At 45.5% G+C, this 71,005-nt stretch overlaps 4 protein-coding genes, 1 long non-coding RNA gene and 1 pseudogene across 11 annotated transcripts in view; 5 read left to right on the top strand and 1 right to left on the bottom strand.

The window, feature by feature from the left end:
* DENND4B (DENN domain containing 4B) overlaps positions 1-7,291 on the bottom strand; it is a 53,407-nt gene extending 46,116 nt beyond the window's left edge. For 5 of the 7 annotated variants that reach the window (XM_061605778.1, XM_061605783.1, XM_061605784.1 and 2 more), the window contains exon 1: positions 7,187-7,291. The gene's annotated coding sequence lies outside the window, so the exon portion shown is untranslated. Of the gene's footprint in view, positions 1-286; positions 377-436; positions 577-7,186 lie in introns of those variants that run through there. The other 2 variants (XM_061605779.1, XM_061605781.1) reach the window with 2 other exon arrangements.
* A 6,130-nt stretch (positions 7,292-13,421) lies between these two features.
* On the top strand, positions 13,422-15,912 carry LOC133374795 (protein S100-A8-like). Its single transcript, XM_061606013.1, has 3 exons — positions 13,422-13,528; positions 14,626-14,788; positions 15,563-15,912. Exons 2-3 carry the CDS (start codon positions 14,636-14,638, stop codon positions 15,728-15,730), a joined length of 321 nt encoding a protein of 106 aa, XP_061461997.1. The 5' UTR covers positions 13,422-13,528; positions 14,626-14,635; the 3' UTR covers positions 15,731-15,912.
* Positions 15,913-23,834: 7,922 nt separating this feature from the next.
* On the top strand, positions 23,835-28,053 carry LOC133375064 (protein S100-A9-like). The gene is made up of 3 exons (XM_061606550.1): positions 23,835-23,939; positions 25,483-25,694; positions 27,118-28,053. Exons 2-3 carry the CDS (start codon positions 25,503-25,505, stop codon positions 27,280-27,282), a joined length of 357 nt encoding a protein of 118 aa, XP_061462534.1. The 5' UTR covers positions 23,835-23,939; positions 25,483-25,502; the 3' UTR covers positions 27,283-28,053.
* Positions 28,054-40,561: 12,508 nt separating this feature from the next.
* Positions 40,562-49,070, top strand: LOC133375002 (uncharacterized). The gene is made up of 3 exons (XR_009760046.1): positions 40,562-41,083; positions 44,958-47,028; positions 48,811-49,070. It is a non-coding gene; the product is annotated as an uncharacterized LOC133375002 (long non-coding RNA).
* On the top strand, positions 48,004-48,109 carry LOC133375294 (5S ribosomal RNA; annotated as a pseudogene).
* Positions 49,071-57,986: 8,916 nt separating the features above from the next.
* The window catches only part of LOC133375031 (protein MRP-126-like), a 16,233-nt gene continuing 3,214 nt past the window's right edge, over positions 57,987-71,005 (top strand). The window contains exon 1 of the mRNA XM_061606484.1: positions 57,987-58,121. Coding sequence (XP_061462468.1) covers positions 58,111-58,121 — 11 coding nt within the window. The 5' untranslated portion in view covers positions 57,987-58,110. The remainder of the gene's footprint in view (positions 58,122-71,005) is intronic.

The following is a 71,005-nucleotide window of genomic DNA, read 5'->3' as shown; positions in this document are numbered from 1 at the left end:
CTTTGCAAAATGCCGAATGAACGCCAATTCATATCATCATCACCACTGAGAAGGCGAAACTTGAGCAAATCTCCAAGGGGAGCCCTTTCTCTATACGAAAGGGCATGCAACCTGCTTGCAGATCCCCCCCGCAACAAATGCAACCATGTTTCAGCTGTGCCCCTTCCTCTGCAACCCTGCATGCAGCAGCATGCGCCCAGGAAAACGCATGCAGGCGCAACGCCCGCAGGAACGCATAAAGCCGCCTTATACTGAGCTCAAGACTGTCTACATGGACTGGCCCTACCTGGAGATGCTGGGAGTCAGAGAGAGAGAAAAGGGGGCGGCGGCCTGGAGGCTCCCCACCCTGCCCCTAACAACACCCCTGCACAGGTTGCGAGCCATTTCCGACGAGACGAGCCCTTGCTGTGGAGCAATATGGTCAACCGCGACTTACTGCTGGATCACCAAACCTCTCCAGAGCTCCAGGACAGCAGGGGTGACTGCAGGCCTACCAATCACACCCGGCAGGCAGGCAGGCAGGCAGAGAGAGAGGGCAAGAGTTCCTCCCAGGCCAGGAAAGGAGTGGAGACTTTAGACTTCCCCTCCACGGTGCCAGGATAAGAATAGAGGAAAGTGAAAATGAGGAAAAAGCGAAAGCTCCGGGCCCTGAGAGAGGGAAGTGTGACCTGGGGTGGGGTGCAGAATACCCCTCCGCCATCACCACATAAGAGAACCAACCAAAGACGGAAGGAAGGGAGAAGCGGAGAACATTCCAGTTCTGCTTCTTTGCTGGGTAAAAGCCAAAGCAGAACTGCCAGCTGGGTACGTGCGCCGTCCCTTTAAAGCAGCTGGCTTCTGCCAGAGAATCCAGGGAGCTGTCGTTTCTCCCCAGAGAGCCACCATTCCCAAGCACCCTTCGCATGCTACGGTTCCCGGGATAAAGGCGCGTGCTTGAAACACATGGGGTGTGCGCGCAGCCACCCCTACGCCCAGGTACAAAGCGGGCACTTGCCAATACAACACTGGCCCAAATTGTACCACACAAGACACTTGCCGCCTTCTCCCTGATGGACCTGCCTTTCATCATCAGAAGCATAACAGGTGGGGAAAAGGGACGTGGCATTTTCGGTGGCAGAGCAAAAACCACAGAACTCTTTCCTTGAGGAGATACGCCGGGCTCCCTCTTTTTCCTGGGTTTGAAGACCTCTTCATTCGGTGATGCTTTTACAACACAGGGCTCAGGGGGGGCATGCTTTACTCCTCTGTAAGTGCATCTAATATGTGGTCCCTGATTGGTTGGGACGTGAGTATATGAAAGAGATGGGGGAACCTGTGGCCTTCTATATTGTTGGGCTTCCAATTCCCATCGACCCCATCCAGCATGGCCAACGGTCAGGGATTATGGGAGTTGCAGTCCAACAATATCCAGAAGGCCACAGGTTCTTCCATCCCTGTCGTATACGCGTGTCCCAGCCAATCAGGGATCACATATTAAATGCACTTACAGAGGAATAAAGCAGGGGCGGGAAGCTCATGGTCTTCCACATGTTGGACTCCAACTCCCATCAGACCCAGCCAGCATGGCCATCTGGGGGGCACAGGGTCCCCCATCCCTGCTTTACATCTCAATGTGTGATCCCTAATAGGCTGGGCAGGGTACAGAATCCTACATCAGTGGTGTCTAGATGAGAAGTTAGCAGGCCCCAAAGCCAAAGATTAATTTCTCAACGAAGAGCTGCTGTTGACAAAAGGGCACACAAAGTCCATCTAGTCCAGCCTCCCGTTCTCCCAATGGCAAACCATATGCCTCAATGGGAAGCCCTCAAGCAGGACCTGAGCATGAGAGCGACTCTCTTGTGACTCCCAACAACCAGCGTTCAGAAGCTTACTACTTATGACAGCGGAGGGAGAACTTCACCACCATGGGAGGCAGCCACCGATTCCTCCCCCAGGAGTTTCTCTAATCCTCTTTCAAAGCCGTCCAAGTTGGGGGCCTTCACCGCCTCTTGCGGGAGCAGATTCCGTCATTTAACCGTGCACTGTGTGATGAAGCTATTCCTTTCCTGTGTCCTGAACCTCCCAACATTCAGCTTCTTCGATGGCCCCAAGTTCCAGTTTTATGTGAGAGGGAGACAGCACCTTTCTCTATCCATTTTCCTCGCCTTGATCTTTCTGGTTGCCCTCTTCCAAACCTTTTCATAAGAAGAGCCCTGGGTCAGGCCAGTGGCCATCCAGTTGTATTGGCCCATGGGCAAGTTCAGCAGCTATACTAGCAGAATAGCTGCCTGTAGGCAAGGGGGGCTTGTATCCCCCCCCAGTTCTCTAGTGTAGCATTCAGTATCTAAGTGTGAGGAAGATGGTTCAAGGAACGGTCAATGAATTAGCTCAGAGCCACCTGGAGTCTAATCTGGGGTTCCTAATAAGCATTCGGTGTGATGCTCTGCCAAGAGTGATTCTGGGATGCTGGAAAGGTGCCTTGTTAACCAAGATAGTGTAGATCTTGGAGCAGTTAATGCCCCGTTAGGCGATTGCTTTGCTTATCATTTATTGTTATCCTGTAGTATGATGTCGCCTTTTTTTAGCAATTATATGCTGAGATGCGATGATTTAATGTTTTATAATAATTAATCAGTTATGTAACCTCATTATTGAGCTGGTAAACATGTATGTTATAAAAAGGGGTCTGGGCTGCCTGGTTCAGTGTTCAGCCTGGTCCGTGTCCGTGCAGAGCCGGGCAGCCTGTCCCACTGTGTATTGGGTACACCTGTGGGTTGAAAGCTACTCAATAAACACTTTGTCTCCTTTTAAGTAAACCTGCGACCCAGTCTGCCTTCCTCATCTCTCTGGTACCTTGAAAACCTGAATGCCCAGGAAGGGGGCATACACCAGTCCAGCATCCTGTTTGCACAGGTGGCCAACCGGATGCCCCGACGGGAAGCAACAAGCGCACAACCTGAGTGCAAGAGCAACTCTTTCCAGCTCTACAGTCTCCATTCCTGGTCAGTCCCTGCCAGTTCCAACTCCGTTTGGAAATATGTGAAATTAAGACACACACACAATCTGCATCACGTTAGTTATTTACATTAACAAAGCGTGGTTAGTATCCATGCTGTGACCCGGAGACTCAGATCCCTAAACTTCAGGCCATATGGATTGGTGACACGTATGTCTCCCCACCTCTCCTCCGAGGTCCACCACTTGAGTCTCACAACAACCCTGCGCGGTAGAGTAACCGGCTTGACAGCAGCCAGATGTGAGGACTGTGGAGTTGAGTGGTGGAGCAGGGAGGTTTGAATCCACACTTTAACATCATCACCGAAACACCATGCCGCATCTCCAGCTACTGAGAGCCACAGTTAGCCAGAAGAAAAGGAAAAGTATTCTGCACATGCTCAGAGAGCCCCTCGCTCGTTACTTTGCAAGTTCTGGGACTGAACTCTGACGTTAAAAACACATGCACAAAAACTGTAAACGCAAGCTTTAGACCAAGTCCCCGGTGGGCCCTAGAGGCAGCAAATGAATAGAGAGCCCTCATATTTCCAAAGGGGTGGGGAAGGCCTCAACAAAGAGAGACCTCGATTCACCCACTTATAAGCAAGCCGATGGTTCAGCCTAGTTTTGCTTGCAGCCCCTAGCCTGGGGTGAGTATGAGAATTGCCCCTAGGTGATCAGGCTGCAAAGCCTTTGTACATCAGAAGAGACATTCCCTTGGGCCCTTCAAGCCTTGTGGACTGGTAACGCTAGTCAGTTTCCTTCTGAAATTGAGCAAATAAATAAAACCAACAGCAATTTTTATCTGTTTTTGTGATCGGCCCTGGGACCTTGGTGGGAAGTTTTAAAACATTTGTTTAGTAAAAAGAGACAAACACAAGCAAGGAAACTTCAGCACTGCTGCAGGACACCAATAAGTCTCTTTGGAAACCCACCCACCCCTCCAATATATCTATATCTATATATAGAGAGAGAGTTTTGAAAGCAATAAACAAAATCCTTTTCAGGGTAGCAGGGACTCTTCCAGCAGAAGCCCAGTGTGTGTGTGAGTGGGAAAATGCAATAGGGAGAAATCACAGCGGGGCAGCCTTTGGCCACGCAAAGAAGCCAGCTGTTGCTCTGGGTATTAGGAAGTGAAAACTGCCGATATGGAAAACCAGAATTGTTTTACAAAACCACAATATTAAAAATAAAGCACCCAGGGTGGGGGAAGCGGAGGCATCACAAGGAAAGCAGGACATTGACCCGCACTCTGGAAGAAAGCCTTTTAAGTAGAGAACTTTATCCCAGTCTGCGTCTGTGTCGGAGTTGCTTTTAAGATGCTTTTCAAAGGTTTGGTTTCCCCCTCAAAACATGTTTTTAAAACATGTTTTGTTTTAATGTTTTTTTTTTTTTTTAAGTTGTTTTGTTTTAATATATTGTACAGTCTGTTTTAAAGTTGTTTTAAGATGTGCTTTCGGTGTTTTTTGGTTTGCCGCCCTGGGCTCCTACTGGGAGGGCAGGATATACATTTAATAAATAAATAAATATGAGATAATCCCACACCTCTCCACCCAGAGGCACTGGACCAACCGGGTCCAACCCCCTTTTCCCTTTGGGGTGCCATTGAAGCAACTTCAGACTCTTAACTGGGGATGGGGTGGGAGTGGGGAGCTGTCCCTTTGGGTGTCTGAAAGGGGGAAGGTAGAGAAGGAGTGGGGCGTTGAGGTCAGCCCCCAAATTGGGAGGGCCTCAAGAAAGAATTAGGAGATGTAGGAGTGTGTGTGTGTTGGGGTGGGAGGAAAATGCACCTCCCCTAAGTCTTCAGAATAACACGGGGAGGAGGTACAAACTATGGCATTAACTCCCGCAAGATGCATTGATGGCCACCAACTTAGATCGCTTTAAAAGAGCGTGAAACAAATTCATGGAGGAATCAGTAGCGTAGTGGCAAATTTAGAGGTGCAGGGTCCCTTCATGCCTCCCCTCCCCTTTTTGCTGCCCGGTTAAGAATGAGATCCTTCTTAAACCTTCTCCCATCACAACAGAGATCCCCAGGAGACAATCAGCAAGACAAGGGAGTGTGTTAGCTGCTGAGAAGAGTCTTCTCAGTGGCTGACTCACCTCCTTTCACTCTGATTGGCTCCAATCAGCAGGAAAGGACAAGGAAGCATGCTTCAAGACTCTTCTCAGTGACTAAAGCACTCCCCTTTTATGCTGATTGTCTCATAGGATGCTAGAGACATTGGGACCATGTTCCGAAAAAAGTAATGGATCTAAGACCCCCCGAGACTCTGGACGACTACACCCCTGCCGAGGATCAGGCTATCTGTGGCTACTGGCCATGACGGCCAGTTGACCACAGTTGAAGGCGGTAGTTGCTGTGGCGCTCAGGTCCAGCTTGCCGGCTTCCCTAACAGGCCACTGTGAGATCAGGAGGCTGGACTAGATAGGCCACAGGCCTGATCCGGCAGGCTCTTCTACGTTCTTAAACAGCATGTTCAACATAACACATTGCTCAGGTTTTAAGCCATACCGCCATTCTCTCTCTGCAAATACGCAGATAACCACAAATCGACGCAGACAGCATATCCTTAAACGATGGAATTGGCTCTCCCACGAGGCAGTGATGACCACTAACTTGGAGGGCTTTAAAAGAAGGTTAGACAAACGCATTGAGGACCAGGCTATCCCTGGATACTAGCCACGACCGCTGTGTTCTACCTCCACTGTCGGAGGCAGCATACGCCTCTGAAGACCAGTTGCCAGAAGCCGCAGGAGGGGAGAGTTGCTCTTGCGCTCCAATCCTGTTTGCGAGCTTCCCCTAACGAGCATCTGGCTGGCCACTGGGAGACCAGGAGGGTGGGCTAGATAGCCCACCGGCCTGATTCAGAAGCTGGCCTCTTCTGACGTTCTCAATATGTGCAACAACTCAGATCTCCACGCTTTCTGTGTTTGTGGGTGTGGAAGGCAGAGAGGGATTTGGAGTTGGGTGCAGGACCAGGAAGTATTCCTTGGAGAATGAACCGGGGTGGGTCATAGAATCATCGAATAGTAGAGTTGGAAGGGGCCTATAAGGCCATCAAGTCCAACCCCCTGCTCAATGCAGGAATCCAAATCAAAGCATTCCCAACGGATGGCTGTCCAGCTGCCTCTTGAAGGCCTCCAGTGTCAGAGAGCCCACTACCTCTCTAGGTCATTGGTTCCATTGTCGTATGGCTCTAACAGTTAGGAAGTTTTTCCTGATGTCCAGTTGAAATCTGGCTTCCTGCAACTTGAGCCCTGGGTGGCAACAGCAATCTGAGATCAGCAACTGGTTTTTTTTTTAATTATTATTATTATTATTTATACCCCGTCTTTCGGCCAAAGGCCCTCAAGGCGGCTTACAAAAAATACAAATATAAAAATACAATATATTTTTGTCCAGGGGGGGGCGGGATCAGTTGTCACTACAGATCCGTCTCAAATAAACCCAGAGCAACATTTTGTGGTTGTTATGTGCCTTCAAGTAAATTTCGACTTATGGCGACCCTATGACTCAGTGTCCTCCAAGAGCATCTGTCATGAAGTACCCTGTTCAGATCTTGTAATTTCAGGTCTGTTCAGAACAACATTTAGAAGCTCATAAATAGGAAAGACCAGGGTGAAGATCCAGAGTGCAAAATTGGGGCAGGGGAGAGCAGGAAAAAAAGGCTAAAAAATGGGGGGAAGAATCAGAAGCAATTAGAATTAGAACTAGGGGATATTTTTGCCTGGGTGTTGGGGGGGGGGGCGTAACAAGCAGGAAGATGCAATGAGGAAGCACAGTCTCCAGTTCCAAGCAAAACTCGCCCCTTGGTGATGCAATCCTTGAGACTGCCTTGTTTTGGGGAGGGGGGGAGAAGAAGAGGGTGGCCCAAGTTGGGGAGGGAAGTGTGTAAAATAAAATAAAAAATTAGGGGGCTATAAAGAGAGATTAAGAGTTTGGAAGAGGCCATTGAGAGCTGGGGGGAGGGGAAGGCAAGCCCTCCTTTACAAAATAAGGTGGATTTTGCATTTGCAGCAATCACACCTCGAGGCGTGCATGGCTTGGCTTATTGGGGGGGGGGCGGGAAGGTTAAACCAAAAGTGTGGGGAGGAGGGAATGAGAAAGATGGGTTTGCAGAAGGAAGGTGGATAAAGAATCTCTGCTGAGAGGGCGAGGGCGAGAGAAAGGAAAACGAGCTGCGTGGCATGGCATGCAAAACTCCCTTACCTGTGCAAACTCCAGGGGGGGCGGTTGTGGCAGCGCTGCCGCCTCCGCTAACCTCCAGCCCACGCCATAGTCTGGCTCGGCCTGGCTCAGCCGCTCGGCTACCCCCTCCCCTCCCTTCCCCGACCTTCAACCTTGCAACAGCGCCCCCTGCTGGGGCGGAGGACTTTGCCCGGCTACTCGCCTTCAGCATCCCCCCCCCCATCGATCGATGGGAGAGTGTGTGTGTGTGTCTCCCGGCCCTACCTGGGGGAGATCTTCTGCAGGCAAAGCTCTGTTCATTATTTATTATTTCTTTATTAAAGCATTTAGAAGCCGCCGTTTTCACAGAATTGCATCAAGGCAGCTTACACCATGCAGAGACGCAGTAAAAGGTAAAAAGCAAAAAGAACATCATTATAAGCAATAGGAAATGCATCAGTAAAAGGAGACAACAGTCAAGAAATCAGAAGAAGCCCAGGACTGGGGAGGGCAGCCATGAGAGAACTAGAAAAGGTCCTCAAATGCAAAGATGTATCACTGAACACTAAAGTCAGGATCATTCAGACCATGGTATTCCCGATCTCTATGTATGGATGTGAAAGTTGGACAGTGAAAAAAAGCAGATAAGGGAAAAATCAACTCATTTGAAATGTGGTGCTGGAGGAGAGCTTTGAGGATACCATAGACTGCGAAAAAGGCAAATAATTGGCTGTTAGAACAAATTAAACCAGAACTGTCACTAGAAACTAAAAGGATGAAACTGAAGTTATCATACTTTGGGCACATCATTAGAAGACATGATTCACTAGAAAAGACAATAATGCTGGGAAAAATAGAAGGGACTTGAAAAAGAGGAAGGCCAAACAAGAGATGGATTGATTCCATAAAGGAAGCCACAGACCTGAACTTACAAGATCTGAACAGGGTGGTTCATGTCAGATGCTATTGGAGGTCACTGATTCACAGGGTCGCCATAAGTCGTGATCGACCTGAAGGCACATAACAACAACAACAAATACTACATTGATTGGGGGTGGGTGGCAGGGAAATCATGTTAAAAGGCCTGTCTAAAAAGTTTTCCTTTTTTTCTACCCCTGACCTACAGCCCTCCTCCTAAAAACAAAATAAGATCCCAGTCCTTATGGTTCTCAATAAAGGGCTGATTTAAATAGGGAAACTGCTTCGTACCGAGCCAAACCATAGTTCCATTTAGCAGCGTCTGCACAGAGTTTCAGACAGAGGATCTTTCCCAGCCATTCCCGGAGACGCCAGGGACTGAAGTGGTGGCCTTCTGGCACGGAAAGCAGGCACTCTCCCACTGTGCTAGAGTTGGCACTACTGGGAGAGGCTGAGATTTTGGAAGGGTCTCCTTTTAAGTGTCCCCAGGGGGAAACGGCAGAGCTGAAGGGAAGCACCCTCTGGCCTGTGCCATCAGCCAAGAGACAAAGGGCTAGTTCTTGTAACGAAGCACTAGTGCCTGAATTTGGTTTTGGTTTTCCTCCTCCCTCCACGCTGGTTTTCCTTTCAGGTTGTGTCTTTTCGATTGCCAGCTTGAGGGCGGGGCCTGTCTTATTATCAATGAAGCCTTACAGCGACGACTGCTCCTGGGCCGGAAATGTGACCGCAGTAGTTCAGGCACTGGTGACCTAAAGGCTGAATTACTGCAATGCACTCTGTGTGGGGTTTTCCTTGCGCTTGACGTGAAAACTGGCGGTTTTAATATCTTTCCAACCAGAAAATAACCAGAGAATATAGCTTGTGTTGGATTGCCACCTAGTGGTGTTTTGCAGTTCCTACTGCTCTACCTATCTGCTGAGCGTGCAATCCCAATTTGCTTGTGCAAGGCTGCAGATATCATCTAACCTCATCCTGAACTGGCCCAGTTCGGTAGGGGATCCAGGATTTGTCCGGATCAGAGGCACAACCCTAGTGATTATACGTCTTTCCTGTTAATCGTTCGTTCGTCCCACGTTTTCCAATTCATTTCCACACCCTAACCGCAAAAAGTCTGATTCTTTTCTAAAGGGGATTTGTTGTGGTAGGCCAACAGAGTGCCTTAATCCACTTTAATTGCACAAACCTAAATTTCCTAGTTTGGGCTTCAATTCCTCCTTGGAAAAAAAGAAAGATAGCCTGGCGGCACCCATAGTACAGGTGATCAAAATGTGGGATTAGCTACCCTGAGATCATCAGAAGAGTCCTGCTGAGTCAGGCCTATCAAGTCCAGATTCCGCTTCTCACAGTAGCCAATCAGATTCCTCTGGGAAGCCCACGGGCGGGGCGTGAACAAACAAGCCCTCCCTCACTGTCACCCAGAAGGGCATCAGGAGAGCCCTGCTGGTTCAGGCCAATGGCCCATCTAGTCCAGCATCCTGTTCTCACAATGGCCAGCCAGATGCCCTGATGGGAAGGCTGGAGAAACCTCTAGCACACACCAAAAATCTCTCTCTCCCCTGCCCCTCCCCCCCAAACAAAGATGATGGTATAGCTACACAGACAAGCCATAGTTAAGACAATCAATCAATGCATGAAATCATGACCCATTTGATTAATGCCGGGAGTATATGTGACCTTGCTTCATATTGGAATGAATTTAAAACAGGTATTTCCTGTTTTAAATTTAAAATTTAAAACAGGGTATTTCCAGGAGTTTCACCATTCTGCAAAGCAATGGTGAGGAACTCTTAGCCCACGAGGCTAGTTTGGCTCACCAGTTCTCGGAAGTTGGCCCACCCAGCCACTTTGGGCAAGTCATGCCCACCTTTGGCTACTTTTCGCCGACTTTTGGTTGCGATGGAAGAATCAGGAGTGACACTCCTTATTTTTACTTTGCAGGTAAAAGTTGGTGCTTTTAAAAAATAAATAAATATTAGTGTCTTTTCTTTCGCCTGATTCAGGACTGGGGAAACCTTTTCAACCCAGGGGCCGCATTCCCTTGTGGCCAACTTCTCAAGGGCTACATCCCAGCAGTGGGTGTGGCCTGAGGCAAAAAGTGGGTGGGGCGACCAATGTGAATGCCTTTTGTGTCTGAGTCAATATTTTGAATGACATTAGTACTCTGTATGACTTCCTCCCTTTCTTACATTTATGTATTTTGATGCATAGAGAAATATATTTGAGAGAGTTTTTTTTAATTGTACAGTAGTCTAGTTTCTATACACACTCGCACACCCCTCTCTCTGTCCTCTGTCCAGTCAAGCAAGAGGCACAATCAGAGTTCAAGGGACATCATTCCAGCCAGGCAAAACAAAAAAAGGCGCGAAGCAGAGCCGGTGAGGGGGTGAGGCGTGGATAGAGTCCCGAGGGCCAGAGAGAGAGGCCTGGAGAGCCTGAGGTTCCTCCCCTCTGGCCTAGAGTGTGAGCAAGCTGGATTTTAATCACTGCTTAGACCAAGGAACGCAGTGCCAGTGCCAGAGGGTGGACAGGTTGGGCACTGGCCGAGGGCCCCTGCAGCACAGAGGGGGCCCTGAAGGGCCCTTCCATAGGGTGGGAGGGTGGAACTCCCATTCTGTGATCTGCGGCAGCATTGGGTCCTGCAACTCTACCCTGCTGTGGATCACAGAGAGCGCCCAGGCAGTCCCCTTCCCAGTACAGTCAGTGCAGGCTTCTATAAACTGGCATGTACATTGGTACCTACCTCTTCTGTCGATGTGAATGCCATGCACACTGTGCTCACATGCTTGCCATCATCCAAGACAGTGGCAGGGGCTTCCCTAAGGGGCTGATGCCCCTGCCACCATCTTGGTTGATGGCAGGCATGCGGGCTACATACGCACTTCATTCACATGACACAAGAGGTAGATGGGCTTATTAGCCCCATGCCACCTGTAGGGGGGGGTACTGGGCTACGGCACTGCAGACCCGGGGCGGGCTGGTGCCCGACGGCCCAGTTATGCCTGGTGCCGGCCCAGCCCTGAAGGAATGGCCTTGTTTTTTTACCTGTGCTTCACCCAAAGCTGGTGCAAGGAATACACAGGAGTTCCTTCCCAGAAATGCCAAAGGCATCATCCATATTCAAGGGCAACCAAACAGGCCCTTTGGTATGACTCAGCATTGATGAACAACAAGGTTTGGGAGCCAAGGAGTTCCTCTTTCCTGCATTCCACATCTCCTGAGTTTCAAGTCAGCCAGGAGAGTTTGGGAAAGTGGTCCCAGCAGCCACACCTGGAGACGGCGCCATCTGCCACTACCTTACGAGCACGGGAAGCAGACTTATCCTGAGTCAGAGCATTGGTCCGTCGTGCCGTCAAGCAGGAAACCATTCAGCATGTCTTCTTGCGCTCACTCTTGGGCCTCCAACAGAGCATGCCCGTTTTCACAATGAGTTGTGCGGTTGGTGTCCCTTTCCCCACCCTGCCCATATTGCACAGAGGCCAGAGCGCCTTGCTCCTTGCCTCGGTTGAAAAACGACAGCGTGCCAGATTTAAGGTTACTTGGAGGAGAGAGCTGTGCAAAGCTTGGTGGACAAATGCAAAGCCCTTCTGATCAGATATGGCCAGATTGTTGACGTCCTCAAGGGTATTTCCCTATAGCTGCAAAACTGTGCATTAAAAATAAAGAGTGGTGACCCTTCTGTTAGCTAAATGTCATCTCCAGACGACGCAATTCTCACCATGTTATTATTCTGCACAATCTGATTGTGGTCTTCCAAACAACTTTTCTGGGGAAGGGCCGTAGCTTCCTATGTTGTGTGGAACGGACCTCCTGATAAGATGGTATCTGCAGGGGGCCCTCACCTATAGAGTGCAGTGATTGACTGGGTATATAAGGGGTAAGACGGTCTTTCAGGTATCCTGGTCCCAAGCTGTATAGGGCTGCGTACACCAAAACTAGAACCTTGAACTTGGCCCGATAGCAAATGGGCAGCCAGTGCAATGCTTTCAGCAGTGCGGTGACATGTTGGCGCTACCCTGCCCCAGTGAGCAGTCTCGCCGCCGCATTTTGCACCAGCTGCAACTTCCAGACCTCAAGGGCAGTCCCATATAGAGCGCATTACAGTAATCCAGCCTGGAGGTTACCAGTGCGTGGACAACAGTGGTCAGTTCCTCCCTCCCATAATATCATTAAATTCCAGAGTCTAAAATTACCGAACTGCACCCCTGGTTCCATCAGTACTGTCCACCCCAGAGAAGGGGACTCTCTGGTCCTCCAGATGTTGTTGAATTCCTTCTCCCTTCGTCCTTGATCATTGGCCGTGCCGGCTGATGGAGGTTGGAGTCTAGCAACATCTAGGGAGGCATCAGGTTAACTGCCCCATGCTCTAGGCCAGCCTTTCCCAACCAGTGTGCCTCCAGATGTTGTTGGACCACAACTCCCATCAGCCTCAGCCAGCATTGCCAATGGTCAGGAAAGATGGGAGTTGTGGTCCAACAACATCTGGAGGCACACTGGTTGGGAAAGGCTGCTCTAGGCAGTAACAAAGCGCTAGCCCCCAACAATAGGATGGGCTTGACAATCCCCCCCCCCAAAAAACAGGGGTTGTGCCCAACGCCTTTGTCACAATGTTATGCACCACTGAAGGCTCTACACAAGTTTCTCATCCACCCCCCACACAAAAAAATTCTGATGGCTCCTGCGTTTGGCAAACAAAGGCACAGCCCCAAAATAAAACAGAAAGGGCACCCTTGGGTCCTCTTCAGTAGTGTAGTGACAAATTCAGAAATGCAGGGTCTCTTAATGTTAAATCACAACCACGCCTCTCCCACCCCTCTTTTTGCCACTGGGTTAAGAATAAGATCCTTTTTAAACCTTCTCCCCCCACAGCAGATATCCCTAGGAGCCAATCAGCATGAAAGGGGAGTGTGTTAGCTGCCGAGAAGAGTCTTCTCGGTGGCTGACTCATCTCCTTTCACCCTGATTGGCTCCAATCAGCAGGAAAGGACAAAGAAGCATGCTGGAAGACTCTTCTCAGTGACTAACGTACTCCGTTCCACGCCGATTGTCTCATAGGATGCTAGAGACATAGGGACCCTGCTGACCCCGGACTACACCCCTGGTCCTCTTTATCTATCTGACTTTATCCCAAAGAATTTGTGTTACTATATAGACCTTAAATACACACACACACAATTAGATTTCATTGTAACAACTTTGGAAGCTGGAACAAGTGTCCCAATTAATCACTCGATGGCTATGTGTCTGGAGCTTCCTTGTTTATAACAGCCAGCTTTGCATCCTGATCTGGGTGTGCCAGGTGCAGTTTGGCATGTCATAGCGGGAGGATCTTGGCAGAGGAGGGGGAAAAACCTCATCTGGGACTATGTGCAAGACTCATCCGCCAAGGAAACTATAAAAAGCAATCCTGCCTTAACATCTGCATCCACATCACCTCTCTTCCCAGATCTTGCTCCCTTTGGAACCGAGGTAAGTCCTCACCTCTTTGCAGCCAGTGAGAAGGTGGCTTGAAAGGGGCCTTGCATGGTAGCAACTCGCCCGGTCACCGTCAGTGAGCAGGGATTCCATGCAGGCGAGTGGGCTCCATCCCTTCTCCAGCAGCCTGCTTTGGCTTGGTGCTTAGCTGGGGAGGAAGGGGAGTCTCCCCATGACCGGCGCATAAATGCACAAGGCTAGCAGAGGGAGGCTAGAGTGTTGGGTCTTTCTGCCTTCTGCTAACCTGTGTTGTAAAAGTCTTTTTTTTTTTTTTACTACCCTAGCCACTTACGGTGTGTATGTGTGTGTGTGTGTTTGTATGTACACAGCCGGCACTGATTATTAGCCTTACTCAGCAGGCTAGTAAAATGTTTTTGTCAGCTAGTCTGTGGGCTTATTCACAAGGGTGCTTCAAAGGGGGTAGGATCTCCTCCTTTGGGATTCTGCATATCGTTCGAGAGGCCGGGTGGAGGAAGAGGGTGAATGGGCTTCAAGAAGCACTGGGCTGAAATCTGTCCTCCCGTTTCTTCCCCCGAGAAAGAGAGGCTTCCATTTTTCTGCCTTACTCTAAGGGTGCGTTGCAATTTCGCCTGACTGGAGCTTGCCTTTCCGTTGAGAGGTGGCTGAGGATGGCGCGTGCGTTTCTTTCCAGGAAGCCGTGGCCCAGTGGTAGAGCATCTGATTGGTGCACAGAAGGCCTCAGGTTCAATCCCAGGTGGGGCTGGGGAAAAGATCCCTCTCTGAAACCCTGGAGAGCTGTTGCTGGCCAGTGCAGACAATACTAAACTAGATGGACCAGCGGTCTCATTATAAAGCAGCAAAACCTTGAGGACTAGTATCTTGCTTTACTATGGGGGAAGGGGCGTAGCTCAGTGCTACAGCACCTGCTTGGCATGCAGAAAGTCTGAAGTTCAATCCCCACCACCTCTAGGTTGGGCTGGGAGAGACCCCCCTGCCTGTAGCCCTGGAGAGCTGCTGCAAGTCCTATTCTTTTGCTCCTCATCTGAGGAGGCCTCAGGTTCGAGGTCTGGGCAGAGCTGAACCTTAATACTCTTTCTCTTCTCTCCCCCCTTCTCTGCCTCCTCTCCAAGGCTTGGTAAGATGAAAACTCAACTGGAGAAGGCTTTGGAGTGTGTGGTCAACATCTACCACCAGTACTGCATTCTGGACCCGAGTGATGACTACCTACAGTTCAAAGAGTTCAGGAAGATGATGAAGGAACAAGCTCAACCTTTCCTGAAGGACACCACACCTGTAAGCACTGAAGAAGAGCTGGAAAAGTCATGGGCAGTGATTGGATAAAACTCTAGGTCAGGGGTAGGGACCCTGTGGCCCTCCAGATAATGTTGCGATACAACTCCATCATCAGCTGACTGGATGGGGCTGATGGGAGATAGAGTCCAAGAACCCCTGGAGGGCCATGCTTTCTTCATCCCTACTTTACGCCTCCGAAAGTACATTTCATATGTGATCCCTGATAGGTTGGGACATGTGTCTAAGACAGAGGTGGGGAACCTGTGGCTCTCCAGATGTTGCTGGACTGTAACTCCCATCATCTCCTGATCATTAGCCATATGTATGGGTCTGATGGGAGCTGGAGTCCAAGAACATCTGGAGGGCCAGTTGGTTAGTCACCTCCTGCTCTAAGTAGCAGCAAAAGCTCTACCACCACCACCCAACATTTTATAGACAAAAATAAGGATGGGCTGAAAGACAAGATACAAAAGTTAAAAAACAAATGATGGGGAAGGACAAATTCAGTCACTAAATGCTTCATAAAACTACAATATGCTACTCACCCAGGGTTTTGAAGTCTGCAGATGTGAATTCTAGGTTTTAATCAATTCTAGGTTTTAAGCTTTTTCAGTTCCTCAGTTTCTTGAGATCCAGCTTCCAGGTACTACAAGATTTAGATTCTAGGTGCTACAAGATTGTCCAATGAAAAACCCTTATGACCACATCTCCTGCTTGACTCACGTTACTAACGCGAATACCCTTTCCTACCTCTTTTTTTTTTTTAATTTGCAGCCCAATCTCGACCAGGATGCTTACATCCAGCAGCTATTTAACAAAGCAGACAAGGACAACAGCGGATACCTCAAATTCACAGAGTTCTTGCAAGTGTTGGGAGCTACCCTCAAAGATGCTCACGACAGATCCCACAAGCTGCATGAAGAGGGACATGGCGATAACTGAGGTCCACCTGGCGATGGCCATGGTCCCAGTTCATCAACTGACTCAGTCAATCCTTGATTGCAGTGCCGATTGATTCTAGGCATGGCTGTACGACTGCGAAGATGTCAGGAGAAGGCATCAAACTCTCTGCCTTTTCATTGTGGGGTGCAAGAACAATAAAGTACCTCTTTGAGAACTCTCAAGTATTCGCCTCGTGTGTTTTTGTGATAATATCACAGGACAGCAAGCATCCAAAAACCAATTAAGACAAAGCATGGCAGCGGTGGTGGAACATTTATTTATCTATTAAATGCATTATTGGCTTGTCCACGCACATATTCATACTCAGTTAATATCCAGACCTACAGCAAGAGAAGCCCTCCAAACGCCCTGGGCTCCTGCTGGGAGGAAGGGCGGGATATAAATCAAATAATGAATGAATGAATGAAAGCCTTCCAAAGTTCAGAGCCAAATGCCTGGGAGAAGATAAATGGTTTTGCCTGGTGCCTAAAGATGGTTAATGATGGTGCCAGGCAAATCTCCCTGGGGAAAGCGTTCCAAAAACGGGGGGCCACCACTGAGAAGGCCCTTTCTTGTGTTGCCATTCTCTGCACCTCCTTTGGGGGGGCACACAAAGCAGATCCTCTGTCGCCGAGGCCCGTGTCTGGGTTGGTACATACAGGGAGAGGCGGTCCTTGAGGTATTGGGGTCCTGAGCTGTATAAGTTTTTATAGGTCAAAATCAGCACTCTGGAAACTAATTGGTAGCCAGTGCAGTTGTGCCAGAATTGCTGTTACAGTATGTGCTCAGATCGTCTTGTCCCGGTGAGCAGCCTGGCTGCTGAATTCTGCAGCAGCTGCAGTTTCCGAACAGTCTTCAAAGACAGCCTCACGCATAACGCATTGCAGTAATCTAACTTAGGGGTTACCAGAGCCTAGACAACAGAAGTCAGGCTATCCCTGTCTGAAGCTGAGAGAGAGCACTCCTCGCCACTGAGGCCACTTGAGCCTCAAGCGATGGCAGTGGATCCTGAAGCACTCCCAAACCACGCACCTGCTCCTTCGGAGGGAGTACAACCCCATCAAGAGCAGGTCACAACCCCTCCATCTGGTTTAGGGAACCACCCGCTAAAGGGGCCTCGGTCTTGTCGGGATTCAGCATCAGTTTGTCGACTCTCATCCAGTCTATTGGCCAGGCAAGGCGTCGCTCTACCGCATCTACTGCCACACCTGGAGATGTAAAGGGGAGACAGAGTTGTGCATTGGCACCATATTGCTGATGACGTCCTCCACATCTCCGTGTGACCCCACTCAGCAGTTGCCTGTAGATGTTCAATAGCATGGGAGATAAGATCGAACCCTGCGGAACCCCACACTGGAGGCTCCACGGAGTCACATGATACCCCCCAAAAAGCTTCACCCACTGAGAGCAACCATCCAAGTAGGGAAGGGAAGGGCTCAGCGGTAGAGTGTCTGCTCTATTCATTCATTCATTCATTCTATTTCTATGCTGCCTTTTGACCAAAATGCCCTCAAGGCGGTTCACAAAAAACAACAACACAAATACAAAATACACATCAGAAAAGAATGCAGTGCACAAAAATTTAACAAAATATGAACATTGTAAAACAACAACAACAAGGTTCTTTACAGGCCTGGAGATAACATTGGTATTTTAGCAGACCTTAAAATTAAAAAAGAAGAAGAAGAATTGTACTTAGCATATCTGAACAAAGTAGCAACAGGTCTGTATTAAAATTTGATTCTATTTACATATTGTTTACTTCTAAATTAACATCACAGCACACAACAAACAAGCTTTAGCAACTTTTTTAGTGCTGTCATATCTAGTAAACTGCAGCCTATGCCTAATATTCAAGCCAACATTATCAATTCTCAAGATGCATTTAGCGTGTTGTCTTCTATTGCTTTGCATCATGAGGACTGGAATCTTGCTTAATTGTTAGGGATGAACCAGATCTCAGGGTCAGAGCGTTTGCTTTGCATGCAGAAGGGCCCAGTTTCAACCCCCAGCGCCTCCAGGATGAACTGGAAATTCCTGAAATGTTGGAGATGACAGGCAGCGTGGAGCACAGTGAGGTCGACGTACCAATGTTCTAACTCTGTATAGAAGGCAACTCCCTATGTTCCTTAGAGGGTTATGGGGAAGGGCCGTAGCTTAGTGGTAGAGCCCCTGTTGTGCCCGCACAAGGTCCCAGTTTCCATCAAGGTAGGGCTGGGGAGAGACCCCTGCCTGCAACCCTGGAGATTCGTTACCAGTGTCAGTGTAGACAATACTAAGCTGGATGGAGCAATGGTCTGATTCAGTTTCATGCAGCTTCCTGTTTAAATCAGCTCATTATTCATAACCATGAGGACTAGATTCTCATTTTATTTTTAGGAGAAAGGCCATAGCTCAGTGGGTAGAGCAGGGGATTTGTTGCTCTGTGTGGGGAAGACAGGGCTGGGGGTCTCCTAACAACTCTCAGCCATCTTCGCAAATGACAGTTCCCAGGATGCTTTGGGAAGAAGAGACCGCAACTGTTTAGAGTGGTATGATAACTGCTTTAAATGTATAGCGCGGATGGGGCCCTTATCACAAGTCAAGGACACGTTGCAGACAGGGAAAAGCACTCGAGGAGGGTGTGGAGCGGGACCAATGCAGGGTGTGGCCTGGAAGGAGGCATGTCTTAGTGATAGTTCTGAGGGACAGAGAGGCCTGGAGGGCCATCTTTTTTGGGAGCAGGGTCCCAGCCAGGTCCCTATGTGCAAGACAATGGGCATTGAAGGGGAGCATGTTAGCCACGGAGAAGACTCTACTCAGTAGCGAACACACGGCCTCCACTTTCGTGCTGATTGGCTCCTAGGGATGTCTGTTGTAGTGGAGCGTGGGCTCAGAAGCTCCCGAGTGTGGGCCCAGGAAAGCAAGGGAGACGAGGGAAAGGGGGCATGGCTGTGAGGGGGCCTGGCGTGACTGTCATGAAGAGATCCTGCACTTCTGAATCTGCTACTGCATGACTGCGGTTATACTCAGAATAAATCCATTGAAATGAATGGGCCTACCTTATTCATGGACGCCAATCTCAGCGGGTCTACTAAGAGTCAAAGCTAGTTGAAGGCAACCCATGGTGGCAAGGGACTGGCACATCAGTCAGTGTTGCCCTTTCTTCTTTTTGCAATCTTCATTCCCCACATTTCTGTGTCAGTTTGCAAATTTATATATATAAATATATACATAAACCCTCATGAGAATTCGCCAGGCTTTTAGTGTGCATTTCTGCTAATATACGCACTTTTGGAAGCCATTTGGCCTAATATACACACGACTGCGAGCAATTATCCCTGATAATATCGTGCCTTTGTGTACATTTGTTTCAACAAAGAGATGCATTTTCATGCCCATTGGTTGGCTGAAGAACTGCATTGCAAAATTCTCAGAAGGGCAAATTTTGAAGGGTAGCTGGGTTCCTGTTCAGGTATTGTCTTGGGAAATGTGATCAAGGGAGACTCGGGTTCAAATGCTAAATGAACTGATGTATGCCTCCATCTCCAGTTAAGGGCCAGGGAGTTTCAAGGGAGTTTCAAGGGAGTTAAGGGCTCCTGCTGGGAGGAAGGGCAGGATACAAATAAATAAATAAATAAGAAGGGAGTTAAGAGGAAATCAAATGCAAATAAAGACAGAGGATGGCAATTCAATCAGGGCGAGGATGGATGTGAGGTCAGCAGGGTGACTATTGAGAACAGCAGCTGCAGGCAATCAATCAATCCATTTGGCAATGCCGAGAATCATTAAGATCTGTAATGGGAAAGGAAGCCTCAGTTCAAACCCAAATGAACACTGCGGAAGTTCTTGGTGAATTGCGATTCAAGTCTGTCATATCAGAAATTTATGGAACAAGGTGCAGCAACAGCCACGGGCGAAGGCAGCTTTGGCATAGGATTAGATTCACCGGGGAGGAAAAGGAATCTGCCCACAGCTAGAAGCCACGATTGGCAAATGGAACCTCCGTGTTCAGCAGCAGTCTGCCTCTGATCGAGATTTGCTGGGGAGCAACCATTGGAGCAATGCAATTCAAAGCAAATTTGTACCTCAGTCTCCCCAGTCCTAAGTTGACATGCTAACCCAGCCTTTGCCAGCTGGTACTCAGCAGATGTGTTGGGGCTACCACTCCTCTCAGCTCTAACCACTATGGACAATGGCTAAGGATGAAGACGGGAGTTGTAGTCCAACAACAGACCAGCATTAGAATCCCCACCCAGCCATGAAGCTCACTGGGTAATTTGGGGGGCCAGTCCCTGTCTCTCAGCCGAACTTAGCCAATTTCCCCTCACAGTGCTACAGTTCCCTGAGAGGTTTAGCAATTGGTCCCTTTTCCCAGAGAACTGTGGGAATTGTAGTGCTGTGAGGGGAAGAGGGGGATCTCCTAACCACTCTCAGTACACTTCACAAGCTACTCTTCCCAGAATTCTTTGGAGGGGGGCATGACTGTTTCAAGTGGGATTAATGTCTGGTGTGAATGTGGCCAAGCTCCATTAGGCACTTCCTACCTCTGAACTGTTTCTATGACAGCAGGTCATGATAAGAACTGCTATTTCAGAAATCGGTCCCAGGATTTTCTTCCGTTTCCTCTCCCCTCCCTGCCCCTTTTCCCTTGTGTGTCGTGTTTTTTAGATGGTATAAGCCTTTGGGTAGGGACTGCCTTGCATTGCTTGATTGTACGTAAGCCACTTTTGGGCAGACGACTGGGGTGAAAATGCGATAAAACAAGCAAACAAATAATCCCAGGCCTGCAAGCTGGACGGAATGCACAGACTCTTTCAAAGTGGGAATACTGGCATCATGGGCAGTGCAACAGGGGTGACTGGAAGGATGCCCGAAGGCTGGGGGACGAAGAATAAGCACCTCAGTGACACCTGTCTGCCCTTGATACACAAATAACCACAGAACATCCCTCCCCCTCAGCTTGCTCAATGGGGTAATCAGCATTATTTAAATAGGATGACACACCTGACTATACAAATGACCTGTAGAACAATGGATGATTTCCATCAATAGGTGTGAGCCACTGGTAATTACAGAGAGCTACAACAACAGAAACTACACCTTTGGAGGAAGTATTTCTCTGGGGACAAGACCTTTCATGGTCTTCCTCATGACCCAGATTCATAGCTGTCCTTTCATGGTCTACTCATGACCCAGATTCCTAGGTGTCCCCAGAGGGGTTTAACAATCCGCCCCTCTTGCCAGGAATGCTGCGAATTGTAGCTCTCTGTATTGGGATGGCCCCACATTTCACTGTTTTACCACCACTCACCAAATGATCCTAGTCAATCAGCGAACACGTAGCAGTCCGTAAAAGGTAAAGGTGTCCCCGCACTTGTAGTTTGAGTCATTTCCGACTCTTAGGGTGACGTCTTGCAATGTTTACTAGGCAGACCGTATATATGGGGTGGGATTGCCAGTTCCTTCCCCGGCCTTTCTTTACCCCCCAGCATACGCCGGGATGAAACTATAAATTCTTTATGATTAGTTATGCAGCCAGTCAACTTTGGCTATGGACTGAGGTTGCTCTGGGCAAACGAAAGCAAATCTAAAGTGATAGCGGTGTTTCCTCGCCAAAGGAGATTCTAGCCAATCAGGGCCATCAACTCTCTTGCCAGGGCCTGCACCAGCCTATCCAGGGACCAGGGACCCGCAACACCCTACAGCCCAATATCCTCCGATACAGGCAGCACAGCCCTTAAATAAGGGTGCATACCCCACTTACGTGTTGTGTCAGCGCAGTGTCATGCCCCATGCACTGTGTATGCATGCCTGCCATCACCCAAAGTGGTGATGGAGACATCAGCCCCTTAGCAATTCCCCTGCTGCCATCTTGGGTGATGGCAGGCATGCACACGCGGTGCCCAGGGTGTGCATATTGATGTACTGATGCGACAGGTAGGTGGGGCAGGCAGCCTTATTTAAGCCCCACGCTGCCGGTATCAGGAGGGGTGCCTGGAAGCTCCTGCTTAGTGATCTGCAGCAGCTTCAGGTCATTAGGTCCTGCAATCTGACAGTGCCATGGATTGCGGAGTGGGAGCCTCCCACCCTAAGGAGGGGCCCCTCTGGGCCACAGGGGCCCTCAGCAAGGTCCCAATCTGGCTTTCCACTGGCGCTGGTGCCTGCCTCTGCCATTCATGAAGCATAATCTGTCATTTGCTTCAGGCATTCTAAGGACATATCCCTTTGGGGAAGGACCACAGTTCACCGGTAGAGCACTTGCGCTGCATGCAGAAGGTCCCAGGTTCAATCCAGACATCTCCAATAGGCCTAGAAGAGTCCCCCGCTTGAAACCTTGACTCAGTCAAAGGCAGCTTCCTACATTCCTAACTGGGAAACTGGGGTGAAGGTTGTCTTAAGACTCCCCCAGCAATTAGAAAGAATTGCCAATGAAGTCAGAAGATGAGTCAGTCCCCAACAGGTCCACCTTCCCCACCTAGTGGGTGATTTGGGAGTCAGATGAGGACTTTTGAAATGCTTTCAGGATTCAGTTTCCTTCCTTATCCTGCATTTCCATAACGCTTACGCAGGCCTCACCCAGCCAACCTTGTCATGCTGGGTACACAAAATGCTTCTCGATATTTCAGATCCAATTATACAGTCATGGCCAGGCAATGAAATACGATGGTTTTTCAAATGTGGATTGCAAAACCCTTGCCAGAATAATGAAGGGATCCAGGGGCCCTTGGATTTTCCTTGCTCATCTCCCTTCTTGCTTGCAATATTATTTTTCCCATCAAAGGTAGGGATGGACAAACATACCCATTTTGGTTTCTCTTGGTCCCCCATTTCCCCAGTCTTAAGTTCAGTGTCCCACATTTCTACATCAGTTTGCAATAGGGAAACAATCTTGGTAAGGATGTGTTTATCCCTGTTTATTTGTATTTGCTCTTAGGGGTAACTACTCAAACTGTAAAAATATTATTGTATTATAGTAAAAAATTTTTTGTCTCAAACTGTGTATCTCGTTGCTTTACTAAAACCTTAAACAAAAGCATACTTTGTTATTCACCACTGTCTAACTGCCACACTACCTTACCCACTATAGGGAGTAGGTTGAGTCAGTTCAACAAAAAGGATAAAGGGCTGTTTAGCAGAGGCAGCCAAAGAAAAACAGATATTCATTTGTTTATTAAATTTATGTCCTGCCCTTTGCTGCCCCTCCTCCCAGAAGGAGCCCAGGACAGCGAACAAAAACACTAAAAGCACTTAAAAAAACTTAAAAACAAAAGTCTTGTTGAAACAAAACTTTAAAAACATATTAAAACAAAATATCTTACAAGCATATTTTAAAAAACAACTTAAAAACATTGTAAAAAATTTAAAAATAAGGTCTCTACTTAAAAGGCTTGTTGAAAGAGGGAGGTCTTAGCAGGCACCAAAAAAATAACAGAGATGGCGCCTGTCTAATATTTAAGGGGAAGGAATTCCAAAGTGTTGGTGCCACAGCACTAACGGTCTGCTTCCTATGTTGTGAGGAATGGACTTCCTGATAAAATGGTGTCTGCAAGAGGCCATCACTTGCGGAGCACAGCAATCGACCGGGTATATAAGGGGTAAGACGGTCTTTCAGGTATCCTGGTCCTAAGTTGTGTAGGGCTTTAGTAGAAATCCACTTGGTGGCAGCGGTGAAGTTAATGAAGAGGGATTGTCTGGCTAATTTCCTTGCCTCGTTTCACTGTCCTGGTGCAGGCTACAGCACAGGGGTTAAAAAGGTAAAGGTGTCCCCGTACTTATAGTGCAAGTCATTTCCGACTCTTAGGGTGACGTCTTGCGACGTTTACTACGCAGACCGTATATATGGGGTGGGATTGCTAGTTCCTTCCCCGGCCTTTCTTTACCCCCCAGCGTATGCCGGGTACTCATTTTACCGACCACGGATGGATGGAAGGCTGAGTGGACCTCGACCCCTTTTACTGGAGATTCGACTGCCTCCTTCCGTTTGATTGGGAGAAGGTGTTTTCATGCCATCAGCTTCCAACCACACATGAAATTATGCCAGGGTGAGTGAGTGTGCCAAGCAGGAACTGAGCTCTATGGTATTTTCTGGCTGCCAGGAAATCACTTTCTGACAAGCAGCTTAATCTGTGTCACCACCTCTGTTGAAATCCAGCTCCAGGGAGGTATATAAACACTGCAGACCGATCTGTACATCACACCCACCTCTCAGAATCGGCAGGCAAACTTGGTGAGTCCGTCCTTTATCAACCACCTCTTTTGAGCAGTGCTGTGCCAAAACCTCTCCTCTAGTTCTTCAAAATCTCTCTCCCCAGCCCCCAGAACACAGGATTCTCTTTTCTGATTTCTCATTTGCAGGGTCCTTTAGTGTTTCTTCATAATTTGGGAGGGCATGGTGTTGAGTTCACCTTAGTGTTGTGAAGGTGCCCAAAGTGTATGTCTGTGTGTTTTCCTTCCTTTGAATATTTCTCTAGGACTCCGGAGCCTCCTCAGCTGCCTGTATGCCCTGATCTGAAAACTGGAGAGCTGAATGCAGCCTCAGGGGCCTGAGGTTTCCAACCCCTGTGGAAGAGAGAGGCCAGACAGGGATGTGGTGACCTGCTGTGACTGGCGGGACATGGCAGGGGTGCCCATCTGACCTCCAGTTGCCCACACTACTGCTGTTTACTGGAAGGTAGAGGAGGAGAGGCTAGGCGACTGTGAGGTTTGCATGGTGCAAATGTCCTGGTGTGAGCACCAGACTGGCTCAGCCATTGCCAACTTTGCTGCCTCCTTGCCCTTCCCCCTCTTGCCTCCCAGAAAGTAGCAGCAAAGTGGGGTGGATGGGAGGTCAGTTGAGCACCACTGCCCCTTCCCACTGACCTCTATTGGTGGTGACTCAACCGCCTCCTTCCCACATCCCTGTGGGTGTTGAGATCAGCAGAGGGGGGCCTTTTGGTAGTTCTGTCACCCTCGGAAGTTCAGAGGGTGGAGGCCTTCTCTATGGTGGCCCCAAGTGATGGAACTCCCTCCCCACTGAGTCTGACATCTTCACTGCAATTTTAGATGAATGCTGAAGATGCACCTCTTACCCTTACCATTGACACCTGAGACATATATTTTTAAGACCCACCCTATTTCATGATTTTAGGTTGTTTTTAATTTTGTTAAATGCTGTATTTAAAATTGGTGTAACCCGCCCTGGGACTTTTGGGTGAAGAGCAGGTAAATAACAACTGCAACAATAAATCTTGTAGGGATGGAGAAATTTGATTTTGTTTGCACTTTAGTAAGAAACGACCTAACTCAACCTTCTTGAAGGAGTATGGGAACTGAACCACAGATATTCTTTGAAATGTTGTACTTCACTGAATTCTGTGATGCAATTCTTCACCAAACACCATGCACAAAAAAGGCATTAAATTAGGCGGAAATATGCATGAAAACAAGAAAAAAATGCATTATGTTAGAGAAAATAGCGTAACAATGTGTACGTTCATCAAAACCGCTTGCAAAAAGATGGGTTTACGAGAAGAAATTCGCTCTAATATCCTGACAAATTTTCATGAGGATTCATTTTGATTGTTTTAAATGCAAATTGCTGCAGAGATGTGAAGAACTGAATTTAAGTTTGGGAAAAGCAGAAAACGCAGAGAACCAAAATGGACAGATTTGCCCATCCCTAATTTCTCGATGATTTGCAGCTTCCAAAGCTTTTCGTTCTAAGCTGCCTTTCTGGTGGAAAGGCAGGTGATCGTGAACTATTTTCATGCACATGTACACCTTTTCCCCAGGTTGACAGAGATTGCACAGAATGGCAGCCACCCATTCCACTGCTTCGCATACGCCGGACTGTGAGCCCAACTGCACCCTGGAGAGGGCGCTGCAGACCATCGTGAATGTCTACCACCAATATGCTCCCAGAGAAGGCAAGGATGACGATTTGAGCCTCAAGGACTTGACGGAGCTCCTCAAATGCCAAGCTCCCACCTTCCTGGCCGCCTGTGTGAGTGAAGCCAAAGGAAATGGGGAAGGGTCATAGTTCAGTGTGCAGAAGTTCCCAGATTCAATCCCTGGCATCTCCAGGTAGGGCAGGGAGTGACTCCCTGCCTGAAACCCTGGGGAGCTGCTTCCAGTCAGTGTAATTTTGATTTGGCTTCCTGCATTGAGCAGGGGGTTGGACTTGATGGCCTTATAGGGCCCTTCCAACTCTACTATTCTATGATTCTAAACAATATTGAGCTAGGTAGACCACTGGTGTGTCTTGGTATAAGAAGCTTCCTACATGCCTATGAAATGGAGCGAGGAGGGAGAGGTACACAAATATTTGGAGAAAAAATAGATCCAGATCAATTTCTTGTGACATCGGGCCCCTCCAGATGACTGGTTTCTTGACCGTTCATCCTGATTTGCTTGCATTATGCGTCCATGGAGGCTAGATTATACCTGGTCTTTATTGACCATTTGTTCTGATTTGTTTGGACAATGAGCATTTGTCACGCATTCATCCAGATCTGGGTCACATCCACACCTTACATTTAAAGCCCTGTGATGCCTTCACTTCAAGAGTCACGGCTTCCCCCGCAAATTCTCATGGGAGCTGTAGTTTGTAAAGGGTGCTGAGAGTTGTTAGGAGACCCCTTTTCCCCTCACAGAGCTGCAATTCCCAGAGTGGTTTAACAATCAGTCCCTTTCCCGTAGGAACTCTAGGAATTGTAGCTCTGGAAGGAGAATGGAGGGACCCCTATCAACTCTCATCATTGGCCACACTGGGGAAGATCCCTGTCTGAAATCCTAGAGAGTTTTGGCCAGATAATGTTGAGATCAGGGAAAGCCAATGTGGTCTCCTGCAGATGCCAATGGTGTACAACTCCCAACAGTGCCAATCATTGACCATGTTGGCTGAGGCTGATTGGTGCTGTAGTCCAACAACATCTGGAGGGCACCATGTTAGCAGCCCTGTGACATAGACCAGTGCTGTTCAACTACAATGCCCATGATCCCCACCCAGCTGAGACAGCATCCATGGATGATGAGAGTTGTAGTCGAACAATATCTGGGGAGCCAAGGTTGAAGGACCCTGGTGTAGACAGTACTGAGGTAAATGAACCAACAGTCTGACTTGGAATAAGGCAGATCCTTATCATTGGCCGTGCTTCCAAACCCAATTCAAAGTGCTGGTTTTGACCTATAAAGCTCCCTATGGCTCAGGACCCCGATATCGTCTGGAATGCCTCTCCCGATATGAACCTACCTGGACCCTTAGACCTTCTCCTGAGGCCCTTCTCCATGTCCTTCCTCTGAGGGAGGCTGGGAGGGTAGTGACAAGGGAGAGGGCCTTTTCAGACAACACCAACAATAATAATATGTTTTCACAGGAGCATCTGCCAACTGAAATTTAATCTAGTTCTCCCCTTCTACTCTTACAGAACAGGAGCAGCCCTGACTACATCCCTAAGCTCTTCAAAGAGGCAGATGTTGACCAAAACAAAAATCTGACTTTCGAGGAGACCATCAAGGTGTTCGCTCTCCTGGTGGATGATGCCCATCGCATAAGCCACGGCGAGGACCGATGCGGCCCAGACAATGACTGAGCTCAACACAGCCCGGCAAAGATAACCCATCTCAGAATCGCGGGCCTTTCTGTTGCTCACTGGTGGCGGGTGGCTCCACGTCAGTGGCCCAGTGGGATCCGCTCCGGGTTCTAGCCCAACCTTTCAAGGAGCTGTCCGAGAGGCTGAACCTGAAGAACCTTGGACATCTCCTTGAATTTTTGGACTGAAACCCAGAGGGGATTCCACTGCCCCACTGGCGTGGAGCTGCCAGCAGACATTGCTGTCACTCATCCCTGCCTGTGAGAACTGACTGTTTGGGCTCAGTCAGAGGGTACGCAGGAGGCAGATGAACCAAAGGCACCCTGCACTTTCAATGGAACAGACACTTTCCTGAAAATAATAATAATAACAATTAATTGCCATAGCAAAAGAAAATCCATAGCAATAAAGGAATCCAGAGCAAAACAAGTCAAGAATAACATTGCTGATTACAACAGGAGAAAGCAGCAACATCGTAAAGCACATTAACCTATACGTCGTCTTCAGTGTTAGTCCTACTCAGAGTAGATCCATTGAAATCAATGAGCATGACGCACTGAGGCCCATCGATTTCAGCGAGTGAGTAAAACGTCTTTGGAGACAACCCTATGAAACGAAATGCATGCTGAACAGAACGGTTAACGCCAATCCCAGCCATAACGGCAACACAAATGCAACACTTCCCAAAGACAACCGTCTCGACAGGGAAATTATGTATGCCATTGACATGTTTATTGCCTGATTATTCATTAAAGCATTGCAAACCCTCAATATCTCCTCCCCCCACCCTTTCTTCCCATTAAATCTTTCTCTAGCACCAGCGGTGACTGGTGCCCATTGGGACTGGTGGGGCAGAAGGGAGGAAGCCCAACGGTAGATGGCGCCGGAGCCAATGGCAGGCAGAATCAACTAATTCGTTTTCGGCAGGCAGAGTCAACTAACTAGCTTTTGTTCCCATCCTCTTGCCTGCCGAGCTCTGCAACACTGACATTCAGGAAGAAGCATCTGGCAGGCTGTGCCTACCTGCTGGCCTGGGACTAAATAAACAGGCAGGCAGGTGGGAGTGGCTGAGTTTGGTGGTGCTCCTCTTGCCCTCATGGACTAGGCTCCAAAATCTAGCTCGCCACAGTTTCTTTGGTTGCGGCTTAGTCTAGGAGGTGAAACTCTGCCCTGTGTGTCTGCCACGTGTGCAAACCAGGCCTGTCTCTGTGCAACAAAGCACCTCCCCCTGGGGGCTGCAAAGCTTCCTTCGGTTTCTCAGGTGGGTGCCACAACCCAGCCCTGCAGAGGTCATCAATAAATCTTTTTTTTTTTTTAAGTGAGCTGATGCACGAGATTCCTTTTAAAGTTAACCCGAGATGGGGTGGCTTAAACCAGGTGTGGGGAACTGCAGATGTTGCTGAACTGCAATCCCCATCGGCCCCAGCAAACACAGCCAAATGCGTTTGCCTCGTTGGAAGGTGTCCTTGATGTGTGATGATGCCTCTCTCTTGTCCCGAAGGAGGCGTGGGCACACGTGCATGTGTGTGTGGCTGGAACGGAAAGTGGCATGGGCTGGTGAACAAGTTTCACATCTGTTGCTCCGCCCACTTTTGCCTCTGCCCACGCCCACTACTGGCATGCGGTCCCCCGTGAGGGAATGTAGACATTCCTCTCCCCTTCCTATGAAATGCCCTGCTATCTAAAGGGATAGTATTTAAATGAAGCACACCAGCTGATTTCCACGGCTTCTCTCGGTGTTTGTGATGAGAGGAAGCCGGTGGGCACATGAGTTGCTTGGAAAGCTGCCCTCTGCTGGACGTGGCCCCCATCCCCACTTCTGACCTTTCAGGAGCGTCCACACCAAAGCATCGGGCCAATCACTGTCTCCATTCCAGCCTGCAGCAGAGTGTTTCCATTGGCCGCACTTGGAGGACAAACGGCTTGATCTACCCATCAGTTGTGAAATCGGTGTGATGCTTATTTTTCTAACAAAATGTGCACTCCAGCTGATCCGACCAGAATTTAGAGTAAAAAGGGGCAGAGTTTGATTAGCATCGTGTGCCCCTGTTTTCAGGAAAAAGGAGACGCACTGGAGCCACTGCTTTGGCTGCAGGAATTAAACGCCACTTCCCACCCACCAGCTGACATCCCCCCCCCATGAGAGTGATGTCAGCTGATTGGCAGGCAGGCATGTTTTTTTTTAATGGCCTCGTGAGTGACATTTGACCCCTTGACCAGCCAAGATTGTCCTGCAGGCTGGAGGTTCCCGTCCCTTGACTTACCAGCAGGTCACAGAGGAGCTGGGCACACACCCACTCTGTGGCTCTAACTCTGTGTGTGTTCGGAAGATCAGGGCACTGCTGCACCAACACAACAGAGCTTTGCAACCGAGCACTAATAAACTGTCTTCCACCTTGTAAGGGCCACAGTGACTCCCATCACCGTTCCTGGCCGTTGGCCATCTTGGCTGGGGCTGATAGAGGCTGAAGTCTTCTGTTCAGTGGCTACTAGCCACATTGGCTATGTTCTCCCTCCTCTGTTGGAGGCAGTGAAGCTCTGAATGTACCAGTTGCTGGGCATCACAGGTGAAGAGAGTGCTGTTGTGCTCAGGTCCTGCTTGGGGGCTTCCCATTTGGGGCATCTGGCTGGCCGCTGTGAGAACAGGGGGCTGGACTAGATGGCCTCCCTTCGGCTTCACCCAGCAGAGATCCAGACTTACTGACCACAGCATGTGAAAACAGCTGACTGGGCACTAGATGGCACTGTCGCCTTCTGGTGCCTATGGAACGGCATCTCCACCCTTTAATTGCTTTTGACCAGTGGTGCTGGGGAGGGAGAATTGGATCTTGCCAGCAGGTTGGATCCTTATCTTCCCCAGTCCCCCATCGGTCAAGTTTAACGGGTGGGCCAGATGCCTATATGTCCATCATCTGACACACATTTTTGCATAATGCCATGTGTGGCCCTTTTTGCAAGTCTGAGGAGTCAGCAGCTTGCCAGTGCTTACAAAATGCTGTGCAGGCAGCGGCGTAGTCATCCGGGGTCTCAGGGGTTTTTAGACTCCTTACTTTTTTGGGAGCAAGTTTCCAGCAGAGTCTTTAGGTCTCCAGCATCCTACAAGCCAATCAGCATGAAAGGGGTGTGTTAGCCACTGAGAAGAGTCTCCTAACATGCTTCCTTGTCCTTTCCAGCTGACTGGAGCCAACCAGAGTGCAAGGAGGTGAGTTGGCCACTGAGAAGACTCTTCTCAGTAGCTAACACTCTCCCCTTTCATGCTCATTGGCTCCTAGGGATGTCTGTTGTTGTGGGAGAAGGCATTAACAAGGTTCTCATGCTCAACCCAACAGCAAAAAAAAAGGGGGGGGAAGGGTGTGTGGCTGTGACAATCATGAAGGGACCCTGCCCGTGTGAATTTGTCACTCTGCTGCTGTGTGCAAGAGACTTTGCACAGGGTTTTGCAGGTGCAGCCAACCTCGCAAACACCCTTGTTCTTCCCCCTGCCCTTGACAGAACTGTGAAGATCCATTCCTCTGGGTCCCTGCCTCACATCTCTTCTACATCCCTAAAGTCTTCTCTAAAATCTTCTCCATGCTGTGGCAAAGGCTTCCAGCTTATCCAGCTCAGTGGTAGAGCATCTTGGTTTGCATGTAGAAGGTCCTTGGGTTCAATTCCCAGCGGCATCTCCAGGTAGGGCTGGGAGAGACTCCCTATCTGAAACTCCAGACAGCTGCTGCCAGTCAGTGTAGAGGATACAAAGCTAATGTCAGGCCATGTTTACAGTCATTTTGCATTCCGCCCTGCTGAGGCCGGAAGAGGGACGGGTGAGGAATTCCATTCAGTTCTCGTTTCAAGGCGACTCTGTCAAATCCACATTTTCCCCCTAAAGGACAGGAGAACTGAGACCTCAACCCTCTTGCGAAACTCGCGCATCCCCGAGTTTTGAGATGCAGCTCTCCAGCCAGCCCACAAAAATGCACGTGTGAAGTAAAAGCGTGCCTACAAATGCGCATGCTAATAAAAAGAATGTGCACAATTGCACTGTGTTAGGGGAAATGGCATGCAAAACAAGGTGTGCACGTGTCAAAATGCCATGCAAAATGTTTTTATTTGGAGAACTTTGCCCTAAAATGCTGAACAATTTTCACGAGGATATTAAAAAAAAAAGCAGTAAAAAATGTAGAGAACTGGGTTTAAGAAAATGAGAAATTGACCGGTTTTTCCATTCCTAAGCCAGTGTCACCTGTCAACAGTCCCTAACATATACTGTACATATAAGAATAATTTCTGTTTCAGCTGTGGGGAACCTTTGGTTCTTCAGATGTTCCTGTGAACAGTCTAAAAGATCTGCGAACTACCTAAAAGATACCTAAAATATCATCTTACACCTTATAGACCCAGTCGATCACTGCACTCTGCTTCCTGCAGATACCACAGTTCCAAAAGGCAACAGGTACTGCAGTGTGAAAGGAGTGTTATAAAATTCAAGGATCTGGTTTTGGTGTACAAAGCCCTACACAGCTTGGGACCAGGATACTTGAGGGCCGCCTGCAGATACCATCTTATCAGGAAGTCCGTTCCGCACAAGGGAGCAGACCTTTAGTGTGGTGGTACCTGCCCTTTGGAATTCCCTCCCCTTAAATATTAGACAGGCACCATCTCTGTTGTCTTCTCGGTGTTTGCTGAAGGCCTTCCTCTTTCAAGAAGACTTTTATTTATTTATTTATTAGATTTATATCCTGCCCTTCCTCCCAGTGGGAGCCCAGGGCGGGAAACAAAAGCAATAAAAACACTTTAAAACATATTAAAACAAAACACCTTTAAAAACATTTTTAAAAAAACTTTAAAAACATTTTTTAAAAAAGGTTTAAAAACGTATTAAAAAGCAATTGCAACACAGATGCAGACTGTATTTAAGCTGTTTAAGCAGAGACCTTATCCCAGTATGCGCCTGTCTTGGAATTGCTTTCTAAGATGTTTTCAAAGTGTTTTTCCCCCCAAAAAGATGTTTTTTAAAAGCTGTTCTGTTTTAATATGTTTTTAAAGAGGTTTTGTTTCCTTAACTCGTCATTCCAGTAATGAATGAGACGATTACATTTTTCAATAAATAGATTTCTTTGCTCTCTTCCCTCTCTGATCTATTCCAAATTTTTAATGTTTATTTTTATTTTATCATTACTTGATATCCCACTTGTTCCTCCAAGGAGCTCAAGGTGGCATACACGGCTCTCCCTCTCCATTTTAACCTCACAGCAGCCCTGTGAAGTAGGCTAGGCTGAGATACAATGACTGGCCTAAGGCCAGCCAGTGAGCTTCAAGGACTGGGTGGGGATATTTAACCTGGTTCTCCCAGGGCACGGCCCTGCACTTTAACCCAGGGGTTCCCAAACTGTGGTCCGTGGACCACCAGTAGTCCATGAGCATCATTCAGACAGTGGCGAGGGTGTCTGTGGATTTGTGGTTGAAGACGGGAGATAGTGCCTCCATCACATTAAATATTCACACAGGCTCATATATATATATATATATTATATATATATATAATATATATATATATATATCATGCAAACAAAGTTTGTTGGGGAGTTATTTTTTACCACATTAATAGAAGCTCAGCTAGAATGCATGCGGCAGATTGGGAAAGGGACAACCATGGCCAACAGGATGCCAGTGTGGTTAACGGGCAGCGACAAGGGACCTGTCAGAGGCAGGGAGGCTTCAGTCAGAAAACTGAAGTTTGTCCAAATGTGGGGAACAAAATGGAAATGGACATGGACTGCCTTCTAGTCAATCCCGACTTAGGGCAACCCTCTGAATAAGGTTTTCATGCTAAGTGGTATTCAGAGGGGGTTTACCATTGCCTTCCTCTGAGGCGGAGAAGCAGTGACTGGCCCAAGCTCACCCGGTGAGCTTCATGGCAGTGTGGGGATTCGAACCCTAGTCTCCCAGGTCATAGTCCAACACCTTAACCACTACACCACAAAAAGGAACAGAAATTGGGTCAAAAGAAATGCAAGCCGAAAATAAGGGATGCAAAAATAAAAACAGAAATTGAGAAGCACCTTACTAGAAACATTAAGAGCACCACCACCTTTAAATACATTAGTAACAGGAGACCAGCTAGAAAGGCGTTTGGACTTTTTGGATTAAAAGGGCATCAAAGGTGTGCTAAAGGAGGAAAAGGAGACAGCAGAGAAGCCGAATGATTTCTTCGCAGCAGTCTGCACAGCAGAAGTAGGGTAGGCCCCTGTGTGTCAATGAACTTTCCCAAGATGGGAGTCGCAATAGGCAAACAGTGGTGACCAACAGAGGTGATCCAGCTGACAATGTGATTTTTCAAAAAGCTTTCGATAAAGTCCCTCACCACAGAGAAATCAATGGAGGAGCCAGGAAAGAGGTCGACTTCTGGTTCAGGATCTGCTTAAGGGACAGGAAACAGAGAGCAGGAATGCAGAGATAAGTTCTCCCAAAGGAGGGGTGCAGGAAATGGAGGCCCCAAAGGATCAGTATTGGGACCAGGGCCAGATTATCCATTAGGCTTAGTAGGCTGAAGCCTAGGTCCCCCCGGAGCTCTTGGGGGCCCATGCATAAGCTAAAAATAATTTTTGCGGGACAGGAGCTTCCAAACTGGCCACCATCCCCCCGCTTCACTTACCTTTTTCTCCGCTGTTTTTCACACAGGTTTGCCATCAATCAAGATGGCGGCCGAGGTTTCCCTGAGGGGCTGAAGCCGCTGCCGCCAACTTGGTTGATGGCACACATGCGTGCTACACATGCGCATTGCTGCCATCAACCAAGATGGCGGCAGAGGCTTCAGCCCCTCAGGGAAACCTCAGCCGCCATCTTGATTGATGGCAAACCTGTGTGAAAAAAAGCAGAAAGGTAGGGAGAAGGGCCCCCCAAACACCAATCAGCCTAGGGGCCCTCCTCAGCTTAATCCAGCCCTGATTGGGACCTGTACTTCTTCGTAAATCCCCTCTAGCCCACCCTCCCCTTCTCACAGCGGCCAACCGGATGCCTCAATGGGAAGCCCGCAAGCAGGACCTGAGTGCAAGAGCAACTCTCCCCACTTGTGATTCCCAGCAACTGGTATTCGGAGACACACTGCCTCTGACTGTGGAGGCAGAGCGTAGCCACTGTGGCTAGTAGCCACAACGAACTGGCTTAAACCCACCCAAGCTGGCGGCCATCACTATCTCCTGGTTTTTCAAAAAAATGTTTGATCTTATCTGTACTTTTAAATGAATATTTTATATTTTTTTGAAAAATACTTGGAGGTTTTTAATTAAGCGGCATATACATTTATTTATTTATTTTTATTAAATTTATACCCCGCCTTATGGCCCAAAGGCCCTCAAGGCGGCTTACAAGAAAACACGAACATAATACATCAATAAAACATCATACATCAATAACATAATACAGTTCTCAAAATTAAATAACAATTCTCAAAATTAAATAACAGATAACATTTGCAGTAACTAACTATAAAATAAGGTGATTCCCGCATCATGAAGTAAGTTAGCAAAAAGATAAAAACAAAAAACAGAACAAAGCAGTAAAAACAAAGACTCTTCCATGATTTTTCTTCTCCAAGGTAGCCTCAAGGCGACTCCAAGCGTGACGCCAAGGCGCTGCCTCGGGCAGCCCCTCTCCTTTATATACCAACATCCTAGCGTTGTCAGGGTAAAACCTCCCATGCCAAAATCACAGGATCGTCTCACTTTACTAGTTGCCAAAAAGTGTCCAAGGCCCACAGCTACAGCACCCAACGATCCACAGAGCACTGATTCCCGAGCACAAGGAATGTTTCTGACATCAAGTATTCCCAATAGCTTAAAAGACTTCTCCGAGTCCTCGACATCCCGGTCATCCGCCATAACAAAGCAGCTTCGAGCAACTGCCTTCTCGCTGTCAACAAGCTACACCACCGAGCTGTAAACCGAGATTTGACAAACAGGGACAGATGTCATGCTGATAGGATGGTAATTTCCTGGATCTTTTGCATCCATGCCAGCTTTAGAGGTAGTTGTTGATAAGTCTCTTCTCTCCTCAGAGAGAATAGTATCAGGATCACAAGAAGCAGTGGAACCCCACACAGGTAATCACCCATCAAGTTGGAAACCCAGGGGAACATTCAAAGGAACGTCCAGGAGGAGAACGTCCAGGGACTTAACTACATCTAGTTAAGTAAATATGAATAATGAATGAATACTGTTTATTACGGTCGAAGACCAATACAAGAGGAAAACATACAAAAGTAGAAAACACTGGGATGGAAAATAGACTAATTCAAACATATAGCATGATTCATACAGTAAAATTCATTAAAAATTTAAGACAACTTAAAAATCTAAAAAGTTAAGAATTTAAAAATTAATTGTATATCTAGTTTATCATTTGTTTTCTACAGGCAATAGCCGCCACACAATATTTTGCTACTTTCTTAGTAACATCTGGTTGTTTATCAGCAAGAAGATAATCCACGTAAAAAACTTCATTTCTGCCCGGCATAGATCGTAAGATAGGGGATATTACTTGCGATCTAAGATCTCGATAAAAGGGACAGTGCAAAAGAACAGTTTCTACCGTTCCTTCCCCACATGGACACTTTCTGTCATTGTATGGGATTTTCTTAAATCTTCCTTCAAGAAGAGCTGACGGGAGGATGTTAAACCTAGCCAATGTAAAAGCTTTACGATATTTAGCTATTGTAAGTTCTGTTAGATATCGCATGGGCATATAAGGGTTTGAATTGTACTTCTGCTTAGTTACAAGCATTAGATGTTGCTGATAGTCTACGTCTTTAAGACGGAGCAAAATGTTCGATTTAGCTTTTATATAGCCCATTTCTAGTATTACTGGGATAGAGAACCCTAATTTAGTAATTTTATCTAGTAACATTCTCTTCCAGGTAGATTGGAAGTTGTCTAATAGAATATAGGGCGCCAGTCCTAATGGGTTAAATAATATTTTTAACCAGGCACATATTCTGTAACTCCATATTCGAAATTCGATTGAGGGCAATCCTACTTCTAATCTTAAAATAAAACTATGTATGCACGAAGGCACCGCAAGTATGGTTCTTAGGAAACTATTTTGGACAGCTTCCAGCGGAGTATAATTTTCACAAGTACTGACCTGGATCCCATATAGTAATTGGGGTACAATTTTTAGCACAAAAACTTTTATGGCTGCAGGGAGGAATTGCCCACCTTTGTTAAAATAGAAGGATAGAAGGGCTTTCAACATTCTTTTCGCCTTTGCAACCCCCGTTTTAATATGCAGTTGCCACGCTCCAGACGATTGGAAAATCATCCCCAAATATCGAAATGCAGACACTTGTTCGATTTGATGTTCATTGATCCGCCAGCAATGTTTTAAGCGTTTTTTGGTGAATATCCTAACTTTAGTTTTATCATAATTTATTTCTAGATATTCCTCGGAGCAGAATTTAGCTAGCGCAGCCAATAACCGTCTTAATCCTACCTGAGTTCTGGCCATCAAGACTAGGTCGTCTGCATATAAGAGAACATTTCTTGAATGTTCAGCTAGTCTGGGCGGGTGTGATTGGATTAGAGAGAGACTGTGAACAATCGAATTGATATATATATTAAAAAGTAGCGGGGCAAGGATACATCCCTGTTTAACCCCTATAAAGGTAAAAATGGGATTAGTGAGATGACCCTTACTATTACATTTAACACGCAGGGATGTCTTCTCATATAAACCACGAATTAACATTAACAATCGCTTGTCTATATTTGTATTAAAAAGTTTCTCCCAAAGTCATTGAGCGAGTGGTGGCTAGCCAGTTGTCAGAACACTTGGATGAAATGGATTATTTGGATCCATACCAATCGGGTTTCAGGACTGGACATGGTACTGAAACAGCCTTGGTCGCTCTGGTGGATGATATGAGGAGGGCATTAGACAGGGGAGAATTCACCTTTCTTGTCCTCCTGGATCTCTCAGCGGCTTTTGATACCGTCGACCACGATATCCTGTTGGATCGCCTGGAGGGATTGGGAATAGGAGGCACTGTTTTACAGTGGTTCCGTTCCTTTCTCTCTGACAGGCACCAACAGGTAGCATTGGGGGACGAGGTTTCAGACCCTTGGCCCCTCACTTGTGGAGTGCCACAGGGTTCTATCCTCTCTCCCATGCTATTTAACATCTATGTAAAACCGCTGGGAGCCATCATCAGGAGTTTTGGGCTGCGGTGTCACCAATATGCTGATGACACGCAGCTCTATCTCTCTTTTAAATCCTCACCGGAGTTGACTGTGGAGACCTTGTCCAAGTGCCTGGAATCCGTGAGTGGGTGGATGGGAAGGAACAGGCTGAAGCTCAATCCTGATAAAACCGAGGTGCTGTTTGTGGGTGACAGGGGAAGGTTGGGTGTTGTTGACCTGAAGCTTAATGGGGTGAGACTTCCCCTGAAAGATCAGGTCCGCAGCCTCGGGGTTGTTCTTGATTCCAAGCTGTCCATGGAGGCTCAGATTTCGGCAGTGAGCTGGGCAGCTTGGTATCAACTACACCTCATACGGAGGCTGCAACCCTACCTTCCTGTTCATCAGCTCCCACTGGTAGTACATGCCCTGGTCACCTCTCGATTAGACTACTGCAATGCGCTCTACGTGGGGTTACCCTTGAAAACAGTCCGGAAACTGGGGACTTCCGGGAAGGGTGACTTCGCTTGTGCCTGCTTTTGAGACGGGCTCCCGCCTCAAAAGAAGCTTATTCAGATATAAATCAGTCAGAACATTTTTTTTTTGACTGATGATATTTCTCCCGGGCAGGGAGAAACGTAGAGATCAACCTCAAAAGCCTGTTTTTGTTGGGAGGACTGGATTTCATTAATTTATGAGAAAAGGTCCAGCCAGCAATGCCGGACGGACTTCCGAACAAGCTCTATCTGATTAATGCGATACGTTTATCTTTTCTTCAAAGAGAAAACGGACTAACAGGCAAGCACCCTTCTTTCTATTATTTTTTTTACTTGGTTTAAATTGTTGCAGCAAAAAGAGATTTGTCAAATGAATCAGCTTTAAAGAACTTCTGGGTGAGCTATAACTCTTCTCTGTTATTCACGAAATTAACAGCTTATCTCTGTTTCTATTGCAAAAAGCTGTCCTGGAAGTGCATTCTAAAGATATAAACAGAGGAGGGGTTTCTATTCCGAGGAACATTATATTGTCTGGGACTATTCTCTTTTTGGTCTATTTTATTTTGACGAATCTGCTTCTTCACGACGCCACTAACTGTTTTGATTCTGGGAACTAAATTTGTTTTGTATTCTTGAACATAGAGAGATAAGGCAGGCTGCTCTGTTTATACTGTGATGTCATCAAGCCTGGAATATTAACCCAATTGTTGCTGAAATAAGAAGTGGTTCTTCTTTATTTTTGTTTTGTTTTGTTTTCGTGGTTTTAAAAATGGCAATCAAGAAAGTGGCTGAGAATCTGGAAGTAATTATGTTTCAGAAAATAATGGATGAGATTGAGATAACGAAACAAACCCTGTGACAGGGCAGTAAGGAGCTGAAAATTGAACTGAGCAAAATGACGCAGGAGCTTAAAGAAATAGGGGATCCTGTGAGAGAGAAGAATGAGATCAGAGATGAGAAAAGAAAAAATAAAGGGAAGATACAAGCCCTGGAGATTGGAACAAATGTGGAATTGGAAAAAGATCTGGAGTTTATGGATATTAGAAATAAAATCTACTGTTTGGAATTTAACGTTATCTCTGAAGAAATTAATGAAGATATTAGAGATAAAGTTATCAATGGCTTGGATAATCTTCTGGACTGGAATGACGTGATGGAGCTTGATATAGAGAAAATCTATGGAATTAACTGCAGCCATGTGACAATGGAAAAACTCTCAAGAGATGAGCCAGTGCATTTTGTAAAAAAGAAGAACAGAGATATGACTTTACAACAATATTTCAGCAACTTATTCAGAATTGATGGCAAGAAAATATTTGGGATAGAGGAAATTCCCATCAGACTCTTATTATATGACTATGGCTATGACAGCAAGATTATTATGGAATACTGATAATGGAAGATTGGACACTGAAATTACTGGACTTAACAGGACTATTGAAGATGGAAGATGGAATTAATAGGGATAATGGAATAATGGCTATTGAAATTATTGGACCTAACAGATTTTGATGAGATGGATTAATCGATATGTTTATTTGGACTATGGTTATGACAATAAGATTATTATTATTATTAACGAGATGGATTAATCGACATGTTTATTAGGAGAAAAATTGATAGATATATTTCTTAAAGAATTGAAACCTCTCTTTGACTTTTTGTAGAAAGAATAAAGTAATGTTTATGAGATTTGATGATTAATTAAGATAACTACTGGAGGAAAGTGATTTTGTAATATAATTTAAGAGACAGGATTGTTATACATTGTAGACCTATAACTGATTTGATCTGCGACAAATGGGAAGTCAACATTTTATTTTTTTGTTTAATCATTTTTGTTTTGTTTTGTTTTTTGTCTTTGAATGTTTTATGATTTTGTTTTGTGTGTTTTATGAAAATTTGAATAAAAATTATTGTAAAAAAAAAAAGAAAACAGTCTGGAAACTACAACTGGTGCAGAATGCGGCGGCTCATTTGCTTACAAATAGCCGCCGCCGTGATCACATCACGCCAGTGTTATTTCATCTACATTGGCTTCCAGTTGTTTTCCGGGCCCAATTCAAGGTGTTGGTGTTAACCTTTAAATCCCTATATGGTCTCGGCCCAGTTTACCTGAAGGAGCACCTCCAGTACCACCAATTAAGCCACCCGACTAGATCAGCCACACAGGGCCTTCTCTCAGTCTCACCAACGAAAACAGCTAGGTTGGTGGGGACTAGAGAGAGGGCATTCTCAGTGGCGGCCCCCACTCTCTGGAACTCCCTCCCGTTCGATCTCCGCCATGCCCCTTCCCTGGATACATTTCGCCGAGCCTTAAAAACCTGGCTGTTTGGACAGGCCTTCGGGATCCCCGGGGTGGGCTAATTTTTCTATGATTGTAGGAAATAGCGCTGTAAGAAATAATGCTTATTTGGCTTTTGTAAAATTTGCTTGGCTGCAGGAAATAAGGACAATGCTGGTGATTCAGTGGACATTGCTGTTTATGTAAACTGGCCTGGCTATCTCGCTGTTTGAGTAAAGTATCTTGGTCTGAAAAACCGGTTGTGCAAGTGCCTTCAATGGCGCTGAGTGAAGAGACAACGCCTGGCTAATGTGGCGAAGGACCAAACAAGCCTTATATGGAGAGGCATGAAAATAAGGAAGTAGGCTGAGCAAGCAGTTAATGTATGCATGATGTATGTAGTGCCAAGGGTATAAGACCTGGCTGCGTCCAGGGAGGGGCAGACTCGGCTTTGTTCGTTTCTCCACTTGCAAGTGATTCAATAAAACTCTGGCTTTACTTTTAAGATCGTTTCGTCGTTCCTTGAGTAATATTGAAAGCTTGTACTTGGGAGCGAATCCTCACCTAACAATAAAACAAATATTGTGGGCGTTTGTTACAAATGGCGACCACGAAGGGACAGGCAATTGAGTTTCCCATGGCGTTCCGGAGGCGACGTGGCCGAGCGGAAAGAGCGCTCTGGGCCCCGTTGAGGGCTGTTCCGCGTGGCTGACGGGCGTGCCGGGACGTCGGGGTAAGCGCCAAGCCTCTCCATAGAAATCAAAACGAGTAAAGCCAGACTACGGAAGGGGTAAGTTGCCCAGGACAGAGCTGAAGAGGGCCACGACAGCAGGGAAGCGCAAGTTGTCTGTCTTTTCCCGTTTTTGTCTGTAAGTCCTTGTCTGATTTGTGGGGTTACAGGGACCGGGAGGGGTCACCTGAGAATAAGTTAAGGGTTACAGGGACCGGGAGGGGTCACCTGAGAATAAGTTAAGGGTTACAGGGACCGGGAGGGGTCACCTGAGAATAAGTTACAGACAGACAGGGTGGGTTTTGTCACCTGTAGGACGAGCGTTTCGTATCAGACACCAAAAACACCCCAAGCATGGGACAAGGTGCATCGAAAGCCGTAGCCAAAGGGACAGCCCAGAAGACAAAACGGAGGGGTGGGCAGCCGTTAAAGGGAAAAATGAGTAAAACCATTTGAATGTGTCTTGAGTGATTTTCTTATAGAGTCTTAATATGTTCTCGTGTGCTCAACGTAAAATTAATGAGGGGAAGAAATTGGAAATTAAGCCCCCAGTCTTTAGGCAAAGCCACTAGTTTAAACTCCGTCACCTCAAATTCAGCCCCCAACGTTTTGGAACTTTGTCTGTGTAAAATCTAAATACAGACTGTGCCTTCTCATGAAGTATTTAATCTGTTTCTTTAATAGCTTTAGCAAACTTGTGATTTGCCCTATTTGTCAGGAGCCTTAGTTTCCAGAACACACACATATGCATAACATCACCAGATTTTCTTACCCTCCTTGGGAGGAGGGGGAGAGAGGAAAGAAAATTTTTAAAACCAAGGCTTGAAGAAAAAGAAAGGGGGGCTGAGGAACATCAGAGCTCCCACACACGCAATGCACTCAAGGATAGCAGGGATAGAACCGGAGAGATTTTGAATCTCGGTGTAAGACCTTGAGACCAAATTCCTTCCTGGGTTTGGATCAGAGCCCACATGGCTTCAGCTGTATTCAATTGCCTGCTCTGGGTATAGGAGAGGTAACAGGATCCTTTGATTTTTTAGTTTAAAGTTATGAATGGGTTAGGAGAGAAATGAATGGTAGGTGTATGTCACTTGTTTGTGTTCCTAGGTTTAGTTTCAGACATCTCCGCCAAACAGAGAGGTTGTAGCAACATGAGGGCAGAGTGCTAGGTGGTAAGAAGAAAGGGGATTGTTGTACTGTTGTGTGTTTTGTCTGTCTGTGGTAAAAACAATATTTTGGTTTTTCTTTTGGAATATTTATCCATGGTGGGTCATGGTGAGAAGATTCCCTATATTTTATTTTTTTACCTTACCCGTTTGGGGTGTATGGTTTTAGGATTTATAATGCTGCCTCCATCACCATGCAACAGAGGAACGTTTTCACCTGATATTTTATTTTTTGGGAAGCTTCCTTCTCTATCAAATTTTTTAGAGTTGGAATCTCCAGTCTGTGTGTACAGTGGATTGATTTTTGTTCTATAATGGTTTAGAATTAAGTATGATGAAATATAATATGTTGTGAAAAAGAAGTGTATGAATCGAGTACTCATGTGTGAATGTGTGAAGGTTTCTTGAAATGTCTATTGCTGTTTAAAGAACCTTCTGTTCCTTTAGTGGTCTTTGAAGTCAAGTGTGAAAGGACTTGCTCTGTTTGTTTAAGCAAGTGATTAAGAGAGCTGAGGAAAGTAAACAGAAAGTCTGAGTTACAGTGAAAGAGAATGGGTGAGAAATGTTTTGGGTAAATTTATGGATTGTTTTAGGAGAAGAAAAGAGAATAATTTCTGTTCTATAATGTCTGAGTTCCCTGTTTTTCCCTCTCTTCTATTTGTTTTTAATTGATTGGGTTGCAGTTTGCCTTTTGTGTATGTGCATGTTTAAAATTACAGCCCCTCCTTCCTTCCCATTTGTTTCTAAACAGCCGGAGAATTGGCGCGACTGGTGCTCCTTCTAGCCTGGTATATTTTTGTTTTCTTTCGCGCTCATAAATTATGATTTAATTACAGGAATCAGTTTTCGTCTGACCCAAGATGTTTTGCTGGTACCGGCAAAGGGTGCAAACGTCTAACTGCTAACTCCTTTATTATTTCCTTATATCTGTTAACATGTATCTGTTGAAGTATTTAGGTTCTTTGTGTAGGATGAAAAACAAAAAGAGGCTGGCAGAATGGTAGTTAGAAAAGCATAAAGAGGATTAAATATTGACCCTATAAATTCTAAGTGAAAAGGCAAAACGTTGAATTAAAAGTTGTAATTACCAGGGCAAATGTTTAGCAGATCAAGTTTCAGAGAAAAACAACCTTGAGAACATCAAGCAGCCACAGAGGGAGGACAGATTCTCACTCCCTGTTTTTGTTAAGGAATGTGCACAGAGCTGCGCATTTGGGAGGAGGCGATTCTCTCCTAGAACAGGGTGTTGCCTTCATCATTGTCACACTTTGTGCATGCAAATACAGGTACTGAGGTAAATGTGCTATTGCATGCAATCCTTGTTAAGTTAAATAACAAGGAACCTAGAGTAATTGATTTCATACAGGGTATTCATTGGTGAAAATTTCCTAATAGGGTACAAATGAAAGTCAATAAAGTCCAATGGTTATGGACACTGGATGGATTATGGTAAGAAACAGGGAAAGTATATTTAGAATATAAGGATAAGATTTATAGTAATATGATATTCTTTGATAAGCTCAGTTTAAAAGGTGTAATATGTTTTGTTTTAACCATGCTAATTCTTTACAGCCGAGTTATGAACAGCTGGAAGAATTTTTTTGGAGATACAAAATGTTTTTTTTTTATAACCAATGCCGGCTTTTATTTTTATTTTTCTTTATATCTGTTACAGATAGAATTATATTTGTAAAGAGAAATTTAATTTTCCTTTTTGAAGCCCCTTTTCTTTGTTTTTCTTAGTATTTTTGTATCTTTTTAGCAACCTCTGCATATGATCAGAGACTAGAGAAAATTGAAGGCCTTTAGAATGTGTAGTTATGTTGTGTGTTTGTTTGTTGCAACATGGTATTTTGGGTTTTTTGTGTGCACTTTTGAGAAGAAGTCTCATTTGTAGCCATGAAGGTATTATTTTTATATTTTTCTTCCTCTGCTGAATGATTTGCAAAGGAAGTATTAACCCCCAAAGAAACTTTTTCGTGTATGTAAGACATAGGAGATTTATTGCAGGTATTTTGATTGGAGCCTCATATGAAGCTGGTACCAACGCATTGGGCCTTTATATATATAGCTATGCAACAGATGTGCTATTCCCTAGCATGTGCTAAAAGCATAGAGGCCTGCTTAATTCTTCCACTGCCATGGAACCACTACCAATGGTTTGTGTATAAGGTTGCAAAGGTGCAAATATAAGGGTGTATGAGAGTTTTACCCCTCCTTTTTCTTTTAGTAGAGATCTGTTTTCAAATGTTGAAGGTTAAGTTATATGATATGTACAGATGTATGTAGAATATTAATAATGTGGGGAAAAAAACAACAACAACATTATAACTTAGTATTTGGTTATCTATGTGAGAATATGTATGAATTATACACATGTTTCCATACCTTATTCAAATAATGAGTGATTTTATATTGGGTCTTATAATGTGAGAGAATGTTACAGATGCTACATAAAAGAGTGCTTGAATTAGGGTTTGTCTTTAATTATGATCAAATGGATATGTAAATCTTTGAGGCAAAATAAAAAGTTCCTCAGGGAAAGATATCAAGATTATTTATATTATGCACCCCCCCTGATGCTTTGTTTTCCTCAAAAGGATTGTTTTTAAAGGACCTGATGGATTTGGATTTTTCCAGGAGCAACTAAAGGCTGTTATTGCCCATGTTAGCGGGAGAAAAGGCATTTCTAATAAGTCATATGGGGAAGATGGTTTTGAGAAACACAGTCCTTGTACTTTTTCCTTCCAGAAAGAAAGCTACTGCAATGAACTGTTTTTTATATATATATATATATATATATATATATATATAATCTTCAGAAGTTATTTTTTATTCTATGTACAGAAACAATTAGAAAAAAGTTGCCTTCCGGATCCATGCTTCAGAATCCAGGGGGTAAAAATGGGCCTTCCCATCTCTAACATCCTAACTGAGGAACTCAAAAACACCACTGAGGAATGAGCCATCATCTCCTGGTCCTCACCTGAGGCACATTCGGAAGCTGTTCTGCCTGCATTTAACCCAGTCTCATTATCTTCGTATGTATATGTGGTAATTCAAACCAGACCTCTGTAATTAAAGGGGGTGATGCATATTCTCGAAATATGGTTTACTGTTCATATATCATCATTTTACATGATGATCGGATTGGGTTAGGTGTCCAACGTCATTTTCAGCATCCATTGTTTTCATGTTAATTGGTCAAGGGTGTTGTTTCTTCCATCGTTTCAAATTTCCATGGTTCCACAAGTCTGTGGAATGATTAAGCATTAAGATGTCTTGATGACAAAGGAAGCAAAGTTGCATTTGTAACTCTTTGTTCCGCGGGGAACCTGCGTGCAACATGCTTTTGGCCTGGGTAAAAAGAAATGTCTTTCCAAGATGATGGGAACAGCTGATGGCTGCTCCATGTATAGCAGAGGGAAGGGTGCTGCACAGTACAAAGCCAATAGCAGAGAATGACCACCTTTAGATCATCACCGTATGATATTCTGCAGGATGCGGTACAATATCAACAGACAATCTAAGTGATCTTACAGGTATACACAGGCATATGTGGTCTTTCAGGTAATTATTAGGTCAACCAGCCATCAAGCAAAGTACAAACTTTAAAGTAATTCCAAATCATAGCCACAGTAGAACCATTTATTGATTACTAGCACCCTTCTACCTGGCATTGTTTGGGAATTCTATGATGCCAAACAAATCAGTGCAGTTTTGAAATCAGGGCAGATCTGAAAGGTTCAGTCCGCCATCTTCATTCAAAACGGTGTCCAATTGTTTTCAAATCTGGATGAAACCTGCAGATTGATTTCAGGTACCATCATGCAAACTTTGGTTACCTATCGTAAGAGCTCTCAGAGCACATATCAAACAAACAATCTTCCGACATACATAGTAGGTTAAAAGTGAGAGGTTAGGAACTAATCATCACATCAGGTGTGAGAGATATTACAATGTTCAGAATATGCCGCCTGCTCAGTAATAAATTTATTAGATGCCTCAAGAAAGATATTCAAAACCAGGAAACTGCCTCAAGAAAGAAAACCAGGAAACTGCCTCAAGAAAGAAAATCAGGAAACTGCCTCATTAAGGGATAAATTATGCTTTCTCTGACCCCTTGGTAAAATCTTGGTAAAATCTAAAAGACCATGCAAGAGGATGTTTCAAGCTCTAAAGGGCTGCAAGGACAGCACCTTTCACTGAAAGGAACGTTGGCAGATCCAGGATATTGGAGGGAGAAAGGTTAAGCCATGCCAATGAAGCTTTCCTTCTGCAGTTAGGTAATCTCAGAAAATTTACACATTGTGTACCTTTCTTTGAGGCACACCCAGTTGTCCATGGTGTGCATGGAGCAGATTAGCAATCAAGTAAAAACTGCCAAACAGGCAGCAACCCAATATGAAGCCGCATGTTGACATAACTTGCAGCTGTACCCTCCTCTAGACACAGTATATTAAGACTGCAGCTCAGACCGTCCCCTCATTGCAGACATCTGCAGCATCACTTGGGAACAGCTGGCAAACTTGGTGAGTCTCTCTCTTTATCTACCATTTTTTTAAAAAGCACAGCTCAGAATCTCTTACTGTGCCATCCCACTGGAGGCTTAAACAAGCTTGATGTTCCTTCAAATGTCTCTGGAACGCTGCCTCTGAACGCGGAGGTTCAATCTGTTGGTGGGTGACTGATAGCTGTTTGAGAGGGAAGTTAGTCCTCACTTCCCCAATACTCTTGAATCTTCTGGATTTTGCCTTCATAGGTTGGTACACAACTCAGGATGACTAATATGGAAATTGCTGTGGATGCATTGATAAAGGTTTTCTTGCAGTATTCGGGGGGAACTGATGGGTCCTTCATGCTGAGCAAGAGTGGGTTGGATCAACTGATGAAGGCCCAGCTTCCAAATGTGCAACAGGTAAGAAACAGGAGCTGACAGCTCATTCCTCAATGGTTGTGAGGGATGGGGAAAAAATGCAGGTAAGTTCACATGTAAAGGGAAACCAACCTAATTTGCTCTTTCTGAAACAAAGTGTGAATCAAAACAGCCATCCTTCAAAATTCACACTTCTCTGAATTTTGCAATGCAGATCTCCAGCCAAGTAACGTCTACAAAGTGGACGTTTAGTGTAGTGGCACTGACCCTTCGGAATTCCCTGCCCTTAAATATTAGACAGGCGCCATCTGTGTTATCTTTCTGGTGCCTACTGAAGACCTTCCTCTTTCAACAAGCCTTTTAAGTAGAGACCTTATCCCAGTCTGTGACTGTGTTGGATTTGCTTTTTAAGCTGTTTTGAAAGGGGTTTTAAAGCTTTTTAATTTAAAAAAGATGTTTTTAAAGAAGTTTTAACATAAAAGATATTTTGTTTTAATATATTTTAAAGTCTGATTTGATTATTATTATTATTATTATTTGTTTCATTTATAAACTGCCCATAGCGAATAGCTCTCTGGGCAGTGTACAAAAGGGTTAAAATACAGAATATCACAATGTTCTTGTTTGTCGCCTCAGGCTCCGGCTGGGAGGAAGGGCAGAATATAAATTTAATAAACAAACAAACAAACAAATACCAATTCCATAAATTAGGGTGAAGTGTGCATTGTAATATATATTCATATATATTAGTGAAAATAAGATATACAGAAATGCGTTATATTAGGGAAAATTGCTTGGGAAAAATGTGTTAGGAAAAATGAGATGTAACATTGCATATTAGGAGACATTTGCACTAAAATGCTAATGAACTTCCATGAATACTTTAAAAAAAAACTGATGTGGGAATGAACTTAATCTTGTGGGAATTGGAAACCGAGAGAAACCAAAATGGCATATTCACTCACCAAAGTCGACATATTCATCCACTCTTGGTGTAGGTGGTCACCATATGTCCATGGCCACGCTGCCCTGAACATGCCCGATCTCATCTGATCTCGGAAGCTAAAGAAGGTCAGGCCTGGTTAGTACTTGGATGGGAGACCGCCTGGGAATACCGGGTACCTCCTGTGGTTTGGACTCGGTGGCCTTATAGTCCCTTTCCAACTCTAGGATTCTGCCCCAGAGGATGTGGAGTGTGATGGAAGAAAACGTTGGTCAAGCAACTCTGGCTCATGACTAAGGGAGGGCTGAATGTCTGTTTTGAGGGCAGAAATACTTTTTTCTGTCTGGAGTGTGTGAGAAGCAGAAATGCTGGCAAGGCCTTAGTTGAGCAAGTATGAAGAGCTGCCCCAACAAGCTCAGTTTGCCCTCAGCCAGCCTCCACCTGTTTGCCTTCCTACTTACTACAGGAGGTAGCCCTGACTGTCTGCTTCCCTCTTGTAGAACTCAGCCGGGAGGAGGATGGGAGGAGACTAGAGTTATTGGCTATCATTGGCTCTGTCTCTGCCTGTCATTGGCTCTGGCTCTGCCTGTCACTGGCTCTGGCTCCACCTATGTTGGGCTCCCTGCCGTCTGCCCCACCAGTCCCAATGGGCACCAGTCACCACTGACTGGTCCTGTTGGCTGCTGGGGTTACTGGGAGTTGGAGTCCAGCAACATCTGGAGGGTGACAGGTTACCCACTCCTGCTGTAGAATATTCCAGAAGTGATGGTTATATGCATTGCACTATTGCAGGGGGAAAGTTCATAAGAACAATGCCTGCTTCTGCAGCTATTTTCAGTTACTATAGCCGACCTTTCTTTCTTTATTCTGTGATCCAAAAGGACCCAACTTCGTTCGACAAAAACTTTCATGAAGCAGATGGAGACAATAACCAGTGGCTGAGCTTCAATGAGTTCATGGTTTTTCTTTCCAAGTTAGATTTGAACATGAGAGACATCTGACAGTGATGGATGCACTTAAAAGCAATAGAAAGCACCAAGAGGAAGGGAAATCATGTCTCAACAAAACTCTTGTCTCTAAAGCTCAGGGATTGACCTCTCTTATCCTGGCTGGCATCCCCCTGTGAAAATAAAGATTTGTTCCAGACATCTTCTGAAAGTTTGTTGGGGAGTTATTTTTTACCACATTAATAGAAGCTCAGCTAGAATGCATGCGGCAGATTGGGAAAGGGACAACCATGGCCAACAGGATGCCAGTGTGGTTAACGGGCAGCGACAAGGGACCTGTCAGAGGCAGGGAGGCTTCAGTCAGAAAACTGAAGTTTGTCCAAATGTGGGGAACAAAATGGAAATGGACATGGACTGCCTTCTAGTCAATCCCGACTTAGGGCAACCCTCTGAATAAGGTTTTCATGCTAAGTGGTATTCAGAGGGGGTTTACCATTGCCTTCCTCTGAGGCGGAGAAGCAGTGACTGGCCCAAGCTCACCCGGTGAGCTTCATGGCAGTGTGGGGATTCGAACCCTAGTCTCCCAGGTCGTAGTCCAACACCTTAACCACTACACCACAAAAAGGAACAGAAATTGGGTCAAAAGAAATGCAAGCCGAAAATAAGGGATGCAAAAATAAAAACAGAAATTGAGAAGCACCTTACTAGAAACATTAAGAGCACCACCACCTTTAAATACATTAGTAACAGGAGACCAGCTAGGAAGGCGTTTGGACTTTTTGGATTAAAAGGGCATCAAAGGTGTGCTAAAGGAGGAAAAGGAGACAGCAGAGAAGCCGAATGATTTCTTCGCAGCAGTCTGCACAGCAGAAGTAGGGTAGGCCCCTGTGTGTCAATGAACTTTCCCAAGATGGGAGTCGCAATAGGCAAACAGTGGTGACCAACAGAGGTGATCCAGCTGACAATGTGATTTTTCAAAAAGCTTTCGATAAAGTCCCTCACCACAGAGAAATCAATGGAGGAGCCAGGAAAGAGGTCGACTTCTGGTTCAGGATCTGCTTAAGGGACAGGAAACAGAGAGCAGGAATGCAGAGATAAGTTCTCCCAAAGGAGGGGGGCAGGAAATGGAGGCCCCAAAGGATCAGTATTGGGACCAGGGCCAGATTATCCATTAGGCTTAGTAGGCTGAAGCCTAGGTCCCCCCAGAGCTCTTGGGGGCCCATGCATAAGCTAAAAATAATTTTTGCGGGACAAGAGCTTCCAAACTGCCCACCATCCCCCCGCTTCACTTACCTTTTTCTCCGCTGTTTTTCACACAGGTTTGCCATCAATCAAGATGGCGGCCGAGGTTTCCCTGAGGGGCTGAAGCCGCTGCCGCCAACTTGGTTGATGGCACACATGCGTGCTACACATGCGCATTGCTGCCATCAACCAAGATGGCGGCAGAGGCTTCAGCCCCTCAGGGAAACCTCAGCCGCCATCTTGATTGATGGCAAACCTGTGTGAAAAAAAGCAGAAAGGTAGGGAGAAGGGCCCCCCAAACACCAATCAGCCTAGGGGCCCTCCTCAGCTTAATCCAGCCCTGATTGGGACCTGTACTTCTTCGTAAATCCCCTCTAGCCCACCCTCCCCTTCTCACAGCGGCCAACCGGATGCCTCAATGGGAAGCCCGCAAGCAGGACCTGAGTGCAAGAGCAACTCTCCCCACTTGTGATTCCCAGCAACTGGTATTCGGAGACACACTGCCTCTGACTGTGGAGGCAGAGCGTAGCCACTGTGGCTAGTAGCCACAACGAACTGGCTTAAACCCACCCAAGCTGGCGGCCATCACTATCTCCTGGTTTTTCAAAAAAATGTTTGATCTTATCTGTACTTTTAAATGAATATTTTATATTTTTTTGAAAAATACTTGGAGGTTTTTAATTAAGCGGCATATACATTTATTTATTTATTTTTATTAAATTTATACCCCGCCTTATGGCCCAAAGGCCCTCAAGGCGGCTTACAAAAAAACACGAACATAATACATCAATAAAACATCATACATCAATAACATAATACAGTTCTCAAAATTAAATAACAATTCTCAAAATTAAATAACAAATAACATTTGCAGTAACTAACTATAAAATAAGGTGATTCCCGCATCATGAAGTAAGTTAGCAAAAAGATAAAAACAAAAAACAGAACAAAGCAGTAAAAACAAAGACTCTTCCATGATTTTTCTTCTCCAAGGTAGCCTCAAGGCGACTCCAAGCGTGACGCCAAGGCGCTGCCTCGGGCAGCCCCTCTCCTTTATATACCAACATCCTAGCGTTGTCAGGGTAAAACCTCCCATGCCAAAATCACAGGATCGTCTCACTTTACTAGTTGCCAAAAAGTGTCCAAGGCCCACAGCTACAGCACCCAACGATCCACAGAGCACTGATTCCCGAGCACAAGGAATGTTTCTGACATCAAGTATTCCCAATAGCTTAAAAGACTTCTCCGAGTCCTCGACATCCCGGTCATCCGCCATAACAAAGCAGCTTCGAGCAACTGCCTTCTCGCCGTCAACAAGCTACACCACCGAGCTGTAAACCGAGATTTGACAAACAGGGACAGATGTCATGCTGATAGGATGGTAATTTCCTGGATCTTTTGCATCCATGCCAGCTTTAGAGGTAGTTGTTGATAAGTCTCTTCTCTCCTCAGAGAGAATAGTATCAGGATCACAAGAAGCAGTGGAACCCCACATAGGTAATCACCCATCAAGATGGAAACCCAGGGGAACATTCAAAGGAACGTCCAGGAGGAGAACGTCCAGGGACTTAACTACATCTAGTTAAGTAAATATGAATAATGAATGAATACTGTTTATTACGGTCGAAGACCAATACAAGAGGAAAACATACAAAAGTAGAAAACACTGGGATGGAAAATAGACTAATTCAAACATATAGCATGATTCATACAGTAAAATTCATTAAAAATTTAAGACAACTTAAAAATCTAAAAAGTTAAGAATTTAAAAATTAATTGTATATCTAGTTTATCATTTGTTTTCTACAGGCAATAGCCGCCACACAATATTTTGCTACTTTCTTAGTAACATCTGGTTGTTTATCAGCAAGAAGATAATCCACGTAAAAAACTTCATTTCTGCCCGGCATAGATCGTAAGATAGGGGATATTACTTGCAATCTAAGATCTCGATAAAAGGGACAGTGCAAAAGAACATGTGACACCGTTTCTACCGTTCCTTCCCCACATGGATACTTTCTGTCATTGTATGGGATTTTCTTAAATCTTCCTTCAAGAAGAGCTGACGGGAGGATGTTAAACCTAGCCAATGTAAAAGCTTTACGATATTTAGCTATTGTAAGTTCTGTTAGATATCGCATGGGCATATAAGGGTTTGAATTGTACTTCTGCTTAGTTACAAGCATTAGATGTTGCTGATAGTCTACGTCTTTAAGACGGAGCAAAATGTTCAATTTAGCTTTTATATAGCCCATTTCTAGTATTACTGGGATAGAGAACCCTAATTTAGTAATTTTATCTAGTAACATTCTCTTCCAGGTAGATTGGAAGTTGTCTAATAGAATATAGGGCGCCAGTCCTAATGGGTTAAATAATATTTTTAACCAGGCACATATTCTGTAACTCCATATTCAAAATTCGATTGAGTGCAATCCTACTTCTAATCTTAAAATAAAACTATGTATGCACGAAGGCACCGCAAGTATGGTTCTTAGGAAACTATTTTGGACAGCTTCCAGCGGAGTATAATTTTCACAAGTACTGACCTGGATCCCATATAGTAATTGGGGTACAATTTTTAGCACAAAAACTTTTATGGCTGCAGGGAGGAATTGCTCACCTTTGTTAAAATAGAAGGATAGAAGGGCTTTCAACGTTCTTTTCGCCTTTGCAACCCCCGTTTTAATATGCAGTTGCCATGCTCCAGACGATTGGAAAATCATCCCGAAATATCGAAATGCAGACACTTGTTCGATTTGATGTTCATTGATCCACCAGCAATGTTTTAAGCATTTTTTGGTGAATATCCTAACTTTAGTTTTATCATAATTTATTTCTAGATATTCCTCGGAGCAGAATTTAGCTAGCGCAGCCAATAACCGTCTTAATCCTACCTGAGTTCTGGCCATCAAGACTAGGTCGTCTGCATATAAGAGAACATTTCTTGAATGTTCAGCTAGTCTGGGCGGGTGTGATTGGATTAGAGAGAGACTGTGAACAATCGAATTGATATATATATTAAAAAGTAGCGGGGCAAGGATACATCCCTGTTTAACCCCTATAAAGGTAAAAATGGGATTAGTGAGATGACCCTTACTATTACATTTAACACGCAGGGATGTCTTCTCATATAAACCACGAATTAACATTAACAATCGCTTGTCTATATTCGTATTAAAAAGTTTCTCCCAAAGTCATTGAGCGAGTGGTGGCTAGCCAGTTGTCAGAACACTTGGATGAAATGGATTATTTGGATCCATACCAATCGGGTTTCAGGACTGGACATGGTACTGAAACTGCCTTGGTCACTCTGGTGGATGATATGAGGAGGGCATTAGACAGGGGAGAATTCACCTTTCTTGTCCTCCTGGATCTCTCAGCGGCTTTTGATACCGTCGACCACGGTATCCTGTTGGATCGCCTGGAGGGATTGGGAATAGGAGGCACTGTTTTACAGTGGTTCCGTTCCTTTCTCTCTGACAGGCACCAACAGGTAGCATTGGGGGATGAGGTTTCAGACCCTTGGCCCCTCACTTGTGGAGTGCCACAGGGTTCTATCCTCTCTCCCATGCTATTTAACATCTATGTAAAACCGCTGGGAGCCATTGTGATGTTCCTGTATTAGTGTATATATGGTAAGTGCTGTTTGAATAGAAGATACATGGTAAGTGGAGTGAAAGAGGAGGGGGAGTGAATGGGCAGTAGAATGCTGGATGATTGGCTGAGGGTGGAGAATGGCGGAGAGTATAAATGGAAGTATGACAGTTAAATCTGGGTGGACGGTGGACGTTAGTGAATGGTTTGAGAGGGTTTTTGAGAGGAGATTGGGTGGAGAGTGTGGAGTTCGGATTAATACTAAGACCAGTACCTCAGGAATAGATGTAACCATATGCTTTTAAGTGCCTTTATGAAGAAATCTTGTTATCTTTGTTATTTAATAAATATATTTGGTTTACCAAAGGCCTGATCCTTGGCTGGGGTTTCACAGACCAGAAGGGAGGGTAAGGTAATGACCAAGGCTGAAGGGAAACTGTAACAAATGGTGGCAGCGGTGAAGGGGATAATATAACACCACAAGTATTCAGAGCAAACCAGAATTATATATAAAGATCAAAGGGATTGGGGACAGCTTAAGCACTCAGTCACAGAGGTAACCTGATAGAGAGACTCAGGCAGAGTCTCTGGGAATACTGGTTATAGGACGTGACTGGTGGTGCTGCCTAGCAGGGGGATCTGTTGAGATCTGTGCTAGAGCGGGGAGAGAAACCATAAAAAAGGACAGTCCGGACTGGTGGAGTCCCTGGTGGTGCCTAGAGACAGGCAGTAACCACGAGCAGGTAGGAACCTGACAGGGAGAGCCAGGGAAGGGCGTCACAAGCGCGACCAAAGGAGGGAGAGAAACCCCAGAGGAGATTGGAGAAGGATGAATGTGCAAAGTGTCACCGCCGAGGCCACTGAGCGCGGGATTGCGCATAGAAGGGAGATGGCGAAAAGGGATGGCAAAAGAAGGGCAACCAAAAATCTGAGGAGAAAAAGAGAGAGTGCACGATTTTTGGAAGAGTAAAGGAAGGTTTAAAAGACTGGAAATGGAGGGGCAATATGGAAAAAGCATTTAGAGAATTAAAATTAGCCCTGAGCCAACCCCCAGTGCTTGCCTTGCCTAATGACCAGAAGCCCTATAGACTCTATGTTACTGAAAAGGACGGAGTGGCTTCAGGGGTATTGGCCCAAAAGTGGGGCGACGGGTGGAGACCCTTGGGATTTTACTCGAAGATTTTGGACCCAGTAGCAAAAGGCTGGCCGTCTTGTTTACGCGCAGTAGCCGCAACAGCGGTATTGCTGAAAAAGGCTGAGAAAATTGTTTTGGGAGCCCCCTTAAACATTCAGGGACCCCACGATGTTGCAAAAATCCTGGGATCAAAGGCAGATAAAGTATTGAATCCTTCCAGGCAAACAGCATATGAGCAAACCTTGACAGGAAGGCGAGGTTTGACACTTTCGGTTTGTAACACTTTGAATCCAGCTACGCTGATGCCAGAGCCTGGCGATCTCCTACATGACTGTTTAGAAGTTTTGGAGCAGGATATTTCCATTAGACCAAGTGTTGGTAGACGGCTCAAGCCGCATCTATGCTGGAAAACACCTTACAGGAGCGGCAGTAGTAAAAGCAAATTCGGTCGTTTGGACAGGAAAACTCCCTGGAAACTGGTCTGCCCAGCAAGCAGAACTATTTGCAGCAACGAAAGCCTTGAAATTATGGAGAGGGAGGAAGCGCTTTGGGGGATTTGCTAATGCGACGATTAATTGCACCAGGACTATATGTAGAAACCCAGAGGGCAGCAATCCAATGCCCTATATGTGCAGCACAAAATACATTTGGCATTAAACCCTCACACGTAATGGGAGGCAGACCTTGGGCATTTTATTCATTTCAACGTCTTTAAATTGACTTTGCAGAATTGCCCAGAACAAATGGATATAAATATTTGCTAGTAATCATTGATCAGCTTACAGGACGGCCAGAAGCATATCCTTGCAGAAACAACACAGCTGCAATAGTAGCTAAAGTATTGTTGAAAGAAATCATTCCACGTTTCATGCTACTAGAAGTAATTGAATCTGATCAAGGACCACATTTAGTCTCTTAGTCTTAACTCGACTATGATCTACACCAAGGGGTGAGACTAAATTAACACCTTATGAGATGTTGTATGGCAGACCTCCTGATCTGGGTATAAGGGAGAGGCAAGGAGTATCTTTGACAATAGGGGAAGCACAGTTACGAGAATATGTAATTGCCCTGCAGTCTGTTTTACATGATCTCCATAGGTACGCCAGAAAGCTCCAGAGGTTGCCATTGGAGACGCCAGTCCATTCTTTTCAGCCGGGAGACCAGGTGTCAAGTCTGTGGAATGATTAAGCATTAAGATGTCTTGATGACAAAGGAAGCAAAGTTGCATTTGTAACTCTTTGTTCCGCGGGGAACCTGCGTGCAACATGCTTTTGGCCTGGGTAAAAAGAAATGTCTTTCCAAGATGATGGGAACAGCTGATGGCTGCTCCATGTATAGCAGAGGGAAGGGTGCTGCACAGTACAAAGCCAATAGCAGAGAATGACCACCTTTAGATCATCACCGTATGATATTCTGCAGGATGCGGTACAATATCAACAGACAATCTAAGTGATCTTACAGGTATACACAGGCATATGTGGTCTTTCAGGTAATTATTAGGTCAACCAGCCATCAAGCAAAGTACAAACTTTAAAGTAATTCCAAATCATAGCCACAGTAGAACCATTTATTGATTACTAGCACCCTTCTACCTGGCATTGTTTGGGAATTCTATGATGCCAAACAAATCAGTGCAGTTTTGAAATCAGGGCAGATCTGAAAGGTTCAGTCCTCCATCTTCATTCAAAACGGTGTCCAATTGTTTTCAAATCTGGATGAAACCTGCAGATTGATTTCAGGTACCATCATGCAAACTTTGGTTACCTATCGTAAGAGCTCTCAGAGCACATATCAAACAAACAATCTTCCGACATACATAGTAGGTTAAAAGTGAGAGGTTAGGAACTAATCATCACATCAGGTGTGAGAGATATTACAATGTTCAGATATATGCCACCTGCTCAGTAATAAATTTATTAGCTGCCTCAAGAAAGATGCATTCTCTGACCCCTTGGTAAAATCTACTTTAGAAGACCATGCAAGAGGATGTTTCAAGCTCTTAAGGCAGTGGTTCCCAACCTGGGGGCTGGGACCCCCAAGGGGGTCATGAAGTAATCCAGAGGGGGCTGTGAACAGTAAGGAAATGTATTATTTTTTTTAAAAAAGTCTTCACTCCCTCTACACTGTCTGCTTCCGCTGCTGCTGCAGATGACACCTCCCCCTTGCTCCAAACGAGAGGGGAGGCCCTTTCCTGAAGTGCCAGAGCATCTTTCAGGCGCACTGAGGGCAGCCAATGCCTATAAAATAAATGGCAGATGCCAAAGGAGGCTGAGGGTGGAGCTACCCGGAAGAAGAGGGGATTACTATCACTGATTCCCATCTCCTTGCACTGCCGCTACTGGCAATGCCCTTACTTAGAACGAGAGGACAGGGCTTTTTGTGAAGCAAAATGAAGGAAGCTTGCAAAGAAAGGCTGCTTTTCCCCTTCCTTCTTGGCAGCCAGCCTCCCTGGGGGGAGGGGGGTCACAATTTTTTTCAGCTTATAAAGGGAGTCCCGTGCTCATAAAGTTTGGGAACCACTGCTCTAAGGGGTTGCAAGGACAGCACCTTTTACTGAAAGGAACGTTGGCAGATCCAGGATATTGGAGGGTGAAAGGTTAAGCCATGCCAATGAAGCTTTCTTTGCACAGTTAGGTAATCTCAGAAAATTTACACATTGTGTACCTTTGTTTGAGGCAGACCCAGTTGGCCATGGTGTGCATACAGCAAATTAGCGACCAGACAATTAAAAATTTCCAAACATGCAGCAACCTAATATTAAGCCACATGTTGATGTGGCCTGCAGTGAAACCCTCCTCCAGACTCAGTATATTAAGGCTGCAGCTCAGACCGTCCCCTCATTGCAGACATCTGCAGCATCAATTGGGAACAGCTGGCAAACTTGGTGAGTCTCTCTCTTTATCTACCATTTTTTAAAAAAAGCACAGCTCAGAATCTCTTACTGTGCCATCCCACTGGAGGCTTAAACAAGCTTGATGTTCCTTCAAATGTCTCTGGAACGCTGCCTCTGAACGTGGAGGTTCAATCCGTTGGTGCGGTGACTGATAGCTGTTTGAGAGGGAAGTCAATCCCCACTTCCCCACTTCTCCTGACTCTTCTGGGTTTTGCCCTCATAGGTTGGCACACAACTCAGGATGACTCAACTGCAAATTGCCATGGAAAGAATCATAGATGATTTCATGCTGAATACACTGAACATTGGGGGTCCTTCATGCTGAGCGAGAGTGGGTTGCTTCAACTGATGAAGGCCCAGGTTCCAAATGTGCAACAGGTGAGAAACAGGAGAAGATGGCTCATTTCTCAATGGTATTGTTGTGAGGGATGGGGAAGAAATTCAGGTAAGGTCACATGTAAAGGGAAACCAACCTAATTTGCTCTTTCTGAAACAAAGTGTGAATCAAAACACAGCCATCCTTCAAAATTCACACTTCTCTGAATTTTGCAATGCAGATCTCCAGCCAAGTAATGTGTACAAAGTGGACGTTTAGTGTAGTGGCACTGACCCTTCTGAATTCCCTCCCCTTAAATATTAGACAGGCGCCATCTGTGTTATCTTTCTGGCGCCTACTGAAGAACTTCCTCTTTCAACAAGCCTTTTGAGTAGAGACCTTATCTCAGTCAGCGTCTGTGTTGGAATTGCTTTTTAAGCTGTTTTCAAAGGGTTTTTTAAAGCTTTTTAATTTAAAAAAGATGTTTTTAAAGAAGTTTTAACATGTTTTTAAAGATATTTTGTTTTAATATATTTTAAAGTCTGTTTTGATGATGTTCTTGTTTGCCGCCTCGGGCTCCGGCTGGGAGGAAGGGCAGGATGTAAATTTAATAAATAAACAAACAAACAAATACCAATTCCATAAACTAGGGTGAAGTGTGCATTATAATATATATTCATATATTAGTGAAAATAATATATACAGAAATATATACAGCTTGGTCTTAGAGAAGAGCATTGATATAGTGAGCATAACGGAGACCTGGTAGAATGGAGAAAACCAGTGGGATACGGTTATCCCTGCATATAAACTATATCGGAAGGACAGGGCAGGACGTATTGGTGGCGGAGTCGCTCTATACGTGAAAGAAGGCATTGAATCCAGCAAGCTCGAAACCCCAAAAGAGGCAGACTCCTCCACAGAATCGTTGTGGGTGGTGATACCATGCCCCAGGAGGGACTTAATACTGGGAACGATCTATCGTCCCCCTGATCAAAATGCTCAGGGAGACCTTGAGATGAGATATGAAATTGAGGAAGCATCCAAACTAGGAAATGTGGTAGTAATGGGTGACTTCAACTACCCGGACATAGACTGGCTGCATATGTGTTCCAGTCATGACAAAGAAGCAAAGTTTCTAGATATTCTAAATGACTATTCCCTAGATCAGTTGGTCATGGAACCGACCAGAGGGACGGCAACCCTGGACTTAATCCTCAGTGGGGACCGGGACCTGGTGCGAGATGTAAGTGTTGTTGAACCGATTGGGAGCAGTGACCACAGTGCTATTAAATTAAACATACATGTAACTGGCCAATTGCCAAGAAAATCCAACACGGTCACATTTGACTTCAAAAGAGGAAACTTCACAAAAATGAGGGGATTGGTAAAAAGAAAGCTGAAAAACAAAGTCCAGAGGGTCACATCACTCGAAAATGCTTGGAAGTTGTTTAAAAACACTATATTAGAAGCTCAACTGGCGTGCATACCGCAGATCAGAAAAGGTACCGCCAGGGCCAAGAAGATGCCAGCATAGTTAACAAGCAAAGTCAAGGAAGCTCTTAGAGGCAAAAAGTCTTCCTTCAAAAAATGGAAGTCTTGTCCAAATGAAGAAAATAAAAAAGAACACAAACTCTGGCAAAAGAAATGCAAGAAGACAATAAGGGATGCTAAAAAAGAATTTGAGGAGCACATTGCTAAGAACATAAAAACCAACAACAAAAAATTCTATAAATACATTCAAAGCAGGAGACCATCTAGGGAGACAATTGGACCCTTGGATGATAAGGGAGTCAAAGGTGTCCTAAAGAACGATAAGGAGATTGCAGAGAAGCTAAATGAATTCTTTGCATCTGTCTTCACAGTGGAAGATATAGGGCAGATCCCTGAACCTGAACTAACATTTGCAGGAAGGGATTCTGAGGAACTAAGACAAATAGTGGTAACGAGAGAGGAAGTTCTAAGCTTAATGGACAATATAAAAACTGACAAATCACCGGGCCTGGATGGCATCCACCCGAGAGTTCTCAAAGAACTCAAAGGTGAAATTGCTGATCTGCTAACTAAAATATGTAACTTGTCCCTCGGGTCCTCCTCCGTGCCTGAGGACTGGAAAGTGGCAAATGTAACGCCAATCTTCAAAAAGGGATCCAGAGGGGATCCCGGAAATTACAGGCCAGTTAGCTTAACTTCTGTCCCTGGAAAACTGGTAGAAAGTATTATTAAAGCTAGATTAACCAAGCACATAGAAGAACAAGCCTTGCTGAAGCAGAGCCAGCATGGCTTCTGCAAGGGAAAGTCCTGTCTCAGTAACCTATTAGAATTCTTTGAGAGTGTCAACAAGCATATAGATAGAGGTGATCCAGTGGACATAGTGTACTTAGACTTTCAAAAAGCGTTTGACAAGGTACCTCACCAAAGGCTTCTGAGGAAGCTTAGCAGTCATGGAATAAGAGGAGAGGTCCTCTTGTGGATAAGGAATTGGTTAAAAAGCAGAAAGCAGAGAGTAGGAATCAACGGACAGTTCTCCCAATGGAGGGCTGTAGAAAGTGGAGTCCCTCAAGGATCGGTATTGGGACCTGTACTTTTCAACTTGTTCATTAATGACCTAGAATTAGGAGTGAGCAGTCAAGTGGCCAAGTTTGCTGATGACACTAAATTGTTCAGGGTTGTTAAAACAAAAAGGGATTGCGAAGAGCTCCAAAAAGACCTCTCCAAACTGAGTAAATGGGCGGAAAAATGGCAAATGCAATTCAATATAAACAAGTGTAAAATTATGCATATTGGAGCAAAAAATCTGAATTTCACATATACGCTCATGGGGTCTGAACTGGCGGTGACCGACCAGGAGAGAGACCTCGGGGTTGTAGTGGACAGCACGATGAAAATGTCAACCCAGTGTGCGGCAGCTGTGAAAAAGGCAAATTCCATGCTAGCAATAATTAGGAAAGGTATTGAAAATAAAACAGCCGATATCATAATGCCGTTGTATAAATCTATGGTGCGGCCGCATTTGGAATACTGTGTACAGTTCTGGTCACCTCATCTCAAAAAGGATATTATAGAGTTGGAAAAGGTTCAGAAGAGGGCAACCAGAATGATCAAGGGGATGGAGCGACTCCCTTACGAGGAAAGGTTGCAGCATTTGGGGCTTTTTAGTTTAGAGAAAAGGCGGGTCAGAGGAGACATGATAGAAGTGTATAAAATTATGCATGGCATTGAGAAAGTGGATAGAGAAAAGTTCTTCTCCCTCTCTCATAATACTAGAACTCGTGGACATTCAAAGAAGCTGAATGTTGGAAGATTCAGGACAGACAAAAGGAAGTACTTCTTTACTCAGCGCATAGTTAAACTATGGAATTTGCTCCCACAAGATGCAGTAATGGCCACCAGCTTGGATGGCTTTAAAAGAAGATTAGACAAATTCATGGAGGACAGGGCTATCAATGGCTACTAGCCATGATGGCTGTGCTCTGCCACCCTAGTCAGAGGCAGCATGCTTCTGAAAACCAGTTGCCGGAAGCCTCAGGAGGGGAGAGTGTTCTTGCACTCGGGTCCTGCTTGCGGGCTTCCCCCAGGCACCTGGTTGGCCACTGTGAGAACAGGATGCTGGACTAGATGGGCCACTGGCCTGATCCAGCAGGCTCTTCTTATGTTCTTATGTTCTTAGAAATGCGTTATATTAGGGAAAATTGCTTGGGAAAAATGTGTTAGGAAAAATGAGATGTAACATTGCATATTAGGAGACATTTGCACTAAAATGCTAATGAACTTCCATGAATACTTTAAAAAAAAACTGATGTGGGAATGAACTTAATCTTGTGGGAATTGGAAACCGAGAGAAACCAAAATGGCATATTCACTCACCAAAGTTGACATATTCATCCACTCTTGGTGTAGGTGGTCACCATATGTCCATGGCCACGCTGCCCTGAACATGCCCGATCTCATCTGATCTCGGAAGCTAAAGAAGGTCAGGCCTGGTTAGTACTTGGATGGGAGACCGCCTGGGAATACTGGGTACCTCCTGTGGTTTGGACTCGGTGGCCTTATAGTCCCTTTCCAACTCTAGGATTCTGCCCCAGAGGATGTGGAGTGTGATGGAAGAAAACGTTGGTCAAGCAACTCTGGTTTATAAGTTTTGGAGAAGAGAGCTCTGTTTGTGACCTTTTTTCTCCAAGCCGCTCCTTTGAGGCTGGAGTTATGGACGCTACATAATTGTGAATATATTTTTTGAATCTTTCACCTTCCCAGGCAAGGTTTACATGTCACCATTTTAATTTCCCAGCCTTTCCCCCTTTACCTGGATCCCTCTGGATCTTACCCAGAGGAATCGGCATTCAGGTTCCCTGGACCTGCAAAAACTGGTTCCTTTGAATCCCCTGCCTTATTCCATCCTCCATCGCCATACTTACTTAATATTTAGGATAAGTTACTCTCTAGTACACAGCAAAGTTTTTAAACAGTTTGGACTAGTGGATATTTTAGGAGCAATAAAACCAGAGTTGCATGATAGTTAAGAATCTTATTATACAGCCACGAGAGTGGCTGTATACTATAGCCAGCATGGATTTTTTTTTGCATTCCGCCATGTTAAATTGAAAATCCCCCCATGCCATTCTGATGCTTCCCATAAGCTCATTATAAAACAAAACCTTACAAAACTTATAGTCCTCAACTCAGAAACACTTGCTTAACAACCCTCTGAGTTTTCATGGTGATACACAAAACGCTCAGAGAGAATCTAGAGTTCAAAGTGTAAAGCAAAAGAAAATCATTGGCTCTGTCTCTGCCTGTCATTGGCTCTGACTCCGCCTATGTCGGGCTCCCTGCCGCCTACCCCACCAGTCCCAATGGGCACCAGCCACCTCTGACTGGTCCTGTTGGTTGCTGGGGTTACTGGGAGTTGGAGTCCAGCAACATCTGGAGGGTGACAGGTTACCCACTCCAGCTATAGAATATTCCAGAAGTGATGGTAATATGCATTGCACTATTGCAGGGGGAAAGTTCATAAGAAGAACGCCTGCTTCTGCAGCTATTTTCAGTTACTATAGCTGAACTTTCTTTCTTTATTCTGTGATCCAAAAGGACCCACCTTCATTCAATGAACAGTTTCTTGTAGCACATGGAGACAATAAGCAGACGCTGCTCTTCTATAAGTTCAAGTATTTTCTTTCCAATGTAACTGTGGACTTGAGAGACAATCGACAGTGATGCACTCAAAAGCAGCAGAAAGCACCAAGAGGAAGGGAAATCATGTCTCAACAAAACTCTGTCTCTAAAGCTCAGGGATTGACCTCTCATATCCTGGCTGGCATCCCCCTGTGAAAATAAAGATTTGATCCAGAGATCTTCTGAAAGTTTGTTCGGGAGTTGTTCCATATCACATTAATAGAAGCTCAGCTAGAATGCATGCGGCAGATTGGGAAAGGGACAACCATGGCCGGCAGGATGCCAGTGTGGTTAACGGGCAGCGACAAGGGACCTGTCAGAGGCAGGGAGACTTCAGTCAGAAAGAGGACATTTTGTCCAAATGTGGGGAACAAAAAGGAACAGAAATTAGGTCAAAAGAAATGCAAGCCGACAAAATGCAAAGGGATTTTGAAAAATAAAAACAGAAATTGAGAAGCACCTTACTAGAAACATTAAGAGCACCACCACCTTTAAATACATTAGTAACAGGAGACCAGCTAGGAAGGCGTTTGGACTTTTTGGACGAAAAGGGCATCAAAGGTGTGCTAAAGGAGGAAAAGGAGACAGCAGAGAAGCCGAATGATTTCTTCGCAGCAGTCTGCACAGCAGAAGTAGGGTAGGCCCCTGTGTGTCAATGAACTTTCCCAAGATGGGAGTCGCAATAGGCAAACAGTGGTGACCAACAGAGGTGATCCAGCTGACAATGTGATTTTTCAAAAAGCTTTCGATAAAGTCCCTCACCACAGAGAAATCAATGGAGGAGCCAGGAAAGAGGTCGACTTCTGGTTCAGGATCTGCTTAAGGGACAGGAAACAGAGAGCAGGAATGCAGAGATAAGTTCTCCCAAAGGAGGGGGGCAGGAAATGGAGGCCCCAAAGGATCAGTATTGGGACCTGTACTTGTTGACATCTTTGTAAATGACACGGAGTCGGGGTGGGCTGTGAGTAGGGATGGAAAGACCTGCCAATTCCAGCTCGTTCCATTTCTGCGGCCATTTGAGATTTTTTAAAAGAAATCCTCATGCAGGCACCTGCCTGCAGAATTCAGAAGCAAAAAAAGGAGGGTGTAAACCCAGAATGCCAAAGGTGGGAATTTCAAAGTATTTATTGTATATTCTTTGAAGAAATAGTTTGTAGTGTGAGATACCCATCGCGTTTCAGCCCATCAAGGGCTTTCATCAGGGGATTATAGTAGCTCAAAACTCTATATGCGCCAAAGAGGTAAAATTTCAATACTGTGGCAATCAAATAAATTCTTTAATGATCATTTAATGATTGCCGCTGTATTGAAATTTTACCTCTTTGGCGCATATAGAGTTTTGAGCTACTATAATCCCCTGATGAAAGCCCTTGATGGGCTGAAACGCGATGGGCATCTCACACTACAAACTATTTCTTCAAAGAATATACAATAAATACTTTGAAATTCCCACCTTTGGCATTCTGGGTTTACACCCTCCTTTGTTTTGCTCATTATTGTATGCCTTCCACCTTTTTTCCTATTTGCAGAATTCAGAAGCCATGATTGCTTCATCATGCAGCTTGCCTTGCAGAGTTTTTAGAAAGCATTCCAAGGGAGTAAAGAAGGCCCGCTCAAACTTGCTCTAAAGAACCCTCCCCTTAAAAAAGTCATCCACTCATCGTTGTGAAAGAGATAACAGTGCTGAAGAATATTTTCCTCCCAGTACATTTCCATTTTTCCAGTGGAAAATGCATTTCTTGAAAAAAAGCAATCAATCCCGTCTTTCCATTGTCCCCCTCTCCTCCTCCTCCTCCTCCTCCGAGCATTACAAAATCCTTTGTTTGTGGGATTGGATGCAAGTATTTGCACTTTCGTAGGAACAAGAGAGGGCAGGGCTCAGGGGCTCGGCACATGCTGTGCATGTAGAAAGTGCCGCCCTGGGATCCTGCTGGGAGGAAGGGCGGGATATTAATTAATTAAATAAATAAATAAAATAAGGTCTCAGGTTCAATCCCTGATATTTCTAGAGAGCTGCTGCCAATCAGTGTAGATGTCAGTAATGTGGATCAAAGGTCTGACTCAGTATCTAATTCAGCCCTTTATTCAGAATGATGAGGACTAGAATCTTATGCTAGTTTTTGGCAAAGGATCATAGCTTAGCAGTAGAGCACCTCAGAAGATCCCAGGTTCAGTCCCCAATGGCATCTCAAGGTAGGGTTTGTCGGAAACGCTAGAGAGCCTCTGCTACCAGTCAGTGCAGAAGCCTTTTTTTTTTTTTTGCATTAAGCAGTATTGGTTCTCCAGTGTAGGGATGGACAGATCTGTCAGTTTCAGTTCTCTCATTTTCTCATTTTCCCACTCTTAAATCCACTACTGCACATTTCTGCAGCAATTAAAAAAAAATCCTCGTGAAGGTTCTCCCGCATTTTCTTGCAAATTCCCCCTAATAAATGCATGATTGTAGGCAGTTTTGACACACGCACATATCCCTGCAAGCCATTTCTCATCATGTAATCCTTTTTGTACAAGTTGTTTTCAGCAATATATTCATTTCTGTGCACACTTTCCCCTTACACTTTTGCATTTTTGTAAACACTGTTTGGTTGGCAGTGTAAATTTTGAGTACGTGCGTGTTGAAGGATGACTGTGTTCCAGTTCTCATACTGTTTTGGAAAGGGCGAATTCCACAAATGCCACTAGAAATTTGAACTGAATCAAAATACTCACCCAGCCCTTATCCAATGTTAGTCCTACTTAGAGTAGGCTCATAAACTCAGTGGACATGGCCAACTTAGGCCCGTTAATATTAGTGGGTCTTTTCTGAGTAAAACGTAGTTGGATGCAACCCCACGGTTCTAGTGAGAGGAGACCCACTGAAATGAATGGTCCTAAGTTAGTCGTGGTGATTAATTTCGGTAGGTCTGCTCTGAGTAGGACTGCCACCAGATGCAACCCAGTATTATTAGCATTATTATAATTAATAATATTATTGATAATAATAATAGTAGTAGCAGCAGCAGAAACAACAACAACAATAATTACTTCTGAGCTCAGTGGACCAACAGTCTGATTTGCTATAAGGCAACTTCCTATGTGCAAATTCAAATCAGAACCGCCAAAGAGGGCCCATCTAGTCCAGCATCTTGCAGTGGTCAAACGACCCTAAGAACATTGGAATCGAGATAGACTACCTCTGGACCTGGAGGTTCCATGAGAACATCAGAAGAACCTGGCTGCAGCTGGATCAAGCCAAAGGGGGCCCATCTAGTCCAGCATCCGGTTCTCACGGTGGCCAGCCTGAACAACTCTTTGTTCAAAAAGAGATTAGAGAAATTTGTGGAGGATAAGGCTGTCAATGGACAGGGCTATTGTGATGCCTCTGTGCCTCTCAACTCCAGTCACTGGGGAATATGAGTGGGAGAGGCTACTGCAGTCATTGCTTGCTTGTGGGTTACCCAGAGGCATCTGATTGGCCCCTCTGGGAAACGGGATGCTGGAAGACAGGCCTTTGGTGTGATTAGAACACAAGAAGAGCCCTGATGGATCAGGACCAAAGGGCCATCTGGTCCAGTACCCTGTTCTTACAGTGGCCAACTAGATGCCTATGGGAAGCCCGCAAGCAGGACCCAAGTGCAACACCACTCTCCTCGCCTGCCCTTGATTTGGAACCATGAGGACCGGAATCTTGCTGCACTTCACAGGAAAGACCTCTAGCTCAGCGGCAAAGCACATACTTCCCGTGCAATAGGTCCCCAGTTCAAGCAGGCAGGACTGAGAAAAGTCCTGTGTCTGAAATCCTGGGGGGCTACTGCCAGAGCTAGATGGGCTAGCCTAGTGGTCTGACTCTCTACAATGAAGTTTCCTTATGTTTCTATGCTCTACAAATCCTTTGCTTGCCAACGCTGAAACAAGCATCCACGGTTTCTGTTTGCCAATTTGCAGCAGTGATGGCCTGCCTTTCTGGGATTCTTTGCAAAACACGCTATGATAGCTATGCTGGTTCAAGACAATTATTTGAAATCAAGCTGGTGTCAGCGACCCCCATCCATGTCATTTCCCCCCCCCCAGTTAAGGAGGTTAGAATTTGAAGAGGGGGAGACTGGTTTGAAGGCTATCATCTTATCCGTACTGGTATTTTTATGAGCTTAAAGGGTCAGTGACTTCAAAGGGACACATTTTTGGGACATGACTGGGCTGGACTTACAGCTGCGGTCCATTAAGAACATAAGAACATAAGAACATAAGAAGAGCCTGCTGGATCAGGCCAGTGGCCCATCTAGTCCAGCATCCTGTCCTCACAGTGGCCAACCAGGTGCCTGGGGGAAGCCCGCAAGCAGGACCCGAGTGCAAGAACACTCTCCCCTCCTGAGGCTTCCGGCAACTGGTTTTCAGAAGCATGCTGCCTCTGACTAGGGTGGCACAGCACAGCCATCATGGCTAGTAGCCATTGATAGCCCTGTCCTCCATGAATTTGTCTAATCTTCTTTTAAAGCCATCCAAGCTGGTGGCCATTACTGCATCTTGTGGGAGCAAATTCCATAGTTTAACTATGCGCTGAGTAAAGAAGTACTTCCTTTTGTCTGTCCTGAATCTTCCAACATTCAGCTTCTTTGAATGTCCACGAGTTCTAGTATTATGAGAAAGGGAGAAGAACTTTTCTCTATCCACTTTCTCAATGCCATGCATAATTTTATACACTTCTATCATGTCTCCTCTGACCCGCCTTTTCTCTAAACTAAAAAGCCCCAAATGCTGCAACCTTTCCTCGTAAGGGAGTCGCTCCATCCCCTTGATCATTCTGGTTGCCCTCTTCTGAACCTTTTCCAACTCTATAATATCCTTTCTGAGATGAGGCGACCAGAACTGTACACAGTATTCCAAATGCGGTCGCACCATAGATTTATACAACGGCATGATGATATTGGCTGTTTTATTTTCAATACCTTTCCTAATTATTGCTAGCATGGAATTTGCCTTTTTCACAGCTGCCGCACACTGGGTTGACATTTTCATCGTGCTGTCCACCACAACCCCGAGGTCTCTCTCCTGGTCGGTCACCGCCAGTTCAGACCCCATGAGCGTATATGTGAAATTAAGATTTTTTGCTCCAATATGCATAATTTTACACTTGTTTATATTGAATTGCATTTGCCATTTTTCCGCCCATTCACTCAGTTTGGAGAGGTCTTTTTGGAGCTCTTCGCAATCCCTTTTTGTTTTAACAAGCCTGAACAATTTAGTGTCGTCAACAAACATTTCTGAATTGCTTAGGAAAATACCAGTTGCTTCACCCGTTTCAAAAGTTACCTGCAGCGTTTTAAAACTCAGGTTGCACAATGAAGTTTGTGGAAAGGCAAATGAAGCAACACAGTGCACGTCTCTCTCTCTGTGTGTGTATTAAAGGAGGAGTGGGAGAGCCATCTCCATCTCCTTGAGCTCTTTGGAGAAAAGGTGGGATATCAATGCAGCAAAATAAATAAATAAAACAATAAAATAAATTGTAATACAATAAAATATAATGACAGAAATAAAAGGAAGAAAAATACAATTAAAAATCAGTATGCATATTCAGGGAGAATATGCTGTCTCCCATCTTCAGTCACAAATCTAGACATCCACAGATATCCACAGGAGAGAGGGGAGGAGGCACGGAAATGGGGGTAGTCTGTGTGCAAGGGGGAGTGGAGAAATGGAAGGAGTAGCGGGAAGGGGGCGAAGGGGACAATAGGGGTGCAAAGTGGGGGTTGCAAAAAAAGGATGGAGCAGGAGGCATGGGAAGTGGGGTGAAGATGGAAGCGGAGGTATGAAAGGGGCTGCAGGTGGTGGCTTCACAACTGGGCGGAAGGCGAAGAGGGTGCTCAGTAGTTGCAATGTGTGTGGGGAGGAAGTGCAGGAGGTCACCTTCGGGGCCGTCAGTGTGCAAGGGGAAGTTGCAGAAAAGGAGTGGCAGGAGGAGGCATGGGCATGATGTTGAAAGTGAAAAGAGGGATGTAAAGTGGGGCTGCAGAATGGAAGAGATATGGCTTCAGAGATGAGGTTGGGAGGGTGAAAAGGGAGTTTAGTGGTTGCATAGGGTGAGAAGGGAACACTCTAGGGGGTTCATGTGGGGGAGCGGTGGTGGGCTTGCCAACACAGCGAGCAGGGACACAGCCCCTAGTATATTCATATTTGTGTTTGGTCCCTTAGAGTTACATTTGTGCTATAAATCTCCTTGATCGTATCAGAGTTGTAGCAATTCATTTTATCGTTGACCCCAATTTGCTTGTTAGCATTGCGTGTGTTCTGTTGGGATACACTTCTTTTCATTGGACACCAACTCTCCAGCCCCAGCTGGCATGGTCCAGGATGATGGGAGCTATAGTCCAGCAACATCTGGAAGCTACCGGGTTCTCCATCTCTGCTTTTAGAGATCTCAAAGCTGCCAGTGGTATAGCTATACAAGTAATAAACTAGGTAGAACAGATCTACGGTCAGATTGCTTGCTGTTATATATGAGAAATGAATGTGTGCATGCTTATGCATTTTTATAAGCAAACATTTAAATCTTGATACTGAGACTTTAGTGGTTGTTCGTATATCTATTCACTAATACACAAAAAACCTTTGCTTTATTTAAGAACGTACCTACAGCCAACAGATATTTCTATCAAACTTTAAACAGCAGGGAAATTGGGCAGCTATAGATCAACTACCAGCACTCCTCCGGATGGTCTCAGTGATGGAGCTGGGATAGAAGGGCTCTTAGGTGGTCCTTAAGGTATCCTGGACCCAAGTTGTTCAGGGCTTTGTGTATCAACACAAAAGCCTTGAACTTGGCTTGGTAGCATATGGGCAGCCACTGCAGATGTTTCAGCAGAGGGGGTCACATGCTGATGACCATCTGCCCCCATCAGCAGTCTAGCCTCTGCACCAGCAGGAGTTCCCGGAGCAGGCCCGAGGGCCGCCCCACATAAAGTGCATTGTCTCCGTGTTTTAATTTTCCCGGCTTCGCTGCAGAATGGGGCATAGTGTCATACCAAAAGAGACAAAAGGTGGTCCTAAACTGCCCTGGAATTTTCCTCTGCCTCTAGAAAGCCTTCTAATTGCAGAAGGGAAGGCACCCTGAGTGAGATAAAAGCCACTGGTTCTTCCGCTCAGACGGTCCACAATGCTTATGGAAAAATTGGAGTTCGGTAAGAGCGGTGCATGATTGGCCAACTGATTGCTATCAGGCCACAAAGGGTGTCTTCGGCACCACCTTAAGTGAGCCTGAGAAGGTATAAAAAGACCCTTCAGCCCAATCTGATCCACTCCTCACTTTCTGGCTGCTTTGTGTCAGACGTGACTTCTCAGAGAACAGGTAAGTGGAATCTTAAGTGGGGTGCTGCCCGATCTTAGAAACAGAGGGAGCCTGCTCGAGGCAAGTCAGACTGCTGGCCCATCTAGCTCAGTATTGTCTTCACTGACTGTTCACGGTTTCCGACTGGGGTCCTTCCCAGCCCTAGCTGGAGGTGATGGGGACTGAACCACAGCTTGGGAAAGTTACTTTTTTGAACTACAACTCCCATCAGCCCAATCCAGTGGCCATGCTGGCTGGGGCTGATGGGAGTTGTAGTTCAAAAAAGTAACTTTCCCAAACTCTGGACTGAATGTAGGATCTCCAGATACGTTGAGGACTTCTGTTCCCACCAGCCCCGGCCAAGCATGGCTAGCGGCCAAGCGTGATGGGAGTTGTAGGCAAATGACATCCGGAGGGCACCACATTGGCTACCCTTGCTTGACATGGACTGTCGGTGCCCGTCTGGGGTTTTAC

The sequence above is a fragment of the Rhineura floridana genome, chromosome 22 (genome assembly GCF_030035675.1).
Source record: "Rhineura floridana isolate rRhiFlo1 chromosome 22, rRhiFlo1.hap2, whole genome shotgun sequence".
In the NCBI taxonomy this organism is placed as follows: Eukaryota; Metazoa; Chordata; class Lepidosauria; order Squamata; family Rhineuridae; genus Rhineura; species Rhineura floridana.
This window is presented reverse-complemented; position numbering and strand designations above follow the sequence as displayed.

Bases quoted from the DNA above. Each gene is read 5' to 3' on its own strand.
- LOC133374795 (XM_061606013.1), top strand. From the start codon at position 14,636: ATGAAAACTCAACTGGAGAAGGCTTTGGAGTGTGTGGTCAACATCTAC. The intron at 14,789-15,562 runs GTAAGCACTGAA...TTTAATTTGCAG, and splicing joins TCCTGAAGGACACCACACCT to CCCAATCTCGACCAGGATGC.
- LOC133375064 (XM_061606550.1), top strand. From the start codon at position 25,503: ATGGCAGCCACCCATTCCACTGCTTCGCATACGCCGGACTGTGAGCCC. The intron at 25,695-27,117 runs GTGAGTGAAGCC...CTACTCTTACAG, and splicing joins CCACCTTCCTGGCCGCCTGT to AACAGGAGCAGCCCTGACTA.